At 39.3% G+C, this 60,948-nt stretch overlaps 3 protein-coding genes across 11 annotated transcripts; 1 reads left to right on the plus strand and 2 right to left on the minus strand.

The window, feature by feature from the left end:
- Positions 1-7,698: 7,698 nt before the first annotated feature.
- Positions 7,699-13,404, minus strand: PCNP (PEST proteolytic signal containing nuclear protein). 2 transcript variants are annotated; one of them, XM_075852763.1, is made up of 5 exons: positions 13,292-13,404; positions 12,692-12,930; positions 10,718-10,792; positions 9,787-9,842; positions 7,699-8,060 (listed from the first exon to the last, which is right to left on the minus strand). In XM_075852763.1, the coding sequence occupies exons 1-5, from the start codon at positions 13,317-13,319 to the stop codon at positions 7,940-7,942; spliced, it is 519 nt and encodes a 172-aa protein (XP_075708878.1). In that variant the 5' UTR covers positions 13,320-13,404; the 3' UTR covers positions 7,699-7,939. The 2 variants fall into 2 exon arrangements, with proteins under 2 accessions (XP_075708878.1, XP_075708879.1); XM_075852764.1 differs by having other exon boundaries at positions 12,692-12,912; positions 13,292-13,403.
- Positions 13,405-13,509: 105 nt separating this feature from the next.
- Positions 13,510-60,482, plus strand: TXNL4B (thioredoxin like 4B). 7 transcript variants are annotated; one of them, XM_075852767.1, is made up of 6 exons: positions 13,510-13,575; positions 24,584-24,678; positions 24,821-24,901; positions 57,788-57,948; positions 58,710-58,861; positions 60,099-60,482. In XM_075852767.1, exons 4-6 carry the CDS (start codon positions 57,817-57,819, stop codon positions 60,262-60,264), a joined length of 450 nt encoding a protein of 149 aa, XP_075708882.1. In that variant the 5' UTR covers positions 13,510-13,575; positions 24,584-24,678; positions 24,821-24,901; positions 57,788-57,816; the 3' UTR covers positions 60,265-60,482. The 7 variants fall into 7 exon arrangements, with proteins under 7 accessions (XP_075708882.1, XP_075708881.1, XP_075708885.1 ...); XM_075852766.1 differs by having other exon boundaries at positions 13,512-13,600; XM_075852768.1 differs by lacking the exon at positions 13,510-13,575 and adding an exon at positions 16,167-16,222.
- Positions 23,505-31,291, minus strand: TRMT10C (tRNA methyltransferase 10C, mitochondrial RNase P subunit). 2 transcript variants are annotated; one of them, XM_075852762.1, is made up of 2 exons: positions 31,241-31,291; positions 23,505-25,027 (listed from the first exon to the last, which is right to left on the minus strand). In XM_075852762.1, the coding sequence occupies exon 2, from the start codon at positions 25,001-25,003 to the stop codon at positions 23,726-23,728; it is 1,278 nt and encodes a 425-aa protein (XP_075708877.1). In that variant the 5' UTR covers positions 25,004-25,027; positions 31,241-31,291; the 3' UTR covers positions 23,505-23,725. The 2 variants fall into 2 exon arrangements, with proteins under 2 accessions (XP_075708877.1, XP_075708876.1); XM_075852761.1 differs by having other exon boundaries at positions 31,088-31,282.
- Positions 60,483-60,948: the final 466 nt, after the last annotated feature.

Consider the following 60,948-nt stretch of genomic DNA (forward strand, 5'->3'; position numbering starts at 1 on the left):
CTTTGGGCTTCATGTTCGTGGTAAAATTTGGTCGATATATTCAGTCTTTATTTGTGAAAAATTGCAAAATTTAGAGAAAATTTACAAAAAATAGCATTTTTCAGAATTTAAATGCATCTGCTTGAAAAACAGACGGTTATACCACCCAAAATAGTTACTAGTTCACATTTCCCATATGTCTACTTTAGATTGGCATCGTTTTTTGAACATTATTTTATTTTTCTTGGACGTTACAAGGTTTAGAACATAAACAGCAATTTCTCATATTCTTAAGAAAATTTCAAAAGCCTTTTTTTGAAGGTGCCAGTTCAGTTCTGAAGTGGATTTGAGGGGCCTATGTATTAGAAACCCCCATAAAACACCCCATTTTAAAAACTAGACCCCTCAAAGTATTCAAAACAGCATATAGAAAGTTTTTTAACCCTTCAGGCATTTCACAGGAATTAAAGCAATGTGGAAATGAAATTTGCAAATTTAAATTTTTCTGCTGAATTTCAATTTTATTCAATTTTTTTTTAGTAACAGAGAAGGTTTTACCAGAGAAACACTACTAAATATGTATTGTCCAGATTCTGCAGTTTTTAGAAATGTCCCACATGTGGCCCTACTGCGCTCGTGGACTAAAACACAAGCCCTAGAAGCAAAGAAGCACCTAGTGCATTTTGAGGCCTCTTTTTTATTAGAATATATTTTAGGCAGCATGCCAGGTTTGAAGAGGCGTTGAGGTATCAAAACAATGGAAACCCACCAGAAGTGACCCCATTTTGGAAATTACACCCCTCAAGGAATTCATTTATGGTTTTTGTTATCATTTTGACCGCACAGTTTTTTCACAGCACCTATTTGAATTGGGCTGTGAAATGAAAAAAATGATATTTTTTCCAATAAAATGTCATTTTTGATCAAATTTTCTTATTTTCACAGGGAACAACATACCCCATTTTGTTGCCCAATTTGTCCTTAGTGCGGCAATACCCCATTTGTGGTGATAAACTGCCGTTTGGGCCCATGGGAGGGCTCAGAAGGAAAGGAGCGCTATGTGTTTGTTGGAGTCCAGATTTTGCTGGATTGGTTTTCGGGTGCCATGTCGCATTTGCAGAGCCCCAGAGGTATCAAAGCAATGGAAACCCACCAGAAGTGACCCCATTTTGGAAACTACACCCCTCAAGGAATTCATTTATGGTTTTTGTTATCATTTTGACCGCACAGGTTTTTCACAGCACCTATTTGAATTGGGCTGTGAAATGAAAAAAATTATATTTTTTCCAATAAGATGTCATTTTTGATCAAAATTTCTTATTTTCACAGGGAACAACATACCCCATTTTGTTGCCCAATTTGTCCTTAGTGCGGCAATACCCCATTTGTGGTGATAAACTGCCGTTTGGGCCCATGGGAGGGCTCAGAAGAAAAGGACCACCATTTGGCCTACTGGAGCTTTTCTGGTGCTAAGTCATGTATGCAGAAGCCCCTGAGGTACCAGTACAGTTGAAACCCCCGAGAAGTGACCCCATTTTAAAAACTACACCCCTTAAGACATTCATCTAGAGGTGTAGTGAGCATTTTGACCCCACAGGTACTGTGTAAAAGATAATGCGCAGCAGATGGTGCAGTGTGAGATTTGCAATTTTATATATGTATATGCCATTTCAGTGTCCAATATAGTGTGCCCAGCATGCGCCACCGGAGATATACACCCCTTAAATTGTAATGTGGGTTCTCCTGGGTACGACAATACCCTACATGTGGCTGTTATCAGCTGCCTGGGCATACGGCAGGGCTCAGAAGGGAAAGATGAGGGGGGTAAGCTGTGCGGAGTGCATCAGGGTAAATTAAAAATCAAGGGATGTATGATACATTTTAAAACAATCTTTTATACAGAGCCCTGGTTTTTCGGGACACGTGTCACATTGGTATATTGTGTTCTTCCTTATCCCCCTCTTATAGCAGACTCTGCACCTCTTTTGACTCTTTCCCTTTCCACCGGTTTGGGGAACTTCTCCTGGAAAGTGTTGCCCTGGTACGATGCGTGTGGCCTCGCTTCCAGAAGTACTGGGTGCCCCCCCTTCCTGGTCCCTAAAGATTAGATCTTGAAATTCCAGGAAAGTTCCCCTCTGGCCTGCACATCGACGTAGCACATACGAATTGTACAAAGCCATCTGTATGATGTGCCCGGCCAGCTTCTTATACCACACCGCATGGCGCTGTAGGGCTTCAGGACTTGATTTGACAAGTCCATCCCTCCCATGTACCTATTGTAGTCCAGGATGCAGTCTGGTTTGGGGGTGGCCTTTCCTTCATATATCCTAAACCTGTAGGTATACCCTGATGCACTCTCGCACAGCTTATACATCTTCACGCCATACCTTGCCCTCTTACCTGGCAGGTACTGGCGGAATTGAACCCTCCCTTTAAAATGTACCAGGGACTCATCAATAGAAAAACACTTCTCGGGGGTGTATGCTTGGGAAAACCGGGCACTGGAACGGTCTAATAGGGGTCTCCGTTTATACAAACGGTCAAAACTGGGGTCATCTCGGAGTGGGCACTGCTCATTATCAGTATAATGTAAGAAGCGAAGTATTGCCTCATTTATTTATTTTTTTAGGTTCCAGTTCATTTCTGAAGTTGCTTTGAGGGGCCCATATATTAGAGACCCCTATCAAACACCCCATTTTAGAAACTAGACCCCTCAAAGTATTCACAACAGCATTTAGAAAGTTTATGAACCCTTTAGGTGTTTCACAGAAATTTAGAGCAAAGTAGAGGTGAAATTTACTCTTTTTATACCATTTTTTTTATAACACAAAAGGATTTATCAGAGAAACGCAACTCAATACTTATTGCCCAGATTCTGCAGTTTAGAGAAATATCCCACATGTTGCCCTCGGGCGGTAATGGACTGAAGCACCGGCCTCCGAAGCAAAGGAGCACCTAGCGGATTTTGAGCCCTCTTTTTTATTAGGCACCATGTCCGGTTTGAAGAGGTCTTGTGGTGCCAAAACATTGGAAACCCCCCAAAAGTGACCCCAATTTGGAAACTAGACCCCTTGAGGAATCCATTGTAGTTTTCATGGGGTGCATGCGGCTTTTTGATCAGTTTTTATTCCATTTTTAGGTGGCGTGGTGACTAATAAACAGCAATTCTACTATTGTTTTTGTATACTTTTTTTTTACAGCGTTCACCGTGCGCTATAAATTACATATTCACTTTATTCTGCGGGGCGATACGATTACGGCGATACCAGATGTTTATAGTTTTTTTTTATGTCTTATGGCGTTTGCACAATAAAATAAGTTTTGTAAACAATCATTCACTTTTTGTGTTACCTTATTCTAAGAGCCAGAACGTTTTTATTTTTCAATCAATAAAGCCGTGCGAGGACTTATTTTTTGCGTAACGAACTGTAGTTTCGATCAGTACCATTTTTAGGTACATGCGACTTTTTGATCTCTTTTTATTCCATTTTTTGGGAGGTGAAGTGACCAAAAATTGTGATTGTGGTACGGTTTATTAATATTTTTTTTTACGGCGTTCACAGTGCGGGATAAATAACAAAATAATTTTGTAGTTCAGGCCGTTACGGACGCGGCGATACCAATTATGTATAGTTTATTTGTTTGTTTATATATTTTTATTAATAATAAATGACTGATAAGGGAAAAGGGGGGATTTTTACTTTTATTACTTTTAAAACTTTTATTTTCTTATTTTTACACATCTTTTTTTAACTTTTTTTTTACTTTATTACTTTGTCCCACTAGGGGACATGAGGGCAGGAGGCCCTGATCGCTATTCTAATACACTGCACTACATGCGTAGTGCAGTGTATTAGAACTGTCAGCTACTCACTGACAGCAAGCATAGTGGGTCCTGACGTTGTCAGGACCCACTAGGCTTCCGTCTATGGCATAGCCGGACGCCATTGTTTGGTGTCCGGTTGCCATAGTCACCATCGCCGGCCGCTGTCGCGTAGCAGGCCGGCGATGGCAGCTTAACCCCTAAAAAGCCGCGATCTCTATAGAACGCGGCTTTTAAGGGGTTAATCAGCGGGGACACAGCGATCGGTCCCCGCTGTAGGAGCTGTGACAGCTGCTGAACAAGACAGCAGCGTCACAGCTCCTGTATGTGTCGGGAGGACGGCCGAAACGGCCGTTACTCCTGAGACGTACTATTACGGCATGGAGCGCGAACGATACAGCTGCCATGACGTAATAGTACGTCAAGGAGCGGGAAGGGGTTAAATAGAAAAAGTAGAATGGAAAGATTTGCACCTCTTTACGTGTTTTGGACCCACTTCTGGTTTTGCCTTCAGATACTCTTCATTTGGCTACATTGACAGGGTATATTCACACAGCTTAGCAAAATACGGAGCTCTTTTCAGGCGAAAACAGCTCCGGATTTTCAGAAGTTTTTGTAGCAACTCGCGTTTTTGTGGCGTATTTTACAAACGTTATTGGAGCTGTTTTTCAATGTAGTCAATGAAAAACGGCTCCAAAAACATCCCAAGAAGTGACATGCACTTTTTCGCGGGCGTCTTTTTACGCGCCGTATTTTGACAGCGACGCGTAAAATTAAAGCTCGTGGGAACAGAACATCGTAAAAGCCATTGAAAGCAATGGGCAGATGTTTGTAGGCGTAATGGAGCCGTATTTTCTGAGGCGTAAAACGCACGAATTACGTCTGAAAACAGTGTGTGAACATACACTTAGGGTATGTTTACACGGCTTATTTTCAGGCCGAAAAATCTGTAGCAGAACGCCTCCAAACATCTGCCCATTGATTTCAATGGAAAATACGGCGTTCCGTTGGGGCATTTTACAAAAAAAACACCCGCAAAAAAGTGCATGTTACTTCTTGAGCTGTTTTTGGTGCCGTTTTTAATTTACTCCATAGAAAAACAGCTCCAAAAGCAGCCGTAAAATCACGAGTTGCTTAAAAAACAGCTGAAAATCAGGAGCCGTTTTCCTTTTTTTATTAAAGTGTGAACATACCCTTATATGCACACACTTATCTGGATCCAATGTTTACATCGGAGCTCTGAATTACTGCTCAGCAAGTATCACAACCCATGAGCACATCCTTTGCCTCTTGTCAAATCACTGTAAAGCTCTTTTATTGCTTTGTATGGTTAAATGACCTGTTTTGTGGGGAAGATCATTTTGTTTTCTGAGCTCCTTCCCTGCGGGTGCTTGTACAGAATATGATATGCTAACAATAAATAAATAGAAACGGAGACTGGGAGTATGATTTTCTTTCACGTTGTTTCTTCTGTCTTCATGTAAATACTTTATACTGTCATTTACTACTCTTAAAAAAAAATGACCGTCTTATAATACCCCGGGGCATGTGCATCAGGTAGGCGGTTTCCACTGCACATTCAACATACGAGCCAGGATAGCTTCCGGTGCATACGCCAAAAGTTTTCGTAGAGCCCCATAGTATGGGTTGTGAATAGAGCCTATGAATCCCGATTTGGGAAAATTGCAGTTTGAAGGGCAAATGTTATTGATAGTATATTTGAAATGGTCAACAACCGATTTATTGGAGAATGCAGTCTCTAAAATAAACCTATATTCTAGAATTCTAAGTATATATATATATACATACATAGTTTTGTTTTCTTTTAACCCATTCCTGACATGACATACTTACGTCACAGCCGGGTGTCAGCTGTATGTTACTGCCGGTACTTCACTATAACGAAGCAGGATCCTGCTTGTTTAACCCCTTAGATGTTGCGGTCAATAGCGATCACGGCATCTGTTTTAGAAAGATGGAGCAACCACCTCTCACAGTCCACTGCCACCCCCACAACACAATCGCAGGGTGTGCTGATGGTTGGCATGGCCTAATGAATGCCCTTAGGTCTGCCATTGTATTCCAAACAAGATAAATTGCAATACATCAGTCTTGTAGTATATAGTGCAAGCAATCCAACGATCATTTAAGGTGCCATTAGGGGGACTAGTATTATAAAAAAATTAAAACTTATGTACAAAAAAAAAAAAAAAAACTTACCATAAAGCATTGTAAAAATAAATTGATATTGCCACATCCATGAATGTTGGAACTATTACAATATAACCTAATTGTACCCAAATGTGGTAAAGGAAAAAAAAAAGACAAAATTGCTGTTTGTCATCTCCCACAAAAAAAATGGAATAAAAGCCCCCAAAAAAAATTAAAAACTCATGTACTCCAAAATGGTACCATTAATCTACAGCTCATCCCGCAAGAAATAAGTACACCACTCAATCGACGGAAAAAATAAGAGTTATGGCTCTCAGAATGTGGCGACACAAAACAATTTTTTACAATAAATTTTTTCCTTTAAAAATTAAAACATAGAAAAGAAAAATTGTTATCGCCGTAATCTTATTGACCTGCAGAATAAAGTGAACATGTCGTTTTAATTGCAGTGAACGCCGTAAAAACGAAGTGCAAAAAACAATGGAGAATTTTTTCCTGTTTCTTTGTACAATAAATGGTGCTATGGTAAACTACAACTCGTCTCGCAAAAATGAAGCCCTCATATGGCTATGTCGATGAAAAAATAAAGTTTTGGCTTTTAGGTGGGGAGGAAAAATAAATAAATCTAAAAAATGTCTGCGGCGGGAAGGGGGTTAAACAGAAATTGGTCTATTCAGATCCGCTTTACACAGATCTGCTCAACCGTGACTCCTCCATTAGGGTTTATTCACACAAGCAGGTTATGTGCCTTAAATGTGCCAAACCGGCATGGATTTGGTAAAAAAAAAAATTAAACAGCAATTTTTTCAGCGATTGTGCACAGCAAAAATAATCCAGAAAACCTGCTTGTGTGAATATACCCTAAAACATGTACGCACGGTTTGATGTGTGGTGTATATCTGGCCCAGGTTAAAATCCAACCTGTGGGATCCTTCCTCTCACGGGTAAACCTTGTAACCTGTGGGGACTGGCCGAGTGTCTACAGGGTTTATGACCAGCGTTAGACCTAGCCCATGATCTGCTTGTGGTATGTTCACATGGCAGCGTCCATTACAGCTGAAATCACGGAGCCGTTTTCAGGAGAAAACAGCTCCCCGATTTCAGCCGTAATGGCATGTTGCAGGCGTTTTTCGCAGCGTCCATTACGGACGGAATTGGAGCTGTTTTTCTATGGAGTCAATGGAAAACTGCTCCAATTACGTCCCAAGAAGTGACAGGCACTTTTGACGCGGGCGTCTTTTGACAGCGGCGCGTAAAAAAAATGACCGTCGGCACAGAACATCGTAAAGCCCATTCAAATGAATGGGCAGATGTTTGCCGGCGCATTGGAGCTGTATTTTCGGACGTAATTCGAGGTTAAAACGCCCGAATTACGTCCGTAAATAGTGTGTAAACCCAGCCTTAGATGCTCAAATGAACTTCAAATATTACCACACGATAAAGCATTCAACAATTTGCAGGAATATTCTTTGTTGGTCAATTTTTCTTTTGGTTTTATAACACTATTACATCTGCGTAAAACAAAATGTGATCTTCCAAGTAAGGCCTCCTGCACATGGCCGTAGCCGTAATCCCGGTCGGCCACCCGTAAATATATGGGAAGGTGTCTATGGGGAATAGAAATGAATGGGTCCGTACTTTGGTCCGCAATTGCGGGCCAAAATTATGGCCATGTGCATGGGGCCTTAGAGTGCGTACCATGGAACCAAAAAAAACACACACACTTAAATGGACAAAACAAGTGTTTATTCCCATTAACAGTAAATGAAAACCATAGACAGCATAACATCTGAAAACTGAATACAAAACATAACAACTAGAATTCTCATTTGTTTCTGTGCCATAGAAGTTCTTTCAAAAGGGAAAAAAAATATACAAAACACCATAATTCAAATTGCAAGGGTCTACGTCCAAAAAAAAAAAAAAAAAAGTGTATTTGAACGTCAGAACTACACAAATAGGAGTTCAGTCGTCTGGAACGTGTTCTAACTGTGACTTAATATTCCTCTCCCAGAGCTTCTGGCTGTCTGAGAATCCATGCTTGCCTTTGTTGAATGAATTTGGTCCCGCTGAAGTCGGAGTATCTCTAGAATGTTAATCAACAGGCAAACATTAGTGAGGAAGTCGATGCGGTGAATACATGGCTACTAGTAGATAACGCATTGAAAGTGTATGCGCAGTCTTAGGCCGGATTCACACGCACATTTCTGCCGTTTTAACGAAATCAAAGAACGTGTCTAAAAATTAGAGTTTTATTAAAATGTAAAAAGTTTATCATTTCCTGACGTGCCCTGAAACATATTGGTAAACTGCCTGAAAAAAAACGCCAAAACCAGAGCATGCTGCATTTGGAAAAAAAAAATGCCACTGACCACAAAATCGCCTCAAAAATGCAACAAACTAAAATGCAGTCGTGTGTAGCGCATTCAATATTTTACTATAGACTTTAATGGAAATCTGACTGTACTTAAAAACTGCATGAAAAAAATGCAGGGGAAAAAAAAGCCACGAAAAATGCAGCACAACACTGTGTGAATCCAGCCCTAGGCAGAAGGTCTGCCCAGAAATGAAGCAAAATTCTCCAGACAAACAAGACCAGCGCTCCACGGATGATTATTTCATCACAGATAACTGCATAATTGACATTCTAAATATAAAAAAAATAATATTTCATAAAACAGAGGTGACTTTATATACAAATCCACAACATACAAGTAACGTAATTCCCTAAGATACTGCCTTTATTGGAATCACTCTTTATGAACGAGAACTCGGCAGAGAACAGATTTAATTTGCAGTGTTTTTCCAGTCGGTAAATCATCAGACACAGGCAGGGTAATTCCATCCACAAGGGATAGTCCCTACTCAAAGGAGGAGCATACTATGTTTGAAGCTGGTCTATCATGTGTTGTGCTCAGAGATAAGCGGCTGGCAGAAGTGTCTGGCAGCAGCTTATCTCCTCTCTACTGAAATAAACATGTCCCTCAGGCAAATTCAGTGTGCATGTCATTGGGGTGAAGATAGCTGTCGGCCGAGGGAGTACTCGGAAAGAAAAGTGGATCCTAAAGAGTGTAATTGGAAGCTGTATAGCACACTTGTTTGGCTTCACTCCTAGGTTGGCTAAAAAAAGAAACCTGTATTAAAATACAAAGTGTGGACTGGGACACGAGGAGTTAATGAGCCTAATGTATAAATGTTGCATAGTCTCAGCCGAGGCACTTTATAATTTTACCTTTCCTAATATATGTGGCATGTTTATAAGGGCAAGCATCAGGATTACATCCATTTTTATATGCCAGGCATTTACAATGAGTCACAAGCCATCACTCAAATGTTACATAGTGCTGAAACCCAGTGTCCTAGTGACACTACCGATATGTGACCCCCATTAGTGATCAGTAGGGGCCCAGCTCAGACACCAACCAACTCAATAGAGACATGTAATAGAAAAGGAGCGTCAAGCCAGATGATTTTTATAGAAGGGCATCTTGTATCAGATGCCCTAATGTACGCAAGCCAATGGGTGCTGTGCCACAGGAAATGCCACCAGGACAGAATGTTAAGGTCAGTGGGTGCAGTAAGACATCTAATAGAACAGGCCACACTGCAGTATCGCCAGACAACCTGCTACTCTACTACTATTAATCCGACAGGCGCAAATACACCATCTCCACTGTTCTATCGAAAGCAGGAGAAACGCACCAAACAATACAAAGAGTAGAAATACATATAATATTGGTCAGCGCAAGCCCATACAAAAAGAGCCCCGTAGAGGCCACGATAACTCCAAACTATTAAAGCAAGAACGGTACCTTCCGATATTTTTCATCCTCATCTTTGCTTCTGGGGGCATTTCTTCAGGTTCACTCTGCAAATAATAATAATAATCCAACATGAAGTAATGTTTGCACTATGCAGCCTGATGTTTTATGGATTCAGTCCATAGCAACCAATCAGATCACTTCTTAAAGAGGGCCTGTCCTGTTAGCCATAGGTATAGGCAATTAAACTGCCTATACTCAATAGGTGTAGGGACATGACCACCAGCCATCACGAGAACGGGGGTCCTCGATCCCCGTGTGAATGGAGCAGTAGTGTGAATGGAGCAGTCACACAGGGGACTCGGGGAGCCACGTTTTTGTGGTTCTGTTCTCAAGAGTTTACCAACACAACAAATGAGTAATCTACATGGCACAAAACATTGCACCTTTTATAGCAAAGTACAAAGCTTGAGCACTTGTATTCTTTTATGAGACCACATCACAAATTCCCCGCCATCAGCACAGACCGGCTCTTTACTGCCATTGTGAATAGTGAAGTCCACTAAAACACAACGTATATCCACAGAACAGCAGTCTGAACCGGTGACAAATATACAAGCAGGGGATGGAGGGAAATGTTAAATTCTCTGCAGCTCTATATGCGCGGCCGATCTCAACATTCACGTTGCAAAAGAGATCAATTACGAGACGTTCGATAACATTCTCAAAAAACCTGCCATTCATATAAAAGGACCTTTGCTTAGAATGTTGTCAGATCTACAGTAATAGAAAACAGTCCAAGATCAGACTACATTAACGTGATCTCATGTATCTATGGCATATCAGAAGATCAACGGCACTGGATTTCCCTATAAAACTGAAGAGCTTAAGATATTTTTACTGAACTTCAAATCTTTGCATATATCAAACATGGGGGGGGGACGGGGGGGGGGACTGATCTTCATTGTCAACTCTTACTTACATCATCCTCATCATTAAAAGCTGCTGCTACTGAGCTTTTTTTGGGAACCACGGCAGGAGGCACCTCCTTCGGTTTCTGAAACACAGAAAAAAATAAAAACATAGATCAATCTAAGGGATCATTCAGACGAACATAAATAACGTCCGTGTGCTGCGCAGGGAAATCACACGCAGCACACGGACCCATCGCTTTCAATGGGGCCGTTCACACATACAGGAATTTTCAAGCAGCGAGAGTCCATTGCGTAAAATTTCACGGCATGTCGAGTTTTGGTGCGTTTTTCACGCACCTATTGCCCATTGAAGTCAACGGGTGCGTGAAAATCATGCTAAGCACACATTCGGGTGCTGTGCGTGATTTACGCATCAATTCAATCAAAAATAAAAAAAATATATATATAAAAAGATGTGCTTTGCGAGTGCGTGAACAACGCATGCCCCTCGCAAAGCACGGCTGCAATAACGCGACACACACGGACCAGATTCACGCGCGTGATCTGATACGCTCGTGTGTATGAATGTGCGAACAGCTACAACCTGAGAGATAAAGACGACAGCATAAAACAGATCTAATATTTAGACAAGATGTTGATGAGCAAAGTAACAGTACTTACTTATATTAAATTAAAATCTAGTATCAATAAACCCTGCTAAACTGGCAAATGATGTAAATAGTCTTATACTGGATAAGGCCTCGTTCACACTTTATTATTGCTTTAGGTTGGGGGTAGAAATTGGAAGGACTCTGACGGAAGGCTGAAACGTATCTTAGGCATACAGTGAATGTATATATTTTTATGGCAGAGCGCTTACAACGTTCTACCCAAGGTCTCCAGCATAGGGAAACTCCCGACATCACTGTCTACTTATGTTAGGTGACATCAGATGCTTCCCTGGGCAGAGCGCCAAGATGCTCCTGACATCACTGTCCACATATAAACTGCAATGTCAGGAGCTTCTCGACGTGTACATTTAACATATACCCGTAATGGTTGCCATACAGTGGCTACCGTCACGCATAGGCTCCCATGTTAAAAAAACAAAACACATATTGCGCATTATACACTTTTTATTTTTGCGGGATCCTGAGGATATAAAAAAAAAAAAAAAAAAAGAGAAAGTATTGGCTAAACACTGTGCATTACAGTCATCCATTTCATCTGCAGGGGAAATGATCGAGCGCACTGAGCTTTCCCAGTCAATACCAGCTGATTGCCGGGCGTTAGAGAAGCCGGATCCATTTCTTTCTTCTACACTAACGCATACGAAGCGACGGAGGCCTAAAGAACACCCTTTTGTTGGGCTAATGGAGCCCTATGGAACATTTATTGTGTACACGCTAATGCATAGTGCAATAAAGTGATATAACGGGGGCCGAAGCAGGAACTTACTAGCCACTACAGTGTGTCCTATGGATCAGGATGGTCGGAGTCATCTACTTCTGCTACAAATACTACATCCTCTGCATAAAATTTGGCGCCCAGAGGCAGCTGATGGTTGCGCGTGTCAGACCCTCACCGATCATATACGGATGACCTATCCAGTGGATAGGTAATCAGTTTTCCGTGCCTGGACGACCTCCTGATCTGCATCGAAGTCATTAAGCCCTTAAGGAATAAAGACATCCTAGGGGGATGGGGTCACCCGCTCAGGGCCCCTCACTACAGACCAAAACAGAGAGCCGCTGCAAAGAGCTACTCCGGTTGGCTAAACAACACTAGGCATTACATGGTCATCAATTTCATCTACAGGGGAAATGATCACCCGCACTGGCTTTTTGAAGTCAATACCAGCTGGTTGCCAGGGGTTACAGAAGCCGGACCCAGAAGGGGCAGTCTAGATGGGACAACTGCCTTTAATGGGGATTATGCATTTTTTAGATCTAAGTTCTTAAAACGTACAACCTAAAGAAAAAGGTAAGTCCACTTATTCCATACGTTACAGAACAAAGCGGTTCAATGGAGGTGATACGTACAACAGAATGGAGCTTCATCATTATCGAAGGCGCCTTCTTCCCAATCTGACCTCCTATTGCAAAGCCGACCTTGGACATTTTGGATGGACAAGGCTGGGAGACGGCCTCATCCGATGATGGATCCGCTGACCGCTTCTCCGCGCCTCGGCTTGAGCTTTCCCCTCCATTGCTGGAAGAAACAGGCTTAGTGTTCACTGTCTTTTCTGCGTCTTCTTCTGGTCCTGGTGAAGTTGAAACAACTTACCAAGATGAGCATTTTTGTTACTGAGCTGAATGATGGGAACAGCAACCACAAAAAATACCAAAATTCACCTTATTAATAGTGTAGGCAAAACCCGACACCATTACAATTACAATGTAACCGCAGCAAACAGGACGTTTATTTACGAATACATATAATGCTAAGGCAGCAGTACGATGACATCCATTACACCGCTATATACCGAGCCATTCCAAGCATACGCTTCAGTCATCTCCGGGGCCTCAACACATACTACCGGCTCCACAGACAAGGCTATACCGGACACTACGTGCACACTCATACACAACCCCGCGCTGTGGGGAAGAACGGATATCGTAATCGCACACTCTCCATATCACCTCCTTGCAGCTCCTTCTTATCCGCCATCTTTCTCGGCGCTTACTAGACAGCCATGACGTCACCGATTCAACAGGCCGAGCCTCCTTCCAGCCATGTAATCATAGAGATGGTGCGGCTAAGCCTAGAAGGTCGTACGAGTACGATCAGGCCTACCTCAGTCTCTATTGTTACGTTGATTTTTTTTTCAAAAAAAAAAAAGCTTTATTGTAAATATGCAGGAGCAAACATTTCGAATGTAAACCTTGACGGGGGAAATAACATCGGTTGCCGCAAAACATTGGCGGTCAGTCATACAGAAAGGATTTGCGGTAGTGTTGCTGTTTTCAAATATCGTTTTTCCAGAATAGATATAACAATAAAAGAAGTGATCTGATTGGTTGATGTGAACTTAGAGCGTTCTGGGTTTATGTGCACACACACTAATTACGTCCGTAATTGACGGACGTAATTCGGCCGCAAGTCCCGGACCGAACTCAGTGCAGGGAGCCGGGCTCCTAGCATCATACTTATGTACGATGCTAGGAGTCCCTGCCTCGCTGCAGGACAACTCTCCCGTACTGTAATCATGGTTTCAGTACGGGACAGCAGTTCCACGGAGAGGCAGGGACTCCTAGCATCGTACATAAGTATGATACTAGGAGCCCGGCTCCCTGCACTGAGTTCGGTCCGGGACTTGCGGCCGAAATACGTCCGTCAATTACGGACGTAATTAGTGTGTGTGCACATACCGTGCGCACACACACTAATTACGTCCGTAATTGACGGACGTATTTCGGCCGCAAGTCCCGGACCGAACACCGTGCAGGGAACCGGGCTCCTAGCATCATACTTATGTACGATGCTAGGAGTCCCTGCCTCGCTGCAGGACAACTGTCCCGTACTGTATCATGTTTTCAGTACGGGACAGTTGTCCTGCAGCGAGGCAGGGACTCCTAGCATCGTACATAAGTATGATGCTAGGAGCCCGGCTCCCTGCACGGTGTTCGGTCCGGGACTTGCGGCCGAAATACGTCCGTCAATTACGGACGTAATTAGTGTGTGTGCACATACCCTTATAAGTTCACACCGAGTATTTTGACGCGGAAACCGCGCCAAAAAGATCATCAAAAACGGCCCGAAAATGCCTCCCGTCGATTTCAATGGGAGGCGAGGGCGGTTTTCTCCCACGAGTAGTAAAACCGGCTCTCTGGAGAAAGAAGCGACATGCCCTATCTTCGGGCGTTTCCGCCTCTGACCTCCCATTAACTTCAATGGGAGGCAGAGAAAGCGTATTTCGCAGCGTTTTATGCCCGCAGCGCCCAATGGCCGCGGGCGAAAAACGCAGCGAAAATCGGATTGCAGGGAGAGGAAAATCTGCCTCAGGGTATGTTCACACGGCCTATTTACGGACGTAATTTTGCCCCGAATTACGTCCGAAAATAGCGCCTCAATAGCGCTGACAAACATCTGCCCATTGAAAGCAATGGGCAGACGTTTGTCTGTTCACACGAGGCGTAATTTACGCGCCGCTGTCAAATGACGGCGCGTAAATAGACGCCCGCGTCAAAGAAGTGACCTGTCACTTCTTTGGCCGTAATTGGAGCCGTTATTCATTGACTCCAATGAATAGCAGCGCCAATTACGTCCGTAATTGACGCGGCGTTCAAGCGCCTGCACATGCCGTTACGGCTGAAATTACGGGGATGTTTTCAGGCTGAAACATCCCCGTAATTTCAGCCGTAACGGACGCCCTCGTGTGAACATACCCTCAAACTTCCAAACGGAATTTTGAGGCAAATACTCCGTGTGAACATAGCGAGTGAGGGTACGTTCACATACTTACTAAAAAACGTATGAAAATAACGGAGCGGTTTTCAAGGGAAAACAGCTCCTGATTTTCAGCAACTCACGTTTTTTCCTATAGGGTATATTCACACGGAGTGTTTTTCGGGCCATAAACTTCCCGAAAAACGGCTGAAAAATCCGAAGCAGAATGTCTCCAAACATTTGCCCATTGATTTCAAAGGGAAAAACTGCGTTCTGTTCTGACGGGGCGTTTTTTAAGCGGCAGTTTTTCAAAATGTGCATATCACTTCTTTAGCCGTTTTTGGAGGCGTTTTTCATAGACTATAGAAAAACAGCTCCAAAAACGTCAGTTAAAAATGCCGCAAAAAACGCGACTTTGATTAAAAAACTTCTGAAAATCAGGAGCTGTTTTCACTTGAAAAAAGCTCCGTATTTTCAGACGTTTTTTATTAAACGTGTGAACATACCCTCAATGAGTCAATGAAAAACGGCTCAAGAAGTAAAATGCACTTTTTACGCGCTATTTTTTGCAAATGAGGCGTAAAAAAACGCCCCGTCGGAACAGAACGCCGTATATCCCATTGAAATCAATGGGCAGATGTTTGTAGGCGTTCTGCTTTCAATTTTTCAGCCGTTTTTCAGTAACGTTTACGGCATGAAAACGGCTGAAAATAGCCCGCTAAACAAAAAACGGCTGTAAAATACGGAGCTGTTTTCAAGGGAAAACAGCCTCTGATTTTCAGCTGTTTTTTAAGCCCCAAGCGTTTTTTATGGCCGTTTTTGGAACTGTTTTTCTATTGACCCAATGAAAAACGGCTCCAAACACGGCCCAAGAAGTGACATACACTTCTTTTTTACGCGCTGTTTTTACAGACGGCCGCGTAAAAAATGCCCTGTGGGAATGAAACACCGTTTTTCCCATTGAAATTAATGGGCAGATGTTTGGAGGCATTCAGCCCCCGTATTTTCAGCTGTTTATGGCCCAAAAAACGGCTGAAAATAGGCTTTGTGAACATACCCTTACCCGTATGAGTCATCATTGCGCATAATATAACTATTTTTCATTTCATTGCAGAGCAGATGAACGACTGCAAGCTCGGACATGAACATCGGCCGTTTTTCACGTCCGAGTTGCACCCGTGCAGGTCCCGTTCTCATAGTTGCCAACATTTATTTATTTTTTTCCAGGGACACTTAGGGTGTGGCTTATAGGGTGTGGTTTGTCTGGTGGGTGTGGCTAGTGGGTGTGGCTAGTGGGCACGAGTTTCCAGAATTTCTGCATACAAAAAAAATTAAATAATTTCTGCACTAGTTTGGTCGACAACTACTATGGTGGCCGGTATGTCTCTGGTAATCTGGTTGTTTACAGGCACGTGATGTCTCACTTTATCACTAGGGCTAGGCGATAGTGCCACACTCAGTGCCTCTTGTAGATGGTGCTCCACACTGCTCCTTCTAGATAATGATGCCACACTGTACCCTTTAGATAGTTCCACATGACCTCCCTGTAGATACTGCCACAGTGCCCTCTGTAGATAGTGCCACAGTGCACTCTGTAGATAACACCACAATTCCCTCTGTAGATAGCGCTACACACAGCCAATCTGTAGATAGCGCCACACACAGCCCCTCTGTAGATAGCGCCACACACAACCCCTCTGTAGATAGCGCCACACACAGCCCCTCTGTGGATAGCGCCACACACAGCCCCTCTGTGGATAGCGCCACACACAGCCCCTCTGTGGATAGCGCCACACACAGCCCCTCTGTGGATAGCGCCACACACTCTCCTTCCTGCGGATAGCGCCACACACTCTCCTCCCTGCGGATAGCGCCACACACTCTCCTCCCTGCGGATAGCGCCACACACTCTCCTCCCTGCGGATAGCGCCACACACTCTCCTCCCTGCGGATAGCGCCACACACTCTCCTCCCTGCGGATAGCGCCACACACTCTCCTCCCTGCGGATAGCGCCACACACTCTCCTCCCTGCGGATAGCGCCACACACTCTCCTCCCTGCGGATAGCGCCACACACTCTCCTCCCTGCGGATAGCGCCACACACTCTCCTCCCTGCGGATAGCGCCACACACTCTCCTCCCTGCGGATAGCGCCACCCACTCTCCTCCCTGCGGATAGCGCCTCCCACTCTCCTCCCTGCGGATAGCGCCACACACTCTCCTCCCTGCGGATAGCGCCACACACTCTCCTCCCTGCGGATAGCGCCACACACTCTCCTCCCTGCGGATAGCGCCTCACACTCTCCTCCCTGCGGATAGCGCCACACACTCTCCTCCCTGCGGATAGCGCCACATACTCTCCCCCCCCCCCCCCCGCACATAGAGCCATTGTGGCTCCCTCTCTGAGCGGAATCCCCGGCCAGGCGTCGGCAATGCTCTGGCCGGGGATTCTGCTACAGGAGGTGCCCCTGATGTCACTGCCCTTACATGGATAGTGAAGTCATGGGCTCCCTCATGGAGCGGAATCCCTGGCCGGGCGTCGCAACGCTTTGGTCTGGGATTCCGGCGCTCCAGGAGGAGCCCCTAACTTCATTGTCCATGTATAGTCAGTGACTCCCTCTATGAGCAGATTCCCCGGCTAGGCGTCGGCAATGCTTTGGCCTGGGATTCCGGCGCTCCAGGAGGAGCCCCTGACTTCATTGTCCATATATGGACAGTGACATAGTCAGTGGCTCCCTCTATGAGCGGAATCCCCAGCCAGGCGTCAGCAATGCTCTGGCCAGTGATTCCGCTGCAGGATGTACCCCTGACGTCACTGCCCTTATATAGGCAGTGAAGTCATGGGCTACTCCTGGCGTACCGGCCAAAGCGTTGCTGACACCCTGGCCGGGAATTCCACTCGTAGAGACAGCCCAGACTTAACTGTCCATATAAGGTCAGTGACATCAGTGGCATCTCCTGCAGTGGAATCCCCGGCACGGCGTCGGCAACGCTTTGGCAGGGGATTTCACTCCAGGAGTGAATGGCAGAGCAGAAAGCGTAAAATTTCTGGCTCTGCCATAGTATTCAATTGTATCTGTGTCCTGAGGACACAGATAAAATTGCTTGTAGCAGTTGCAGGGACAAGTCCCGGGACAGTAATTTGCCGGGACAGTTGGCAAGTATGCGTTTTCACTGGTTTCCATAGACTTGAGTCTATGAAGGGATCCGTGTAAATGGAACAAAATAGGACACGTTCTGTTTTTCAACGGACCCTTCACACGGTCCATTGAAACAACGGCCCTGTGTACGGCCCCATTGAAATACACGCGTCCATGTGACGGCCGTCACACGAAAGCATACCACGGTCGTCTGAATTCGGCCTTATGCCCCATGCACACAACCGTGCCCGTAATCATTTGCGGACCGTGCTCCCATATAAAGAATGGGAGCACGGTCCATAAAAAGCAAAAAATAGGACATCCTCCCTTTTGCGGAGCCTTTCTATGGCACGGACACCTTCCCGTAAATATAGGGGAAGGCGCCCGTGGGCAATAGCAGTGAAAGGGGCCGTAATTGTGGACGAAATCTACGGTCGCGTGCATGGGGTCTTAGAGGGAATTTCCTTTACATAACCACTACTTTTCTGGGGCGGAAAAAATATTGATAACCTATCCTAAGGCTAGGCCATCAATCTGTGATCAGTGGGAGTCCCAGAATTGGACACCTACCAACCAGCCACACATTGATAGCCTATCCTAATGTATGAAGGGGTTGTGGATCTCCCTGGAGCACCACTGTCCATTTGTACTACGGATTATTTGCACAGTGAAGGTTTCCTGCTGACATGTCTCCACGTACCCTGAGGAGGCAGTGGTGGCCTACAGGGATAGTGATATGGTCATTGAATAGGTAGGTTATATGTGTTCATCAGGGAGGGTGAGTACATTCTCTGGTGCCCAGTGAGGAAGTGTAGGTAGCTTTTATTCTAAGGGTATGTGCACACGATGAGTGGCTTTTACGGCTGAAATGACAGACTGTTTTCAGGAGAAAACAGCTGCCTCGTTTCAGCCGTAATTCCTCCTCCTCGCATTTTGCGAGGCTTCTCTGACAGCCGTAAATTTTGAGCTGCTCTTCATTGAGTTCAATGAAGAACGGCTCAAATTACGTCTGAAAGAAGTGTCCTGCACTTCTTTTGACAAGGCTGTATTTTTACGCGTCGTCGTTTGACAGCTGTCAAACGACGACGCGTAAATGACAGGTTGTCTGCACAGTACGTCGGCAAACCCATTCAAATGAATGGGCAGATGTTTGCCGACGTATTGTAGCCTTATTTTTCAGGCGTAAAACGAGGCATAATACGCCTCGTTTACGCCTGAAAATAGGTCGTGTGAACCCAGCCTTAGTGTCCAGTAGGGAGGGGAGTTGGGTAATATTTGCTGGTATCCAGACAGTGTTTCTGAACAATTTATTGCCAAGTACCCCCTAGTGACAAGCAGTTCCTACTGAGTACCCCAAGGAAGTGATCAGTTATAAATGTTAACAAAATAAGGCTATGCTTACACTGTCATCAGCACAGTTGCATTACTATTCCCATTAGGCTATGTTTACACGCTTACCAAAAAACAGCTGTAAAATACAGAGCTGTTTTCAAGGGAAAACAGCTTCTGATTTTCAGCCGTTTTTTATGCATCAATCGTTTTTTTTACGCCCGTTTTTGGAGCTGTTTTTCTATTGAGTCAATGGAAAACGGCTCAAGAAGTGACATGCAATTCTGTGGTACAGGGCGTTTTTACAATCGGCGCGTAAAAAATGCCCTGTGGGAACGAAACGCCGTTTTCCTATTGAAATCAATGGGCAGATGTTTGGAGGTGTTGAGCCCCCGTATTTTCAGGCATTTTTTGGGGCATTTACAGCTGTGTGACATACCCTTAAAAGGACTACTACTACGTCAGAACTCCAATGGACCCATTTATAATTTAATGGGGTTTGTCAAGAATCATTGGTGTCTGTTGTGTGACATATCTGCCACTGTGTCGAGGCTTCTGTTCAAAGGAGGGGAATTTAAAATGTTTTTTCTTATCCTCTGCCCATTTATACAGGACAAACCCCCAACCAACAGCATTTCAATCTCAAACAGTACATATGACCTCCTTCAGCAAACCCCAAAATGAATATAGACTACACACCAAACCTCCTAAATAACGCTATAGACCCCAAGCCAGATACTTGTTTATACACACCACCCCTTTATACATACTTTGCACCATCAGCTGCGCATTAACCCCTTCACGCACGACTTAATAGCATGTCGTGGTGTGGGGGGGTGATGTATGGAGCGGGCTCACGCGCTGGGCCTGCGCCATACGCTGCGGGTGTGAGCTGTGTATTACAGCTGACACCCGGGACTAACAGACAGAAACAGCGATCGCGCTGTTACAGGAGCTTGTAAAAATTACAATATACTGCAATACATTAGTATTGCAGTGTATTGTACCAGCGATCTAATGATTGCTGGTTCAAGCCCCATAGGGGGACTAATAATGTGTATAAACAAAGTAAATTATTATTAGTGAAAAAAATGAAATAAATATTTAAAGTAAAAAAAATAAAACACTTAAATTTTTTCTCTAAACTAATGTGTAAAAAAACAAAACAAAAAAAAAAACAAAAACACTAAATTGGTATCGCTGTGTCTGTAAAAGTCCAAACTATTACAATATACCATTATTTCACTCGCTCGGTGAAGGCCGTGAAAAATAAAGAAATTTAAAACGGCAAAAATCTCTGTTTTTTGGTCACCTTGGCTCTACAAAAAAAAGTAATAAAAAGTGCTCAAAAAGTTGTATGTACCAAAAAAATGATACCAATAAAAACTACAGCTCGTTCCGCAAAAAATAAGCCATCACACCACTCTATTGACAGAAACATAAAAAACTTATGGCTCTTGGAACGCGGGAAGGGAAAAAATAAAAAAATGATTCTGTCCGGAAAGAGTTAAATTACTTTCTAATGAAAAAACATTTATGACCACATGTGGGGTATAGCCGTACTCGGGAGAAATTGCTTTACAGATGTTGGGCGGCTTTTTCCTCCTTTATGAAAAAATTCAACATTTTCGTGGGAATGTTGATATTCATTTTCACGGTCTAATTCTAATAAATTATGCAAAAGACCTGTGGGGTCTAAATACTCACTATACCCCTAGATAGATTCCTTAAGTGGTGTAGTTTCCCAAATAGTGTCACTTTTATGTGGTTTCCACTGTTTTGGCCTCTCAGGGGCTTTGCAAATGCAACATGGCACACGAAAACAATTTCAGCTAAATTTGAGCACCAAAAGCCAAATAGCGCTCCTTCCCTTCTAAACCCCGCTGTGGGTCCAAACAGCAGTTTATTACCACATATGGCGTAAATTACGTAATTGGGAGAAATGTTTACAAATGTTGGGGTGCTTTTTCTCCTTTATTTTTCAGAAAAAAAAGTAGGTTTTTACTTTTACAGACTAATTCCAATGAATTCAGCAAAACAACTGTGGGGTTAAAATGCTAACTTTACCCCTAGAAAAATTCCTTGAGGGGTGTAGTTTCCAAAATGGGGTCACTATTGGGGGGTTTCCACTGTTTTGGTCCCTCCAGTGCATTGCAAACGTGACACGGCACTGAAAACTATTCCAGCAAAATCAGAAATCCAAATGACGCTCCTTCTCTTCTGAGTCCTGCTGTGGGTCCAAACAGCAGTTTATTACCACATATGGGGTATTGCTATAAATCGGGAGAAATTGCTTTACAAATGTTGGGGTGTTTTTTTCTCCTTTATTCCTTGTAAAAATTAAATATTTCTACGTTTTTTCAGAAAAAAAAAAAAAGGAGATTTTCATCTTCACATACTAATTCAAATAAATTTAGCAAAAAAACTGTGGGTTTAAAATGCTAACTATACCCCTAGATAAATTCATTGAGTTTCCAAAATGTGGTCACTTTTGGCAGGTCTTTACTGTTTTGGCCCCACAATACCTCTTCAAACCTGACAAGGTGCCTGAAATATATAAAAAAAAAAAAAAAAAAAAAAAGGAGGGCCCAAAATCCTCTTGGTGCTCCTTTGCTTCTGAGGCCTGTGTTTCAGTCCATTATCACACTAGGGGCACACGTGGGATATTTCTAAAAACTGCTGAATCCGGGCAATAAATATTGAGTTGCATTTCTCTGGTAAAACCTTCTGTGGTACACAATTTTTTTTATTACAAATGAATTTTGGCAAAAAAAAAGGAAATTTGTAAATGTCACCTCTACTTTGCTTTAATTCCTGTGAAACACCTAAAGGGTTAAAACAATTTCTGAATGCTGTTTTGAATACTTTGAGGGGTGCAGTTTTCAAAATGGGGTGATTTATGGGGACTTTCTAATATATAAGGCTCTCAAAGACACTTCAGAACTGAACTGGTCCCTGAAAATATGGCCTTTTGAAATGTTCCTGAAAATATGAGAGATTGCTGCTTAAGTTCTAAGCCTTGTAGCGTCCTGGAAAAATAAAAGAATGTTCAAAAAACGATGCAAACAAAGTAGACATATGGGGGATGTTAACTAGTGACTATTTTGTGTGGTATTCCTATCTGTTTTACAAGCAGATACAATTAAATTTGGAAAAATGCTAATTTTTGCAAATTTTCTCCAAATCTTGGTGTTTTTTTACAAATAATTATTGAATTTATCGAGCAAATTTTTTCACTAACATAAAGTACAATGTGTCACGAGAAAACAATCTCAGAATCACTTGGATAGGTAAAAGCATTCCGAAGTTATTACCACATAAAGTGACACGTCAGATTTGAAAAATCGGCTTCGTACTGAAGGCCAAAACAGGCTCAGTCCTTAAGGGGTTAAGGAGTGCTCCTATTATACAAATAGGCGACTCTCACCTCTGGAATTGGCGAGTGCATCCTCTCCGACGGCTCCCATCATGCCCACCGGGCAGCTGTGACTTGAATTACCACTGATTGGAGAGCTGTTGATTGACAGGACTCTCTTTTTCAAGCGCTGCCTGCACATTGCGGGAGTGACACTCTATGGGTATGTTCACACGCAGTAGCAAAATATGTCTGAAATTACGGAGCAGTTTTCGCCTGAATACAGCTCCTGATTTTCAGACGTTTTTGTAACTCCTCACGTTTTTCAAGGACGTTATTGGAGCGGTTTTTCAATGGAGTCAATGAAAAACGGCTCCAAAAACATCCCAAGAAGTGACATGCACTTCTTTGACGCGGGCGTCTTTTGACAGCGTTGTGTAAAAATACACCTCGTGGGAACAGAACATTGTAAAACCCATTGAAAGCAATGGGCAGATGTTTGAAGGCGTGTTAGAGCCGTTTTTCCAGGCGTAATTCGAGGCGTAAAACGCCCGAATTACGTCTGAAAATAGGCCGTGTGAACATACCCTAAAGAGTTCCTATCAGTTTCTGTATAAGAATTCTAAATTCAGAGAGTAGATCTCAGAGACTGACACTTCATTTATTTACACTGTAATGCCTATGTATACAATAGACACAACACATTTTAATGGTGACCATTTTAAGGTTATTAGTAACATTGCTATGACGTCTAACCCTATAAGCTTTATTTCAGTGTTCAGTATGTGTGCTTATGGGCAATAAAGTAAATTATAAAAACGCTAAAGATTTGATTTACTGTTTTTGAAATATATCTCTTTAAATTAATCTCTTTCTTGCCACCAGTTTTTATTCCCCTGTTGAGAAGAATTAGTTTGGGTCTTTTTTTGGTTATCCGTGGCTTTCCGTTTTAGTAACTGGTATATTTTAGCATTATTTGACATGAGCTGTTCAGTAGATTCATGCCTTTCCCAAAAACCATGGTGTTTTCTTGTTGGAACAGATGACAGTGCTTTCTTCCATTCTCCGGTGTCCTTTATAGTCATCAGGATTTCAATCACATGGTTAAGGGTGAGATTTTTAGCGCCACAGTTCCACTTCAGGAAGCTATCCAATGGTAGGCGTGCGGTGGCTAACTGTAGCTGCTTAGCATTTCCTAAAGACACTCCCGTCTTTTGACTCTTGTCCACGAAAGCACCGATGATATAAATTTTATCATGGTCAAACGTCTTCAGCACATTTGGAGAGTCAGCGGTGAGGTAAACAAGTCGATCCTTGGGGAAGATGTCGACATACGATTTCTCAGTGGCAGTTATTAGGAGGTTATCCCAGGCACCACGGTAACGTTTTACTAATTCTTTATGGTAGGGACCATCGGGCTGTAAATTACAGAAGTGGATGTAAAAGGGGTCCATAGACTTTCTGTTAAAGCCTTCACACATCTGAAGCTGACTCACTGTATTTTCCAATTCCCTCTGACACATATAACGGTCATAAACCATATCGAATACTAAAGGTTGCCCAAATATCATTGCTTGGGCACATCTCCATGCATCGAAGCAATCCTCTGACCTTCTCCGGATATTTATTAAATAGGAATCATGCTTCTCGGTGTTGATCTCGACATCACTTTTTGACTGCTCTTTTTCCAATTTCTTTTTTTGCCTCTTTTTCTTATTTAGTTCTTTATGTTGAAGAAGCTTCAAGTATTTTCTTCTGGAAGACTTTGTGGGAATCTCCAGAAGGGCCTGTAAATCCTCTGTACTGATGGAGTCAGGTACAGCTTTTCCTGACAGTCTCCACATATCAACAAGTTTCTGCATACTTTCTATGGTGGTCTCGTCTTCAGATTCTTGTTCACTTGGTTCACTTTCAGTCTTTGGAGCAGCACTTCTTAAAATATTTTTCCATGATTCTAGATCTAACGTGTCGGAGGCACTGGGCTTCTCTTGATTCTTCATACCGTGGGTTAGCGTCAACATTCTACACTGCAAGAACTGGTGAGACGTTTTGAGGGAGAACTGTCTATTTACACCTTCCCTGATCACAATATGGAACGTAGAACATCTAACAGTTCGTAGGAACGCGTTCATAAAACCCATTTTCCAGGCTACGTGGAAATTAGACTGCAAGTAAAAACAGAAAAAAGGATTTAAAATGTAGAAAACCTAAATTTAAATTCTTGTACATAAGAGTAGTGTAAAAAAAACACCAAAAAAACAACTCATGTCTTTGCAAATACAGTAGTAGTGTAAGCCCCAACAGATGGCTGCATCGCAGGAGAGTATGGAGACCTATATATATATATATATATATATATATATATATATATATATATATACATACACACATATACACTGATGACCAACCCAGAACAGCCCCATTATGAGGTCATTTGTTATAGGACTATTTTTGTCTTCTGAATTCTTATATTCCCGGAGATTTGCAGCCGACCAGGTGCCAGATAAATGAAGTGGTATTGTTTTTAGTTGCCTTCTTTAGGCACCTGCAAATATGCATACTGATGGGGGAGGGCATCCTTTACAGTGTGGCGAGTACGGAGTACAGTGCTATATATAAGAATTCTGCACTCAAAAAAATTACATTGGCAATCCAAACATAAGCATGATATTTCGGTCCATAAACATGGGACCTTTTTCAAACATTATAATAGCAAGAAAATAATTACTACATCACTATACATGATACATATAAATATCACTATAATCGCATAAGACTAAAATCACAGCTTATATAAGTCTCAAGTAAAGATCATAGACAATATATCTGAAAGGTAGATCAACCTATAGTGTATACATATTATATAGCCATACTGAATGAATGGATATCCTGGGTTAAAGGGGTTTTCCCGATAACCATTATTTATTATCTATACACAGGATAGGTGATCAATATCTCATTGGTGGGGGTCCAACCCCCACCGATCACGAGAATGGGCTTACCTTGCCGTTCCTGGGAGCTCCATAGGAATGGAGTGGTAGTAGGGCTGGGCGATGACCTAAATCAAAATCACGATTAATTGAACAAGTAACCTCGATTAGGTTTTAGGCTGGGTTCACACGACCTATTTTCAGGTGTAAACGAGGCGTATTATGCCTCGATTTACACCTGGAAATACGGCTCCAATACGTCGGCAAACATCTGTCCATTCATTTGAATGGGTTTGCCGATGTACTGTGCCGACGACCTGTAATTTACGCGTCATCGTTTGACAGCTGTCAAACGACAACGCGTAAAATGACTGCCTCGGCAAAGACGTGCAGGGCACTTCTTTGGACGTACTTTGAGCCGTTTTTCATTGAATTCAATGAAGAACAGCTCTAAATTACGTCCGTCAATGAAAACAGCTCCGTAATTTCAGACGTTAGTGCAGTTTACGTGTGCACATACCCTAAAGAGGATCTGTCACCACATTATAAGTGCCCTGTCTCCAACATAAGGAGATGGGCGCTATAATGTAGGTGACTGTTTTTTTTAAATAAAAAGCATTACTATCTATTTTTACCACTTTATTAGCGATTTTAGATTTATGCTAATGAGTTGCTTAATGCCCAAGTGGGCGTATTTTTACTTTAGACCAAGTGGGCGTTGTACAGAGGAGTGTATGACGCTGACCAATCAGCGTCCTGCACGCCTCTCCATTCATTTACTCGGCGCATAGGGATCCTGCTAGATCCTTATGTGCTGTCTTATACTAACACAATAACAATACTGAAGTGTTTAGACAGTGAATAGACATTCCACGGGATCTCTATTCACAATCTCTGCACTTCGTTACTGTTTCTGTGGTAGTTACAGCAGAGGAAGCGTGATCTCGCTGTAACCTGTCATTTACCGCGTAATCTTGCGAGATTACGCTTCCTCTGCTGTAACTACCACAGAAACAGTAACGAAGTGCAGAGATTGTGAATAGACATCCCGTGGAATGTCTATTCACTGTCTAAACACTTCAGTATCGTTAATGTGTTAGTATAAGACAGCACATAGTGATCTAGCAGGATCCCTAGGCGCTGCCTAAATGAATGGAGAGGAGTGCATGACGCCGATTGGTCAGCGTCACACACTCCTCTGTACAACGCCCACTTGGTCTAAAGTAAAAATATGCCCACTTGGGCATTAAGCAACTCATTAGCATAAATCTAAAATCGCTAATAAAGTGGTAAAAATAGATCGTTTTTTTAAAAAAAATAAAAAGCATTACTGTCACCTACATTATAGCGCCGATCTCCTTATGTAGGAGACAGGGCACTTATAATGTGGTGACAGAGCCTCTTTAATGAACGATTTAGGCCACACCTCTTTTTGCATGCCACGCCCCCCATTTGAATGCTACACCATTGCATTAATATTTATCCCCTGAGCCTGCAGTATATTACTAGTATATAATATACCCCCTGACACTGCCCCCACACAGTATAATACCCTTATAGTGCTCCCCACACAGTATATTGCTCCATCGCTGCCCACACACATCATAATGCCAATATAAGTGTATGTTCACACGTACAAAAAAGTGGCTGAAAATTATGGAACTGTTTTCAACTGATTCCAAGGCGTTTTTTAAATCTGGAAATTAAGCTTTTAATTTGAAGCTTATTTTGAGGCGTTTTTCATAGCGTCAATGAAAAATCAGCTCCGAAAATGCTACTTATTTTTACAAGGCGTTTTTTTAATTCAGAAGTAAAAATACACCTTATGTGAACAGCACATTGTATTTCCCATTGAATTTAACGGAAAGCTGTTCGTAGGTGTTTTGCTAGTGTTTTTCTAGGCGTATTTCAAAGCGTTTACGCTCTGAAATTCTCCTGAAAAATCTGTGTGTGAACATACCCTAACTGCCCTCCACACAGTATAATGCCCCTGCAGCTGCCCTCCACACAGTATAATGCCCCTGCAGCTGCCCTCCACACAGTATAATGCCCCTGCAGCTGCCCTCCACACAGTATAATGCCCCTGCAGCTGCCCTCCACACAGTATAATGCCCCTGCAGCTGCCCTCCACACAGTATAATGCCCCTGCAGCTGCCCTCCACACAGTATAAAGAACCTGCAGCTGCCCTCCACACAGTATAATGCCCCTGCAGCTGCCCTCCACACAGTATAAAGAACCTGCAGCTGCCCTCCACACAGTATAATGCCCCTGCAGCTGCCCTCCACACAGTATAAAGAACCTGCAGCTGCCCTCCACACAGTATAATGCCCCTGCAGCTGCCCTCCACACAGTATAAAGAACCTGCAGCTGCCCTCCACACAGTATAAAGAACCCCATAGGTGCCCACACGCAGCATAAAGCCCCCATAGCTGCTCACACATAATATAATGCCCCCATTACTGCCCTCCACAGTATAATGCCCCTATAGCTGCCTTCCACACAGTATAATGCCCCCACAGCTTCCCCCACACAATATAATTCCCCCATTACTGCCTTCCTCACAGTATTAAGTCTACCATAGCTTCCCCCTCACAGTATAATGCCCCATAACTCTCCACACTCTGACCCCATAGCTGCCCCTACACAGCCCCATTAGTAACTAATAAAATACTCTGACTTAAACAGACTCTGTCACCAGATTATAAATGCTCTATCTCCTACATAATCTGATCGGCGCTGGAATGTAGAGAACAGCAGTGGTTTTTATTTTGAAAAACGATCATTTTTGAGCAAGTTATGAGCTAGTTTAGATTTATGCTAATGAGTTTCTCAATGGACAACTGGGCTTGTTTTTACTTTTGACCAACTGGGCGTTGTACAGAGGAGTGTATGACGCTGACCAATCAGTGACCAATCAGCGTCATAGACTTCTCATTGTTCCAGACCAGCTTCTTTCACCGCACAATCACAATGACATCACTGCCTCGCACCTGTCTGCATGGAGCCATGAGCGTCCGGCGATACATAGTGAATGTTAGAGCAGGGACCTTACAGCCCCCTGGTCTACCATTGGATTTAACGGAGAAAAAAATATTAAAATCAAAATGCGCAAGATGACGTCGGTTAATTGAGCTTAATTTCAGTTGTTTCTTTCTATTAATTGCCCAGCCCTAAGTGGTAGTGTGGATGCTCAACCACCACTCCTTTCATTTCTATAGGGCTGCCGTTCGTTGCCTGCTGATCACCAGTCCTAGGAGTCCCATCCATTATATCACCGAGCTTAGTAGTCTTCTCTACGCGTTCGCTGAATTGCAGCTGGGGAATTCAAGTGGATTAGAAAAATAAACATTTCAGATTCTGAACCAGCTTTTTTTAAGCTATGAATTACTTTAGGGAAGGTTTCGGATGTGACAGTCTCTTTAAACCGGTACAACTGTCATGGTGCTAGTATGCCAATAGAGGTCGCTAGAGCATCATATAGCAATATGCAATAGAACACACATTAACCCGTTAGTGACCGGCCCATCGTGTTTCTACGTCGGTCACTAACGGGCCTTATTCCGATGCCATAGACTTTTTACGTCGCGGCATCGGAATAAGTAAACAGAGCAGGGAACTGTCAGATCTCCCTGCTCTCAGCTGCTAGAGGCAGCTGAGGGCTGGGAGCGTCCCTGCTCTGCCTGTGAGATCGATATTAGTATCGATCTCACACGTTTAACCCCTCAGATGCGGTGCTCAATAGCGAGCACCGCATCTGAGTGGTTTTGGAGAGGGTGGGAGCTCCCTCTCTCCCCCACCGACACCCAGCGATACGATCGCCGAGTGTCTGTGTCTGTAATGGCAGCCGGGGGTCTAATAAAGGCCCCCAGGCTGCCAGGAGTGAATGCCTGCTAGATCATGCCGCAGGCATGACCTAGAAGATGCCTGTCCGTGTTAAACGGACAGGCAGTAAAAAGTATTGCAGTGTATTATAAATGCGATCGCAGAATCGCATATTATAGTCCCCTAATGGGACTAGTAAAAAAGTGAAAAAAAAGTTTAATAAAGTTAATTAAAAAAAACATGTGAAAAAAAATGAAAAACCCAGCTTTTCCCCTTACAAACTGCTTTACTATTAAAAAAACAAAATAAAAAGTTAAAAAGTTACACATATTTGGTATCGCCGCGTCCGTAACGACCCCGACTATAAAGCTGTTACATTATTTAACCCGCACGGTGAACGCCGTAAAAAAAATAATAAAAAACTATGGAAAAATTGCTGTTTTCTGTGAATACTGGCTTTAAAAAAATATGTAATAAAAAGTGATCAAAAAGTTGCATCTACTCCAAAATGGTACCAATAAAAACTACAAGTCGTCCCGCAAAAAAAAAGCCCTCATACGACCGCATCGGCGAAAAAATAAAAACGTTACGGCTCTTCAAATATGGAGACACAAAAACAAATAATTTTGAAAAAAAAAGCGTTTTTACTGTGTAAAAGTAGTAAAACATACAAAAACTATACAAATTTGGTATCGTTGCAATCGTAACAACCCGCTGAATAAAGTTATTGTGTTATTTATACCACACGGTAAACTGCGTAGATTTAGGACGCAAAAAAAGTAGCAAAATTTCAGATTTTTTTCTATTCCCCCCCCAAAAAAAAGTTAATAAAAGTTAATCAATAAATAATATGTACCTAAAAATGGTGCTATTAAAAAGTGCAACTTGTCCCGCAAAAAACAAGACCTTATACAGCTATGTCGACGCAAAAATAAGAAGGTTATAGCTCTTGGAATGCGACGATTGAAAAACGTAAAAAATAGCTTGGTCATTAAGGTCCAAAATAGGCCGGTCATTAAGGGGTTAAAGATAATAGAACGCAAGGACAAAAGTAAAACATGGGTAAACAACATTGTAAACGGTGAAAACCCGATCTCTTACCAACTTTGATGGCAGTCGTTAGCGACCTCTGCTGGCATACTAACATACTTTCACGTACGACCTCTATTGGCATACTAGCACCATGACAGCTGTATAAACGGAACCATAATCTCTCCACATGTTATGTATCCACTATAGGTTTATATATCAGATATGTCGTCTAAGCTGCATATTGTCTACGTTCCTTAATTGAGACTTATCATATAACTTGTGACTTCTTGTTCTTTTGCGATTATTGTTATATTCATAACATGTATAGTGATGCAATACATTTTTGATTGAAATAAAAAACATTTAAACTAAAAACATCCTCTGCATTGACAATTCTACCTAGAGCAACAATGTAGCTGTGACCAGCCTATGTCTCTCACCACGTGTAGTATAAGAACAGTATAGAAGTCACCGGCATCTCCTCCAGAGGTGAACAATGGTGAGCGGTCAGAGCCCACTACAGACAGACACAACCTACATGGCACAGGTCAATGTATCTGTCAGCACACAGCTCTGCATGCGCACACACGTACCTGCGGCTCCTTCTCTACACACGCCGCGACCGACAGCGTACGCACTTCCTTTTCCGGTGTTACTCTGTATTCCTTCCCCAGCGAGAGATCCCACAGCTCAGTGGCCTTTACAGACGAACACTGTGCACGGAGACTAGGTAAAGCGATCCCGCTCAGCTTGGGTGGGACGTGAAAGTGACTACTTCGCGGCACATAATAGTTTCTGTAGTGCTGGCTAGTTATATATAATCCTAGATGTAAAGCCACTATGCACAATACCTTATGCTCAGGATACACCACAGAGCACGTTATCAAATAACAATACAAGCAGTATAGTCCTATATGTAAAGTCACTATATACCTTATACCAGAGCTCAGTATACACCACATAATACAAGCAGTATAGTCCTATATGTAAAGTCACTATATACCTTATACCAGAGCTCAGTATACACCACATAATACAAGCAGTATAGTCCTATATGTAAAGTCACTATATGCCTTATACCAGTGCTCAGTATACACCACATAATACAAGCAGTATAGTCCTGTATGTAAAGTCACTATATACCTTATACCAGTGCTCCATATACACCACATAATACAAGCAGTATAGTCCTATATGTAAAGCCACTATATACCTTATACCAGTGCTCAGTATACACCACATAATACAAGCAGTATAGTCCTATATGTAAAGTCACTATATACCTTATACCAGTGCTCAGTATACACCACATAATACAAGCAGTATAGTCCTATATGTAAAGTCACTATATACCTTATACAAGTGCTCAGTATACACCACATAATACAAGCAGTATAGTCCTATATGTAAAGTCACTATATACCTTATACCAGTGCTCCATATACACCACATAATACAAGCAGTATAGTCCTATATGTAAAGCCACTATATACCTTATACCAGTGCTCAGTATACACCACATAATACAAGCAGTATAGTCCTATATGTAAAGTCACTATATACCTTATACCAGAGCTCAGTATACACCACATAATACAAGCAGTATAGTCCTATATGTAAAGTCACTATATGCCTTATACCAGAGCTCAGTATACACCACATAATACAAGCAGTATAATCCTATATGTAAAGTCACTATATACCAGTGCTCAGTATACGCCACATAATACAAGCAGTATAGTCCTATATGTAAAGCCACTATATACCTTATACCAGTGCTCAGTATACACCACATAATACAAGCAGTATAATCCTATATGTAAAGCCACTATATACCTTATACCAGTGCTCAGTATACACCACATAATACAAGCAGTATAGTCCTATATGTAAAGTCACTATATACCTTATACCAGTGCTCCATATACACCACATAATACAAGCAGTATAGTCCTATATGTAAAGTCACTATATACCAGTGCTCAGTATACGCCACATAATACAAGCAGTATAGTCCTATATGTAAAGCCACTATATACCTTATACCAGTGCTCAGTATACACCACATAATACAAGCAGTATAGTCCTATATGTAAAGCCACTATATACCTTATACCAGTGCTCCATATACACCACATAATACAAGCAGTATAGTCCTATATGTAAAGCCACTATATACCTTATACCAGTGCTCAGTATACACCACATAATACAAGCAGTATAGTCCTATATGTAAAGTCACTATATACCTTATACCAGTGCTCAGTATACACCACATAATACAAGCAGTATAGTCCTATATGTAAAGTCACTATATACCTTATACCAGTGCTCAGTATACACCACATAATACAAGCAGTATAGTCCTATATGTAAAGTCACTATATGCCTTATACCAGAGCTCAGTATACACCACATAATACAAGCAGTATAATCCTATATGTAAAGTCACTATATACCAGTGCTCAGTATACGCCACATAATACAAGCAGTATAGTCCTATATGTAAAGCCACTATATACCTTATACCAGTGCTCAGTATACACCACATAATACAAGCAGTATAGTCCTATATGTAAAGCCACTATATACCTTATACCAGTGCTCCATATACACCACATAATACAAGCAGTATAGTCCTATATGTAAAGCCACTATATACCTTATACCAGTGCTCAGTATACACCACATAATACAAGCAGTATAGTCCTATATGTAAAGTCACTATATACCTTATACCAGTGCTCAGTATACACCACATAATACAAGCAGTATAGTCCTATATGTAAAGTCACTATATACCTTATACCAGTGCTCAGTATACACCACATAATACAAGCAGTATAGTCCTATATGTAAAGTCACTATATACCTTATACCAGTGCTCAGTATACACCACATAATACAAGCAGTATAGTCCTATATGTAAAGCCACTATATACCTTATACCAGTGCTCAGTATACACCACATAATACAAGCAGTATAGTCCTATATGTAAAGCCACTATATACCTTATACCAGTGCTCCATATACACCACATAATACAAGCAGTATAGTCCTATATGTAAAGTCACTATATACACCTTATACCAGTGCTCAGTATACACCACATAATACAAGCAGTATAGTCCTATATGTAAAGTCACTATATACCTTATACCAGTGCTCAGTATACACCACATAATACAAGCAGTATAGTCCTATATGTAAAGCCACTATATACCTTATACCAGTGCTCAGTATACACCACATAATACAAGCAGTATAGTCCTATATGTAAAGTCACTATATACCTTATACCAGTGCTCCATATACACCACATAATACAAGCAGTATAGTCCTATATGTAAAGTCACTATATACCTTATACCAGTGCTCCATATACACCACATAATACAAGCAGTATAGTCCTATATGTAAAGCCACTATATACCTTATACCAGTGCTCAGTATACACCACATAATACAAGCAGTATAGTCCTATATGTAAAGCCACTATATACCTTATACCAGTGCTCAGTATACACCACATAATACAAGCAGTATAGTCCTATAAGTAAAGCCACTATATACCTTATACCAGTGCTCCATATACACCACATAATACAAGCAGTATAGTCCTATATGTAAAGTCACTATATGCCTTATACCAGAGCTCAGTATACACCACATAATACAAGCAGTATAGTCCTATATGTAAAGTCACTATATACCTTATACCAGAGCTCAGTATACACCACATAATACAAGCAGTATAGTCCTATATGTAAAGTCACTATATACCTTATACCAGTGCTCCATATACACCACATAATACAAGCAGTATAGTCCTATATGTAAAGCCACTATATACCTTATACCAGTGCTCCATATACACCACATAATACAAGCAGTATAGTCCTATATGTAAAGTCACTATATACCTTATACTAGTGCTCAGTATACACCACAATACAAGCAGTATAGTCCTATATGTAAAGTCACTATATACCTTATACTAGTGCTCAGTATACACCACATAATACAAGCAGTATAGTCCTATATGTAAAGTCACTATATACCTTATACTAGTGCTCAGTATACACCACATAATACAAGCAGTATAGTCCTATATGTAAAGTCACTATATACCTTATACCAGAGCTCAGTATACACCACATAATACAAGCAGTATAGTCCTATATGTAAAGTCACTATATACCTTATACCAGAGCTCAGTATACACCACATAATACAAGCAGTATAGTCCTATATGTAAAGTCACTATATACCTTATACCAGAACTCAGTATACACCACAATACAATTAGTATAGTCCTATATGTAAAGTCACTATATACCTTATACCAGTGCTCAGTATACACCACATAATACAAGCAGTATAGTCCTATATGTAAAGTCACTATATACCTTATACCAGAGCTCAGTATACACCACATAATACAAGCAGTATAGTCCTATATGTAAAGTCACTATATACCTTATACCAGTGCTCCATATACACCACATAATACAAGCAGTATAGTCCTATATGTAAAGCCACTATATACCTTATACCAGTGCTCCATATACACCACATAATACAAGCAGTATAGTCCTATATGTAAAGTCACTATATACCTTATACTAGTGCTCAGTATACACCACAATACAAGCAGTATAGTCCTATATGTAAAGTCACTATATACCTTATACTAGTGCTCAGTATACACCACATAATACAAGCAGTATAGTCCTATATGTAAAGTCACTATATACCTTATACTAGTGCTCAGTATACACCACATAATACAAGCAGTATAGTCCTATATGTAAAGTCACTATATACCTTATACCAGAGCTCAGTATACACCACATAATACAAGCAGTATAGTCCTATATGTAAAGTCACTATATACCTTATACCAGAGCTCAGTATACACCACATAATACAAGCAGTATAGTCCTATATGTAAAGTCACTATATACCTTATACCAGTGCTCCATATACACCACATAATACAAGCAGTATAGTCCTATATGTAAAGCCACTATATACCTTATACCAGTGCTCCATATACACCACATAATACAAGCAGTATAGTCCTATATGTAAAGTCACTATATACCTTATACTAGTGCTCAGTATACACCACAATACAAGCAGTATAGTCCTATATGTAAAGTCACTATATACCTTATACTAGTGCTCAGTATACACCACATAATACAAGCAGTATAGTCCTATATGTAAAGTCACTATATACCTTATACTAGTGCTCAGTATACACCACATAATACAAGCAGTATAGTCCTATATGTAAAGTCACTATATACCTTATACCAGAGCTCAGTATACACCACATAATACAAGCAGTATAGTCCTATATGTAAAGTCACTATATACCTTATACCAGAGCTCAGTATACACCACATAATACAAGCAGTATAGTCCTATATGTAAAGTCACTATATACCTTATACCAGAACTCAGTATACACCACAATACAATTAGTATAGTCCTATATGTAAAGTCACTATATACCTTATACCAGTGCTCAGTATACACCACATAATACAAGCAGTATAGTCCTATATGTAAAGCCACTATATACCTTATACCAGTGCTCAGTATACACCACATAATACAAGCAGTATAGTCCTATATGTAAAGTCACTATATGCCTTATACCAGTGCTCAGTATACACCACATAATACAAGCAGTATAGTCCTGTATGTAAAGTCACTATATACCTTATACCAGTGCTCCATATACACCACATAATACAAGCAGTATAGTCCTGTATGTAAAGTCACTATATACCTTATACCAGTGCTCCATATACACCACATAATACAAGCAGTATAGTCCTATATGTAAAGCCACTATATACCTTATACCAGTGCTCAGTATACACCACATAATACAAGCAGTATAGTCCTATATGTAAAGTCACTATATACCTTATACCAGTGCTCAGTATACACCACATAATACAAGCAGTATAGTCCTATATGTAAAGTCACTATATACCTTATACCAGTGCTCAGTATACACCACATAATACAAGCAGTATAGTCCTATATGTAAAGTCACTATATACCTTATACCAGTGCTCCATATACACCACATAATACAAGCAGTATAGTCCTATATGTAAAGCCACTATATACCTTATACCAGTGCTCAGTATACACCACATAATACAAGCAGTATAGTCCTATATGTAAAGTCACTATATACCTTATACCAGAGCTCAGTATACACCACATAATACAAGCAGTATAGTCCTATATGTAAAGTCACTATATGCCTTATACCAGAGCTCAGTATACACCACATAATACAAGCAGTATAATCCTATATGTAAAGTCACTATATACCAGTGCTCAGTATACGCCACATAATACAAGCAGTATAGTCCTATATGTAAAGCCACTATATACCTTATACCAGTGCTCAGTATACACCACATAATACAAGCAGTATAATCCTATATGTAAAGCCACTATATACCTTATACCAGTGCTCAGTATACACCACATAATACAAGCAGTATAGTCCTATATGTAAAGTCACTATATACCTTATACCAGTGCTCCATATACACCACATAATACAAGCAGTATAGTCCTATATGTAAAGTCACTATATACCAGTGCTCAGTATACGCCACATAATACAAGCAGTATAGTCCTATATGTAAAGCCACTATATACCTTATACCAGTGCTCAGTATACACCACATAATACAAGCAGTATAGTCCTATATGTAAAGCCACTATATACCTTATACCAGTGCTCCATATACACCACATAATACAAGCAGTATAGTCCTATATGTAAAGCCACTATATACCTTATACCAGTGCTCAGTATACACCACATAATACAAGCAGTATAGTCCTATATGTAAAGTCACTATATACCTTATACCAGTGCTCAGTATACACCACATAATACAAGCAGTATAGTCCTATATGTAAAGTCACTATATACCTTATACCAGTGCTCAGTATACACCACATAATACAAGCAGTATAGTCCTATATGTAAAGTCACTATATACCTTATACCAGTGCTCCATATACACCACATAATACAAGCAGTATAGTCCTATATGTAAAGCCACTATATACCTTATACCAGTGCTCAGTATACACCACATAATACAAGCAGTATAGTCCTATATGTAAAGTCACTATATACCTTATACCAGAGCTCAGTATACACCACATAATACAAGCAGTATAGTCCTATATGTAAAGTCACTATATGCCTTATACCAGAGCTCAGTATACACCACATAATACAAGCAGTATAATCCTATATGTAAAGTCACTATATACCAGTGCTCAGTATACGCCACATAATACAAGCAGTATAGTCCTATATGTAAAGCCACTATATACCTTATACCAGTGCTCAGTATACACCACATAATACAAGCAGTATAGTCCTATATGTAAAGCCACTATATACCTTATACCAGTGCTCCATATACACCACATAATACAAGCAGTATAGTCCTATATGTAAAGCCACTATATACCTTATACCAGTGCTCAGTATACACCACATAATACAAGCAGTATAGTCCTATATGTAAAGTCACTATATACCTTATACCAGTGCTCAGTATACACCACATAATACAAGCAGTATAGTCCTATATGTAAAGTCACTATATACCTTATACCAGTGCTCAGTATACACCACATAATACAAGCAGTATAGTCCTATATGTAAAGTCACTATATACCTTATACCAGTGCTCAGTATACACCACATAATACAAGCAGTATAGTCCTATATGTAAAGCCACTATATACCTTATACCAGTGCTCAGTATACACCACATAATACAAGCAGTATAGTCCTATATGTAAAGCCACTATATACCTTATACCAGTGCTCCATATACACCACATAATACAAGCAGTATAGTCCTATATGTAAAGTCACTATATACCTTATACCAGTGCTCAGTATACACCACATAATACAAGCAGTATAGTCCTATATGTAAAGTCACTATATACCTTATACCAGTGCTCAGTATACACCACATAATACAAGCAGTATAGTCCTATATGTAAAGCCACTATATACCTTATACCAGTGCTCAGTATACACCACATAATACAAGCAGTATAGTCCTATATGTAAAGCCACTATATACCTTATACCAGTGCTCCATATACACCACATAATACAAGCAGTATAGTCCTATATGTAAAGTCACTATATACCTTATACCAGTGCTCCATATACACCACATAATACAAGCAGTATAGTCCTATATGTAAAGCCACTATATACCTTATACCAGTGCTCAGTATACACCACATAATACAAGCAGTATAGTCCTATATGTAAAGCCACTATATACCTTATACCAGTGCTCAGTATACACCACATAATACAAGCAGTATAGTCCTATAAGTAAAGCCACTATATACCTTATACCAGTGCTCCATATACACCACATAATACAAGCAGTATAGTCCTATATGTAAAGTCACTATATACCTTATACTAGTGCTCAGTATACACCACATAATACAAGCAGTATAGTCCTATATGTAAAGTCACTATATACCTTATACTAGTGCTCAGTATACACCACATAATACAAGCAGTATAGTCCTATATGTAAAGTCACTATATACCTTATACTAGTGCTCAGTATACACCACATAATACAAGCAGTATAGTCCTATATGTAAAGTCACTATATACCTTATACCAGAGCTCAGTATACACCACATAATACAAGCAGTATAGTCCTATATGTAAAGTCACTATATACCTTATACCAGAGCTCAGTATACACCACATAATACAAGCAGTATAGTCCTATATGTAAAGTCACTATATGCCTTATACCAGAGCTCAGTATACACCACATAATACAAGCAGTATAATCCTATATGTAAAGTCACTATATACCAGTGCTCAGTATACGCCACATAATACAAGCAGTATAGTCCTATATGTAAAGCCACTATATACCTTATACCAGTGCTCAGTATACACCACATAATACAAGCAGTATAGTCCTATATGTAAAGCCACTATATACCTTATACCAGTGCTCCATATACACCACATAATACAAGCAGTATAGTCCTATATGTAAAGCCACTATATACCTTATACCAGTGCTCAGTATACACCACATAATACAAGCAGTATAGTCCTATATGTAAAGTCACTATATACCTTATTCCAGTGCTCAGTATACACCACATAATACAAGCAGTATAGTCCTATATGTAAAGTCACTATATACCTTATACCAGTGCTCAGTATACACCACATAATACAAGCAGTATAGTCCTGTATGTAAAGTCACTATATACCTTATACCAGTGCTCCATATACACCACATAATACAAGCAGTATAGTCCTATATGTAAAGCCACTATATACCTTATACCAGTGCTCAGTATACACCACATAATACAAGCAGTATAGTCCTATATGTAAAGTCACTATATACCTTATACCAGTGCTCAGTATACACCACATAATACAAGCAGTATAGTCCTATATGTAAAGTCACTATATACCTTATACCAGAGCTCAGTATACACCACATAATACAAGCAGTATAGTCCTATATGTAAAGTCACTATATACCTTATACCAGAGCTCAGTATACACCACATAATACAAGCAGTATAGTCCTATATGTAAAGTCACTATATACCTTATACCAGTGCTCCATATACACCACATAATACAAGCAGTATAGTCCTATATGTAAAGCCACTATATACCTTATACCAGTGCTCCATATACACCACATAATACAAGCAGTATAGTCCTATATGTAAAGTCACTATATACCTTATACTAGTGCTCAGTATACACCACAATACAAGCAGTATAGTCCTATATGTAAAGTCACTATATACCTTATACTAGTGCTCAGTATACACCACATAATACAAGCAGTATAGTCCTATATGTAAAGTCACTATATACCTTATACTAGTGCTCAGTATACACCACATAATACAAGCAGTATAGTCCTATATGTAAAGTCACTATATACCTTATACCAGAGCTCAGTATACACCACATAATACAAGCAGTATAGTCCTATATGTAAAGTCACTATATACCTTATACCAGAGCTCAGTATACACCACATAATACAAGCAGTATAGTCCTATATGTAAAGTCACTATATACCTTATACCAGAACTCAGTATACACCACAATACAATTAGTATAGTCCTATATGTAAAGTCACTATATACCTTATACCAGTGCTCAGTATACACCACATAATACAAGCAGTATAGTCCTATATGTAAAGCCACTATATACCTTATACCAGTGCTCAGTATACACCACATAATACAAGCAGTATAGTCCTATATGTAAAGCCACTATATACCTTATACCAGTGCTCAGTATACACCACATAATACAAGCAGTATAGTCCTATATGTAAAGCCACTATATACCTTATACCAGTGCTCCATATACACCACATAATACAAGCAGTATAGTCCTATATGTAAAGTCACTATATACCTTATACTAGTGCTCAGTATACACCACATAATACAAGCAGTATAATCCTATATGTAAAGTCACTATATACCAGTGCTCAGTATACGCCACATAATACAAGCAGTATAGTCCTATATGTAAAGCCACTATATACCTTATACCAGTGCTCAGTATACACCACATAATACAAGCAGTATAGTCCTATATGTAAAGTCACTATATACCTTATACCAGTGCTCAGTATACACCACATAATACAAGCAGTATAGTCCTATATGTAAAGTCACTATATACCTTATACCAGTGCTCAGTATACACCACATAATACAAGCAGTATAGTCCTATATGTAAAGTCACTATATACCTTATACCAGTGCTCCATATACACCACATAATACAAGCAGTATAGTCCTATATGTAAAGCCACTATATACCTTATACCAGTGCTCAGTATACACCACATAATACAAGCAGTATAGTCCTATATGTAAAGTCACTATATACCTTATACCAGAGCTCAGTATACACCACATAATACAAGCAGTATAGTCCTATATGTAAAGTCACTATATGCCTTATACCAGAGCTCAGTATACACCACATAATACAAGCAGTATAATCCTATATGTAAAGTCACTATATACCAGTGCTCAGTATACGCCACATAATACAAGCAGTATAGTCCTATATGTAAAGCCACTATATACCTTATACCAGTTCTCAGTATACACCACATAATACAAGCAGTATAGTCCTATATGTAAAGCCACTATATACCTTATACCAGTGCTCCATATACACCACATAATACAAGCAGTATAGTCCTATATGTAAAGCCACTATATACCTTATACCAGTGCTCAGTATACACCACATAATACAAGCAGTATAGTCCTATATGTAAAGTCACTATATACCTTATACCAGTGCTCAGTATACACCACATAATACAAGCAGTATAGTCCTATATGTAAAGTCACTATATACCTTATACCAGTGCTCAGTATACACCACATAATACAAGCAGTATAGTCCTATATGTAAAGTCACTATATACCTTATACCAGTGCTCCATATACACCACATAATACAAGCAGTATAGTCCTATATGTAAAGCCACTATATACCTTATACCAGAGCTCAGTATACACTACATAATACAAGCAGTATAGTCCTATATGTAAAGCCACTATATACCTTATACCAGTGCTCAGTATACACCACATAATACAAGCAGTATAGTCCTATATGTAAAGTCACTATATACCTTATACCAGTGCTCAGTATACACCACATAATACAAGCAGTATAGTCCTATATGTAAAGTCACTATATACCTTATACCAGAGCTCAGTATACACCACATAATACAAGCAGTATAGTCCTATATGTAAAGTCACTATATACCTTATACCAGAGCTCAGTATACACCACATAATACAAGCAGTATAGTCCTATATGTAAAGTCACTATATACCTTATACCAGTGCTCCATATACACCACATAATACAAGCAGTATAGTCCTATATGTAAAGCCACTATATACCTTATACCAGTGCTCAGTATACACCACATAATACAAGCAGTATAGTCCTATATGTAAAGCCACTATATACCTTATACCAGTGCTCAGTATACACCACATAATACAAGCAGTATAGTCCTATATGTAAAGCCACTATATACCTTATACCAGTGCTCCATATACACCACATAATACAAGCAGTATAGTCCTATATGTAAAGCCACTATATACCTTATACCAGTGCTCAGTATACACCACATAATACAAGCAGTATAGTCCTATATGTAAAGCCACTATATACCTTATACCAGTGCTCAGTATACACCACATAATACAAGCAGTATAGTCCTATAAGTAAAGCCACTATATACCTTATACCAGTGCTCCATATACACCACATAATACAAGCAGTATAGTCCTATAAGTAAAGCCACTATATACCTTATACTAGTGCTCAGTATACACCACATAATACAAGCAGTATAGTCCTATATGTAAAGTCACTATATACCTTATACTAGTGCTCAGTATACACCACATAATACAAGCAGTATAGTCCTATATGTAAAGTCACTATATACCTTATACTAGTGCTCAGTATACACCACATAATACAAGCAGTATAGTCCTATATGTAAAGTCACTATATACCTTATACTAGTGCTCAGTATACACCACATAATACAAGCAGTATAGTCCTATATGTAAAGTCACTATATACCTTATACCAGAGCTCAGTATACACCACATAATACAAGCAGTATAGTCCTATATGTAAAGTCACTATATGCCTTATACCAGAGCTCAGTATACACCACATAATACAAGCAGTATAATCCTATATGTAAAGTCACTATATACCAGTGCTCAGTATACGCCACATAATACAAGCAGTATAGTCCTATATGTAAAGCCACTATATACCTTATACCAGTGCTCAGTATACACCACATAATACAAGCAGTATAGTCCTATATGTAAAGCCACTATATACCTTATACCAGTGCTCCATATACACCACATAATACAAGCAGTATAGTCCTATATGTAAAGCCACTATATACCTTATACCAGTGCTCAGTATACACCACATAATACAAGCAGTATAGTCCTATATGTAAAGTCACTATATACCTTATACCAGTGCTCAGTATACACCACATAATACAAGCAGTATAGTCCTATATGTAAAGTCACTATATACCTTATACCAGTGCTCAGTATACACCACATAATACAAGCAGTATAGTCCTGTATGTAAAGTCACTATATACCTTATACCAGTGCTCAGTATACACCACATAATACAAGCAGTATAGTCCTGTATGTAAAGTCACTATATACCTTATACCAGAGCTCAGTATACACCACATAATACAAGCAGTATAGTCCTATATGTAAAGTCACTATATGCCTTATACCAGAGCTCAGTATACACCACATAATACAAGCAGTATAATCCTATATGTAAAGTCACTATATACCAGTGCTCAGTATACGCCACATAATACAAGCAGTATAGTCCTATATGTAAAGCCACTATATACCTTATACCAGTGCTCAGTATACACCACATAATACAAGCAGTATAGTCCTATATGTAAAGCCACTATATACCTTATACCAGTGCTCCATATACACCACATAATACAAGCAGTATAGTCCTATATGTAAAGCCACTATATACCTTATACCAGTGCTCAGTATACACCACATAATACAAGCAGTATAGTCCTATATGTAAAGTCACTATATACCTTATACCAGTGCTCAGTATACACCACATAATACAAGCAGTATAGTCCTATATGTAAAGTCACTATATACCTTATACCAGTGCTCAGTATACACCACATAATACAAGCAGTATAGTCCTGTATGTAAAGTCACTATATACCTTATACCAGTGCTCCATATACACCACATAATACAAGCAGTATAGTCCTATATGTAAAGCCACTATATACCTTATACCAGTGCTCAGTATACACCACATAATACAAGCAGTATAGTCCTATATGTAAAGTCACTATATACCTTATACCAGTGCTCAGTATACACCACATAATACAAGCAGTATAGTCCTATATGTAAAGTCACTATATACCTTATACCAGAGCTCAGTATACACCACATAATACAAGCAGTATAGTCCTATATGTAAAGTCACTATATACCTTATACCAGAGCTCAGTATACACCACATAATACAAGCAGTATAGTCCTATATGTAAAGTCACTATATACCTTATACCAGAGCTCAGTATACACCACATAATACAAGCAGTATAGTCCTATATATAAAGTCACTATATACCTTATACCAGTGCTCAGTATACACCACATAATACAAGCAGTATAGTCCTATATGTAAAGTCACTATATACCTTATACCAGTGCTCAGTATACACCACATAATACAAGCAGTATAGTCCTATATGTAAAGTCACTATATACCTTATACCAGTGCTCAGTATACACCACATAATACAAGCAGTATAGTCCTATATGTAAAGTCACTATATACCTTATACCAGTGCTCCATATACACCACATAATACAAGCAGTATAGTCCTATATGTAAAGCCACTATATACCTTATACCAGTGCTCAGTATACACCACATAATACAAGCAGTATAGTCCTATATGTAAAGTCACTATATACCTTATACCAGAGCTCAGTATACACCACATAATACAAGCAGTATAGTCCTATATGTAAAGTCACTATATGCCTTATACCAGAGCTCAGTATACACCACATAATACAAGCAGTATAATCCTATATGTAAAGTCACTATATACCAGTGCTCAGTATACGCCACATAATACAAGCAGTATAGTCCTATATGTAAAGCCACTATATACCTTATACCAGTGCTCAGTATACACCACATAATACAAGCAGTATAATCCTATATGTAAAGCCACTATATACCTTATACCAGTGCTCAGTATACACCACATAATACAAGCAGTATAGTCCTATATGTAAAGTCACTATATACCTTATACCAGTGCTCCATATACACCACATAATACAAGCAGTATAGTCCTATATGTAAAGTCACTATATACCAGTGCTCAGTATACGCCACATAATACAAGCAGTATAGTCCTATATGTAAAGCCACTATATACCTTATACCAGTGCTCAGTATACACCACATAATACAAGCAGTATAGTCCTATATGTAAAGCCACTATATACCTTATACCAGTGCTCCATATACACCACATAATACAAGCAGTATAGTCCTATATGTAAAGCCACTATATACCTTATACCAGTGCTCAGTATACACCACATAATACAAGCAGTATAGTCCTATATGTAAAGTCACTATATACCTTATACCAGTGCTCAGTATACACCACATAATACAAGCAGTATAGTCCTATATGTAAAGTCACTATATACCTTATACCAGTGCTCAGTATACACCACATAATACAAGCAGTATAGTCCTATATGTAAAGTCACTATATACCTTATACCAGTGCTCCATATACACCACATAATACAAGCAGTATAGTCCTATATGTAAAGCCACTATATACCTTATACCAGTGCTCAGTATACACCACATAATACAAGCAGTATAGTCCTATATGTAAAGTCACTATATACCTTATACCAGAGCTCAGTATACACCACATAATACAAGCAGTATAGTCCTATATGTAAAGTCACTATATGCCTTATACCAGAGCTCAGTATACACCACATAATACAAGCAGTATAATCCTATATGTAAAGTCACTATATACCAGTGCTCAGTATACGCCACATAATACAAGCAGTATAGTCCTATATGTAAAGCCACTATATACCTTATACCAGTGCTCAGTATACACCACATAATACAAGCAGTATAGTCCTATATGTAAAGCCACTATATACCTTATACCAGTGCTCCATATACACCACATAATACAAGCAGTATAGTCCTATATGTAAAGCCACTATATACCTTATACCAGTGCTCAGTATACACCACATAATACAAGCAGTATAGTCCTATATGTAAAGTCACTATATACCTTATACCAGTGCTCAGTATACACCACATAATACAAGCAGTATAGTCCTATATGTAAAGTCACTATATACCTTATACCAGTGCTCAGTATACACCACATAATACAAGCAGTATAGTCCTATATGTAAAGTCACTATATACCTTATACCAGTGCTCAGTATACACCACATAATACAAGCAGTATAGTCCTATATGTAAAGCCACTATATACCTTATACCAGTGCTCAGTATACACCACATAATACAAGCAGTATAGTCCTATATGTAAAGCCACTATATACCTTATACCAGTGCTCCATATACACCACATAATACAAGCAGTATAGTCCTATATGTAAAGTCACTATATACCTTATACCAGTGCTCAGTATACACCACATAATACAAGCAGTATAGTCCTATATGTAAAGTCACTATATACCTTATACCAGTGCTCAGTATACACCACATAATACAAGCAGTATAGTCCTATATGTAAAGCCACTATATACCTTATACCAGTGCTCAGTATACACCACATAATACAAGCAGTATAGTCCTATATGTAAAGCCACTATATACCTTATACCAGTGCTCCATATACACCACATAATACAAGCAGTATAGTCCTATATGTAAAGTCACTATATACCTTATACCAGTGCTCCATATATACCACATAATACAAGCAGTATAGTCCTATATGTAAAGCCACTATATACCTTATACCAGTGCTCAGTATACACCACATAATACAAGCAGTATAGTCCTATATGTAAAGCCACTATATACCTTATACCAGTGCTCAGTATACACCACATAATACAAGCAGTATAGTCCTATAAGTAAAGCCACTATATACCTTATACCAGTGCTCCATATACACCACATAATACAAGCAGTATAGTCCTATATGTAAAGTCACTATATACCTTATACTAGTGCTCAGTATACACCACATAATACAAGCAGTATAGTCCTATATGTAAAGTCACTATATACCTTATACTAGTGCTCAGTATACACCACATAATACAAGCAGTATAGTCCTATATGTAAAGTCACTATATACCTTATACTAGTGCTCAGTATACACCACATAATACAAGCAGTATAGTCCTATATGTAAAGTCACTATATACCTTATACCAGAGCTCAGTATACACCACATAATACAAGCAGTATAGTCCTATATGTAAAGTCACTATATACCTTATACCAGAGCTCAGTATACACCACATAATACAAGCAGTATAGTCCTATATGTAAAGTCACTATATGCCTTATACCAGAGCTCAGTATACACCACATAATACAAGCAGTATAATCCTATATGTAAAGTCACTATATACCAGTGCTCAGTATACGCCACATAATACAAGCAGTATAGTCCTATATGTAAAGCCACTATATACCTTATACCAGTGCTCAGTATACACCACATAATACAAGCAGTATAGTCCTATATGTAAAGCCACTATATACCTTATACCAGTGCTCCATATACACCACATAATACAAGCAGTATAGTCCTATATGTAAAGCCACTATATACCTTATACCAGTGCTCAGTATACACCACATAATACAAGCAGTATAGTCCTATATGTAAAGTCACTATATACCTTATACCAGTGCTCAGTATACACCACATAATACAAGCAGTATAGTCCTATATGTAAAGTCACTATATACCTTATACCAGTGCTCAGTATACACCACATAATACAAGCAGTATAGTCCTGTATGTAAAGTCACTATATACCTTATACCAGTGCTCCATATACACCACATAATACAAGCAGTATAGTCCTATATGTAAAGCCACTATATACCTTATACCAGTGCTCAGTATACACCACATAATACAAGCAGTATAGTCCTATATGTAAAGTCACTATATACCTTATACCAGTGCTCAGTATACACCACATAATACAAGCAGTATAGTCCTATATGTAAAGTCACTATATACCTTATACCAGAGCTCAGTATACACCACATAATACAAGCAGTATAGTCCTATATGTAAAGTCACTATATACCTTATACCAGAGCTCAGTATACACCACATAATACAAGCAGTATAGTCCTATATGTAAAGTCACTATATACCTTATACCAGTGCTCCATATACACCACATAATACAAGCAGTATAGTCCTATATGTAAAGCCACTATATACCTTATACCAGTGCTCCATATACACCACATAATACAAGCAGTATAGTCCTATATGTAAAGTCACTATATACCTTATACTAGTGCTCAGTATACACCACAATACAAGCAGTATAGTCCTATATGTAAAGTCACTATATACCTTATACTAGTGCTCAGTATACACCACATAATACAAGCAGTATAGTCCTATATGTAAAGTCACTATATACCTTATACTAGTGCTCAGTATACACCACATAATACAAGCAGTATAGTCCTATATGTAAAGTCACTATATACCTTATACCAGAGCTCAGTATACACCACATAATACAAGCAGTATAGTCCTATATGTAAAGTCACTATATACCTTATACCAGAGCTCAGTATACACCACATAATACAAGCAGTATAGTCCTATATGTAAAGTCACTATATACCTTATACCAGAACTCAGTATACACCACAATACAATTAGTATAGTCCTATATGTAAAGTCACTATATACCTTATACCAGTGCTCAGTATACACCACATAATACAAGCAGTATAGTCCTATATGTAAAGCCACTATATACCTTATACCAGTGCTCAGTATACACCACATAATACAAGCAGTATAGTCCTATATGTAAAGCCACTATATACCTTATACCAGTGCTCAGTATACACCACATAATACAAGCAGTATAGTCCTATATGTAAAGCCACTATATACCTTATACCAGTGCTCCATATACACCACATAATACAAGCAGTATAGTCCTATATGTAAAGTCACTATATACCTTATACTAGTGCTCAGTATACACCACATAATACAAGCAGTATAATCCTATATGTAAAGTCACTATATACCAGTGCTCAGTATACGCCACATAATACAAGCAGTATAGTCCTATATGTAAAGCCACTATATACCTTATACCAGTGCTCAGTATACACCACATAATACAAGCAGTATAGTCCTATATGTAAAGCCACTATATACCTTATACCAGTGCTCCATATACACCACATAATACAAGCAGTATAGTCCTATATGTAAAGCCACTATATACCTTATACCAGTGCTCAGTATACACCACATAATACAAGCAGTATAGTCCTATATGTAAAGTCACTATATACCTTATACCAGTGCTCAGTATACACCACATAATACAAGCAGTATAGTCCTATATGTAAAGTCACTATATACCTTATACCAGTGCTCAGTATACACCACATAATACAAGCAGTATAGTCCTATATGTAAAGTCACTATATACCTTATACCAGTGCTCCATATACACCACATAATACAAGCAGTATAGTCCTATATGTAAAGCCACTATATACCTTATACCAGTGCTCAGTATACACCACATAATACAAGCAGTATAGTCCTATATGTAAAGTCACTATATACCTTATACCAGAGCTCAGTATACACCACATAATACAAGCAGTATAGTCCTATATGTAAAGTCACTATATGCCTTATACCAGAGCTCAGTATACACCACATAATACAAGCAGTATAATCCTATATGTAAAGTCACTATATACCAGTGCTCAGTATACGCCACATAATACAAGCAGTATAGTCCTATATGTAAAGCCACTATATACCTTATACCAGTGCTCAGTATACACCACATAATACAAGCAGTATAGTCCTATATGTAAAGCCACTATATACCTTATACCAGTGCTCCATATACACCACATAATACAAGCAGTATAGTCCTATATGTAAAGCCACTATATACCTTATACCAGTGCTCAGTATACACCACATAATACAAGCAGTATAGTCCTATATGTAAAGTCACTATATACCTTATACCAGTGCTCAGTATACACCACATAATACAAGCAGTATAGTCCTATATGTAAAGTCACTATATACCTTATACCAGTGCTCAGTATACACCACATAATACAAGCAGTATAGTCCTATATGTAAAGTCACTATATACCTTATACCAGTGCTCCATATACACCACATAATACAAGCAGTATAGTCCTATATGTAAAGCCACTATATACCTTATACCAGAGCTCAGTATACACTACATAATACAAGCAGTATAGTCCTATATGTAAAGCCACTATATACCTTATACCAGTGCTCAGTATACACCACATAATACAAGCAGTATAGTCCTATATGTAAAGTCACTATATACCTTATACCAGTGCTCCGTATACACCACATAATACAAGCAGTATAGTCCTATATGTAAAGTCACTATATACCTTATACCAGAGCTCAGTATACACCACATAATACAAGCAGTATAGTCCTATATGTAAAGTCACTATATACCTTATACCAGAGCTCAGTATACACCACATAATACAAGCAGTATAGTCCTATATGTAAAGTCACTATATACCTTATACCAGTGCTCCATATACACCACATAATACAAGCAGTATAGTCCTATATGTAAAGCCACTATATACCTTATACCAGTGCTCAGTATACACCACATAATACAAGCAGTATAGTCCTATATGTAAAGCCACTATATACCTTATACCAGTGCTCAGTATACACCACATAATACAAGCAGTATAGTCCTATATGTAAAGCCACTATATACCTTATACCAGTGCTCCATATACACCACATAATACAAGCAGTATAGTCCTATATGTAAAGCCACTATATACCTTATACCAGTGCTCAGTATACACCACATAATACAAGCAGTATAGTCCTATATGTAAAGCCACTATATACCTTATACCAGTGCTCAGTATACACCACATAATACAAGCAGTATAGTCCTATAAGTAAAGCCACTATATACCTTATACCAGTGCTCCATATACACCACATAATACAAGCAGTATAGTCCTATAAGTAAAGCCACTATATACCTTATACTAGTGCTCAGTATACACCACATAATACAAGCAGTATAGTCCTATATGTAAAGTCACTATATACCTTATACTAGTGCTCAGTATACACCACATAATACAAGCAGTATAGTCCTATATGTAAAGTCACTATATACCTTATACTAGTGCTCAGTATACACCACATAATACAAGCAGTATAGTCCTATATGTAAAGTCACTATATACCTTATACTAGTGCTCAGTATACACCACATAATACAAGCAGTATAGTCCTATATGTAAAGTCACTATATACCTTATACCAGAGCTCAGTATACACCACATAATACAAGCAGTATAGTCCTATATGTAAAGTCACTATATGCCTTATACCAGAGCTCAGTATACACCACATAATACAAGCAGTATAATCCTATATGTAAAGTCACTATATACCAGTGCTCAGTATACGCCACATAATACAAGCAGTATAGTCCTATATGTAAAGCCACTATATACCTTATACCAGTGCTCAGTATACACCACATAATACAAGCAGTATAGTCCTATATGTAAAGCCACTATATACCTTATACCAGTGCTCCATATACACCACATAATACAAGCAGTATAGTCCTATATGTAAAGCCACTATATACCTTATACCAGTGCTCAGTATACACCACATAATACAAGCAGTATAGTCCTATATGTAAAGTCACTATATACCTTATACCAGTGCTCAGTATACACCACATAATACAAGCAGTATAGTCCTATATGTAAAGTCACTATATACCTTATACCAGTGCTCAGTATACACCACATAATACAAGCAGTATAGTCCTGTATGTAAAGTCACTATATACCTTATACCAGTGCTCAGTATACACCACATAATACAAGCAGTATAGTCCTGTATGTAAAGTCACTATATACCTTATACCAGAGCTCAGTATACACCACATAATACAAGCAGTATAGTCCTATATGTAAAGTCACTATATGCCTTATACCAGAGCTCAGTATACACCACATAATACAAGCAGTATAATCCTATATGTAAAGTCACTATATACCAGTGCTCAGTATACGCCACATAATACAAGCAGTATAGTCCTATATGTAAAGCCACTATATACCTTATACCAGTGCTCAGTATACACCACATAATACAAGCAGTATAGTCCTATATGTAAAGCCACTATATACCTTATACCAGTGCTCCATATACACCACATAATACAAGCAGTATAGTCCTATATGTAAAGCCACTATATACCTTATACCAGTGCTCAGTATACACCACATAATACAAGCAGTATAGTCCTATATGTAAAGTCACTATATACCTTATACCAGTGCTCAGTATACACCACATAATACAAGCAGTATAGTCCTATATGTAAAGTCACTATATACCTTATACCAGTGCTCAGTATACACCACATAATACAAGCAGTATAGTCCTGTATGTAAAGTCACTATATACCTTATACCAGTGCTCCATATACACCACATAATACAAGCAGTATAGTCCTATATGTAAAGCCACTATATACCTTATACCAGTGCTCAGTATACACCACATAATACAAGCAGTATAGTCCTATATGTAAAGTCACTATATACCTTATACCAGTGCTCAGTATACACCACATAATACAAGCAGTATAGTCCTATATGTAAAGTCACTATATACCTTATACCAGAGCTCAGTATACACCACATAATACAAGCAGTATAGTCCTATATGTAAAGTCACTATATACCTTATACCAGAGCTCAGTATACACCACATAATACAAGCAGTATAGTCCTATATGTAAAGTCACTATATACCTTATACCAGAGCTCAGTATACACCACATAATACAAGCAGTATAGTCCTATATATAAAGTCACTATATACCTTATACCAGTGCTCAGTATACACCACATAATACAAGCAGTATAGTCCTATATGTAAAGTCACTATATACCTTATACCAGTGCTCCATATACACCACATAATACAAGCAGTATAGTCCTATATGTAAAGTCACTATATACCTTATACCAGTGCTCAGTATACACCACATAATACAAGCAGTATAGTCCTATATGTAAAGTCACTATATACCAGTGCTCAGTATACACCACATAATACAAGCAGTATAGTCCTATATGTAAAGTCACTATATACCTTATACCAGAGCTCAGTATACACCACATAATACAAGCAGTATAGTCCTATATGTAAAGTCACTATATACCTTATACCAGAGCTCAGTATACACCACATAATACAAGCAGTATAGTCCTATATATAAAGTCACTATATACCTTATACCAGTGCTCAGTATACACCACATAATACAAGCAGTATAGTCCTATATGTAAAGTCACTATATACCTTATACCAGTGCTCCATATACACCACATAATACAAGCAGTATAGTCCTATATGTAAAGTCACTATATACCTTATACCAGAGCTCAGTATACACCACATAATACAAGCAGTATAGTCCTATATGTAAAGTCACTATATACCTTATACCAGTGCTCCATATACACCACATAATACAAGCAGTATAGTCCTATATGTAAAGCCACTATATACCTTATACCAGTGCTCAGTATACACCACATATAATACAAGCAGTATAGTCCTATATGTAAAGCCACTATATACCTTATACCAGTGCTCAGTATACACCACATAATACAAGCAGTATAGTCCTATATGTAAAGCCACTATATACCTTATACCAGTGCTCCATATACACCACATAATACAAGCAGTATAGTCCTATATGTAAAGTCACTATATACCTTATACTAGTGCTCAGTATACACCACAATACAAGCAGTATAGTCCTATATGTAAAGTCACTATATACCTTATACTAGTGCTCAGTATACACCACATAATACAAGCAGTATAGTCCTATATGTAAAGTCACTATATACCTTATACTAGTGCTCAGTATACACCACATAATACAAGCAGTATAGTCCTATATGTAAAGTCACTATATACCTTATACCAGAGCTCAGTATACACCACATAATACAAGCAGTATAGTCCTATATGTAAAGTCACTATATACCTTATACCAGAGCTCAGTATACACCACATAATACAAGCAGTATAGTCCTATATGTAAAGTCACTATATACCTTATACCAGAACTCAGTATACACCACAATACAATTAGTATAGTCCTATATGTAAAGTCACTATATACCTTATACCAGTGCTCAGTATACACCACATAATACAAGCAGTATAGTCCTATATGTAAAGCCACTATATACCTTATACCAGTGCTCAGTATACACCACATAATACAAGCAGTATAGTCCTATATGTAAAGCCACTATATACCTTATACCAGTGCTCAGTATACACCACATAATACAAGCAGTATAGTCCTATATGTAAAGCCACTATATACCTTATACCAGTGCTCCATATACACCACATAATACAAGCAGTATAGTCCTATATGTAAAGTCACTATATACCTTATACTAGTGCTCAGTATACACCACATAATACAAGCAGTATAGTCCTATATGTAAAGTCACTATATACCTTATACTAGTGCTCAGTATACACCACATAATACAAGCAGTATAGTCCTATATGTAAAGTCACTATATACATTATACCAGAGCTCAGTATACACCACATAATACAAGCAGTATAGTCCTATATGTAAAGTCACTATATACCTTATACCAGAACTCAGTATACACCACATAATACAATCAGTATAGTCCTATATGTAAAGTCACTATATACCTTATACCAGTGCTCAGTATACATCACATAATACAAGCAGTATAGTCCTATATGTAAAGTCACTACCTTATACCAGTGCTCAGTATACACCACATAATACAAGCAGTATAGTCCTATATGTAAAGTCACTATATACCTTATACCAGTGCTCAGTATACACCACATAATACAAGTAGTATAGTCCTATATGTAAAGTCACTATATACCTTATACCAGTGCGCAGTATACACCACATATACAAGCAGTATAGTCCTATATGTAGTCACTATATACCTTATACCAGTGCTCAGTATACACCACATAATACAAGCAGTATAGTCCTATATGTAAAGTCACTATATACCTTATACCAGAGCTCAGTATACACCACATAATACAAGCAGTATAGTCCTATATGTAAAGTCACTATATACCTTATACCAGTGCGCAGTATACACCACATAATACAAGCAGTATAGTCCTATATGTAAAGTCACTATATACCTTATACCAGTGCTCAGTATACACCACATAATACAAGCAGTATAGTCCTATATGTAAAGTCACTATATACCTTATACCAGTGCTCCATATACACCACATAATACAAGCAGTATAGTCCTATATGTAAAGTCACTATATACCTTATACTAGTGCTCAGTATACACCACAATACAAGCAGTATAGTCCTATATGTAAAGTCACTATATACCTTATACTAGTGCTCAGTATACACCACATAATACAAGCAGTATAGTCCTATATGTAAAGTCACTATATACCTTATACCAGTGCTCCATATACACCACATAATACAAGCAGTATAGTCCTATATGTAAAGTCACTATATACCTTATACCAGTGCGCAGTATACACCACATAATACAAGCAGTATAGTCCTATATGTAAAGTCACTATATACCTTATACCAGAGCTCAGGATACACCACATAACACGAGTTACATTATTATTTTTATTTTATTTTTTAAAATCTTCAAATGGCGGAAGGTATATATAGTCTCGTACTTCTACATTTACGCAAATGGGTTTTCTTAACATTCCTTGTAAATATGTCATTGTAACCAGATTTCATCAGCAGTTGAACACTGCAGTGGTGACGTCAGTGCCGCTTTAGTCTGGTGTGCCTGGTCCCCGCAGCTTATACTGTATGCAGCCGGGAAGAAAGAATTATTACTATCTTTGTGGCTGTAAACATTGCTTAAAGAGGCTCTGTCACCAGATTCTCAAATCCCTATCTCCTATTGCATGTGATCGGCGCTGCAATGTTGATAACGGTAATGTGTTTTTTGTTTTTTTTTAAAACGTTCATTTTTGGCCAAGTTATGAGCTGTTTTATATATATGCAAATGAGGTTTTAAATGGACAACTGGGCGTGTTTTTTTTTTCGTATGTCCAACTGGGCGTGTATTGTGTTTTTAACTGGGCGTGTTTACTTGTATGACGCTGACCAATCGGTGACCAGTCAGCGTCATACACTCCTCTCCATTCATTTACACAGCACATAGTGTTCTTACTAGAACGATGTGCAGCCACATACACAAGTGTCCTGATAATGAATACACATGACCATCCAGCCTGGACGTCATGTGTACTCAGAATCCTGACACTTCTGAATCTTTTCTGTGAGATTTCCAGCAAGGGAAACGAAATCTTGTTTACATCGTAATCTCGCGAGTTTACGCGTGGCTTGCTGGAATCTCACAGAAAAGATTCAGAAGTGTCAGGATTCTGAGTACACATGACGTCCAGGCTGGATGGTCATGTGTATTCATTATCAGGACACTTGTGTATGTGGCTGCACATCGTTCTAATAAGAACACTATGTGCTGTGTAAATGAATGGAGAGGAGTGCATGATGCTGATTGGTCACTGATTCGTCAGCATCATACACTTCTATTCACAACGCCCAGTTAGTAAAACAAGTAAACACGCCCAGTTAAAAACACAATACACGCTCAGTTGGACATACGAAAAAAAACACGCACAGTTGTCCATTTCAAAGCTCATTTGCATAAATATAAAATAGCTCATAACTTGGCCAAAAATTAACGTTTTTTTTAAAAAAAAAAACGTTACTGTTATCTACATTGCAGCGCCGATCACATGCAATAGGAGATAGGGATTTGATAATCTGGTGACCGAGCCTCTTTAAGTTACTGCATGAACCCGCCACTGCTGGGTTAGATGTATCCTTCTAGATGGAGAATCCCTTTCAGATAAAACTTCTATGTAATAACAGACCAGATTTGTTATTTTATTAATGTTTGTGCTGCTTTCTCTTTTAGGAACCATCTCAAGCTAAACCTCAAAGATCATGAGTTTTCTTTTGCCAAAACTGAGCAGTAAACGTGACGTAGATCACGCGATAAAGACAACAGCTGAGGTGGTCTTGGTTCTCCGGTTTGGAAGAGATGATGACTCGGTCTGTCTGCAGCTTGATGATATTGTAAGTGTGTGTTTTCTAAACTTCATACATTATGCGGCAGATGTACTAAGACGGGTGCTTCATACGCCAGTCTTCGCTTTCTACGCCTGGAGTAAGATGCGACAGATTTATGAAGTGTGTAACATCTTTCCACTGGCCTGCACCACAGTTGTAATTTATGACCCCCCCCCCCCCCCACCGGACATAAAATGAAAAAAATTATGCTCGCCTCACCGCACCCCTTCAATTCTCCCCAACGGGTCCCCACAGGTTCTCGCTACAGACCGCGTCCTGACGCCAAGCACTGTCAGCATCCTGAGTGCTGCGTCACATACCACGTCTGATGGGACCCGGAGTGGAGAAGCGGAGTGGTGAGGTGAGCATACATATATTTATTTTTTACATTTCTTTAATATTATTGTCCAATGATCGGGTATGAGGCCCGGCACAGGCCCCTACCTTACTATGTCCCACAAAGGGAAATCTACGCCACCTCCTATTTCCTAAACGATTTATGCCATTTTTCTAGTTTAAATTATAATAAAATTTGTCGTGCAGCTGTTGCTTGCCCCCTCTTTCCCCAAAGTGGCGAGGACAGCGTAAAGTGGCCAAAAGTCTACATTTTCAACACTAATTGCAACTTTGGGTTTTTCTTTTCACATCAGAAAACTGTTGTAGGAAGGTTGATAAAAACCCCCCCTCTGTTTGGAAAGTTTCTCCGGCATATTTTGGACACTTTCAATACATGTGACTTTAAATGCGCTCTGTTCCTGTCTTTTCAGCTTGCAAAGACATCACATGACCTGAGTAAAATGGCTGCTATTTATCTTGTTGATGTGGATAAAGTCCCTGTCTACCGACAATACTTTGATATCAGTTATATCCCATCTACTGTCTTTTTCTTCAATGGGCAACATATGAAAGTGGATTATGGGTAATGTGGAATTTTACTGTTTTTGTTTTTTTAAAAATAAGAAATACACATATAACTTCATTGTAATCGAATACAGTAAACAGAAGTGAAAGCCAAGCTTCTCCGGCAAAACCTCATTCCAAAAGGAAGAAAAGTCTAATGCGCTCCATTCTTTTGTGTGCATTGCTGTGTTGGGCTAAAAAAAAAAAAACTGAGCCAAAAACTGCATAGGTGATCCTGGCCTTAACCATAAAAACTATGTCTAAAAAAACTTGTTCAAGGTCACCTGAATATATCCTTAGAGATAAGCACAATTTAAATCTCTAAGCACTTCTCTACCCGATCAGCTCCAAGGATGTCATATAGTAAGTTCATTTAGGCCTCCTTCACACACACATTTTCTGGCAATTTAAACTGCACCAAAAAAACCTCTTCTAAAAACGTGGCGTTTTTAATTTAGTGTCATTTTGTACATGACTTTAATGTAACATCTGGCCGCGCCTAAAACTGCAATAACAAACGTCATTAAAAAAAGGCCATGAAAAATGCCGTGTGTGAATCCAGCCTTAGGCCACTTTTACACGGCAGTATTTAGCTCAGTATTTTGTATCAGTATTCGTAACCCAAAACCAGGAGTGGAACATAAACAGCGAAAAAGTATAATAGAAAGATTTGCACCTCTTGACTCTTGTGAATCCACTCCTGGTTTTGGCTTGCAAATACCGATCAAAATACTACTGTGTGAAAGTGGCCTTAGGCTGTATTCACACACAGCATTTTACTGAATTTTTTTCTGGCATTTTTGTTGGTGTTTTTCTTGGCTTTTTTTTTTAGATCAAAAAATATAGTAAAATATGAAAAGCACTACATACAAAGGCGGGAATCTTTACCTTTTTACCTTAGTAGCATAAAAAAAAACTCACTTGTTTTGCACAAACATTTGTGACTTTATTCACTTTTATGCAGCTCCTGCCACGCTTTAAAAAAATAAAATAAAAAAAAGTAACAGGACAAAACAGTCGGGGTATTTGGGCTGCAGTTCACATATGCCCTAATGCAGCTTTATTACGGCCATGTGAAACCAGCCTATGGGATATTTTATTGTATTCATCAGTAGTCTAGCAAATTCTACAAAGTGCCTGAATGGTAACTAGAAAAGGTGCCGTGTGGTGCGGTTACACAGAGGGGATTACAATGGTCATAGTGGGTTATGGTCATCGCTTATATTAGGGCACTAATGTAACTATTTGTTTTCTAGGTCCCCAGATCATACCAAATTCGTGGGAAGTTTCAAGACCAAACAGGATTTTATTGATCTCATTGAAGTCATTTACAGGGGAGCAATGCGTGGAAAACTTATTGTACGAAGTCCAATAGACCCAAAGGACATTCCAAAATATGACCTTTTATATCAGGACGTTTAGGGTGGCCAAGGACTTTGTAGCCAACATCGTTATTTTATACTGATGTAAAGAAACCTTAGCGAAGACTCTGGGATCTTCAGAGGAGCAGGCTACCATCTTTCTCTTATGGACCTACCTGACAACTGATGCACTCAGCACAAAAATAGGGAAAGAGGCAGCACTCAAAGTGGATACATTTATTCACCCATCAGTGCAGAAGGATTTAGCGGCTCAATGCAGCCTTGGTCAAGCAATATAACACAGACATTTCATGTATTTATACAACCCACAGAGTGAGGAGTTACCATCAGAATTTACATCTAATAAAAGTTAGAACGTATAAGTGAACGATCAACTAGTCAAATCGCCATATACAGTCAACAGAACGCCATTTTTCCTGTTGAAATTGATGGGCAGATGTTTGGGGGCGTTCTGCTTCCGATTTTTCGGCCGAAAATAGCCGTGTGAATATACCCTAACACTGACACTATTGACTGTATATGGCGATTTGACTAGTTGATCGTTCACGTATACGTTCTAACTTTTATTAGATGTAAATTCTGATGGTATCTCCTCACTCTGTGGGTTGTATAAATACATGAAATGTCTGTGTTATATTGCTTGACCAAGGCTGCATTGAGCCGCTAAATCCTTCTGCACTGATGGGTGAACAAATTTATCCTTTTGATACGACTTTTGGAGTGC

This window comes from Rhinoderma darwinii, chromosome 2 (assembly GCF_050947455.1).
Source record: "Rhinoderma darwinii isolate aRhiDar2 chromosome 2, aRhiDar2.hap1, whole genome shotgun sequence".
Classification (NCBI taxonomy): Eukaryota; Metazoa; Chordata; class Amphibia; order Anura; family Rhinodermatidae; genus Rhinoderma; species Rhinoderma darwinii.

Bases quoted from the DNA above. Each gene is read 5' to 3' on its own strand.
- PCNP (XM_075852763.1), bottom strand. From the start codon at position 13,319: ATGGCGGATAAGAAGGAGCTGCAAGGAG. The intron at 12,931-13,291 runs GTGATATGGAGA...CATCTTGGTAAG, and splicing joins TAAGAAGGAGCTGCAAGGAG to TTGTTTCAACTTCACCAGGA. The intron at 8,061-9,786 runs GTACCGTTCTTG...TTAACATTCTAG, and splicing joins AGGATGAAAAATATCGGAAG to AGATACTCCGACTTCAGCGG.
- TRMT10C (XM_075852762.1), bottom strand. From the start codon at position 25,003: ATGGGTTTTATGAACGCGTTCCTACGAACTGTTAGATGTTCTACGTTC.
- TXNL4B (XM_075852767.1), top strand. From the start codon at position 57,817: ATGAGTTTTCTTTTGCCAAAACTGAGCAGTAAACGTGACGTAGATCAC. The intron at 57,949-58,709 runs GTAAGTGTGTGT...CTGTCTTTTCAG, and splicing joins GTCTGCAGCTTGATGATATT to CTTGCAAAGACATCACATGA. The intron at 58,862-60,098 runs GTAATGTGGAAT...TTTGTTTTCTAG, and splicing joins CATATGAAAGTGGATTATGG to GTCCCCAGATCATACCAAAT.